The sequence below is a fragment of the Pyrus communis genome, chromosome 9 (genome assembly GCF_963583255.1).
Source record: "Pyrus communis chromosome 9, drPyrComm1.1, whole genome shotgun sequence".
NCBI lineage: Eukaryota > Viridiplantae > Streptophyta > Magnoliopsida > Rosales > Rosaceae > Pyrus > Pyrus communis.
Window position 1 is genome coordinate 18,799,657 of NC_084811.1, and position 69,923 is coordinate 18,869,579.

Here is a 69,923-nt window from a genome sequence, read left to right on the forward strand (position 1 = left end):
TTGGCGCCAAAAGCTTGCTCGACACATAGACTGCATTGCGCAAACGGCCCTTGCGCAATGTTTTGTTTCACCGTCGCACAAAGACTACTTGCGCAACACGGTATATGTGTTGCACAAGTTTTTAGTGCCAAACCAAGACTCAACTGCATTTTTTTCCCAACATTGCGAGATGAAGGTACACCTTTGTTGCGCAAAAATGTTTTGTGGGACAAAGGTCTTCGTTGCGCAAAACTATTTTGCCTAACGAAGGTACAATAGTCATCGTTCAAAGTCAACGACTTTTTCCTCATCACTAAGCAGTTTGGGAGGCAAAAATTGCAAACCCAGTTGTAGCAGCTACCTCCCTCCCCCATCTATCTTCAAAACCTTCTCCAATCCCTCCCTTGCTCTTAAATTCATCATTCAAATATTTCATCTCTTTTCTCCTCCATTTCCTCTCCTTTCCTCGATCTATCCCTATCCGGTAAGCAATTTGATTTTGTATATGTAACTTTGAATTGAGAATTCAAACTAAAACAACTAAATTTGTTTTGTACAGGATTTTTGTATACGAATATCATTGAAGAAAGAATTTGAAGGTATTTTCTTCAAATTGCATATGAGATTTTTGTATATGTACCTTTGCCTACGTGCTATGCCTTTTTTTGGTCATGGTAGAGTTTTTTGGGCTTGAATTTTTAATTAATCTTTATTAATTTTACCTATTAATCTGTATATTGCCTTTGTTTCCTATATCTTCTCTACAATCTATTGGAGTCTAAGTGAGAAATGGCTCATTTCTTACGTTTTATCACATGGCATCTCATATTTAGAGCAAATAGGGTGTGTGCTTTACCACAAGGATATTTTTCTTGCAAAGTAATACTTTCCCATCCAAAAGTTTGGTACATCCTGGAGTCCTCTCATGTTTTCAATTGCTCTAATTTATTATTACTTGGTCTTCTCTGAGTTCTGTTTCCCTCCAAATTACTAGTGCTTTGCTTTCTCATGTTTATTGCTTCGAACATTACTAGTGAACAACAACTGATTCCTAAACATTTCTTCAACTATCAAGGGGGGCGCTTAAGAGGGTTTGACATGTAGGTGTAGATATATGTGGTTGAGAGGTGTTGACGTTTAAAGCCATGCATTGCAAATGGTTTTTAAGAAGGAATTTTAGGATTGTGCGATTGCATTCGAATCTAATTACTTTTCATGCTAATAACATTTCTTACTTTTCTGTGCATCGAAGGTAGAAACAATACTACTTTTGAATTAGTATTGTTTCTACCTTTGCAATGTTGCTTTATATATATGTGAAAAAAATGCAAGAAAGCATATGATATTACTTTGGCTGCTAATTGATTAGTTTCAAATGAAAGAAAGGATTAGTTTCTAATGTTATATTTTTATGGTTCAAAAAGTGTATAGATGTCGCAGTTGATCAATCATCATTGGAGTGTGACCAATGCGCCTTCCATATTATCAGCACCTACTACTTCAGCCGTGAGTGCTCCATTGATTGGGAAGTCTACACCCCTTACTGAGGCTACTTCTAGGGCATCCTAGGTGCCCACATCATCGACGTCATCAGTGTCAGTTCAAGTCTCCATCTGAGAAGCTTTCGTCACTCGGGAATTTAAAGGAGCATTGTTTGTACCATACTTGACCAATCTCAAAACTACCAAGCACCGGTCAACTTTATAGCTTCAAGGATCCACTGAAAGGTTCATGATGAGGCACCCCTGCCGAAGCATAATAGTTTTCTTCCAACCAAGAGGCCAATCACAGCACGACACATATCAAAATCAGAATAAAGCTCATAGAGTCCCACATCGATCGCGGACAAAAGCTGGAGACTCTCCAACTATAAAAGAAGACCATTCTCTTACAATGAATCCCTAATGTCATTATTGTACTTAAACTAGTCATTAGAACCCACTAATGATAATTATGCTTAAACTTATGTGTTTGTGTAAATCCTCCAATATTAATGAGAACTCTTCTACTTTGTGGATGTAGCTAGACATAGGGTGAACCACGTACATTTTACGTTTGCTTCCCTATCTCTATCTCCTTACATATTATCCTCACTAGTCGACTGGAGCAACCTAGCAAAGGTAACAAACTTAACACTTTAAGTTGTTCCAAAGTCCTCGTTGATTTGGTACATCAACATAAGATATTAAGATCAAGAGAGACCATGTGGCATTTACAAAACAGGACGTGCTTTTGCTAGAGAATCAACTCCCTTATTTACTCCTCAAGTTGCTGATCGACAAGAGAAATACACATGAGCAATGGAGTACCTCAATTGAGGTTTTTGTCAAGATGCATGGTGGGGAACCACTAGTTAAGGGCCATGCCAAGGAAAAAGATCCAATTCATCTTCTTAGCCTTCTTTGGACAAAAATGGTAGGACGTCCACCTAGCCCGAGTACAAAACCAGGATGTACTCAACTTCTTCACCTTTTTTTTTTTACAAGAATGGTAGCATGTCCACCTAGCCGAAGTAGTATGCACCATTCACGTCGTATTAGTACAACAACTTCATGAAGTCGAGATCCATTTTAGGCTTAGTGAGAAAAACTCAATGAGGGACATAAATTTTAAGCCTCGGTTTCTATGTTGTGGATTCCTTTATCTTCTTATAATAATAATTGACGACTCGATGGGGCCTAAGTTCATAAACATGATAGCCTACAATATGTGTCATGATTTCCAAAACAACTTCAAGGTCACCTCTTGCATAGGCTTGCTCGATTTGCTCATTGGTCATCCAGATGATGTGAAGCACTTACGGAAAAGGGGCATACTTCAAAACTTTGTTAGGAGTGATGAAGAGTGGCTCAACTCTTTAAGGAGATAACCATTGACTTGGTCCCTAAAGATGCAATTTTCTCCAATGTTAAAGCACAAATAGAAGATCACTAGATCACTACAAAAGCAAATTGAAGACATTGATGGGTCAATTCTTTCATGACTATTTCAGTAGTCCCTGGACTTTCTTGGCTTTGATTGGCGTTCTATTAGGACTTGGCTTCAATAGTATTCAGTGTGGCATGCAACCTTTTTCGATCCCTTTCCCTGTGATGCCGTATACAAGTACCTGAAAACCACTAGTGGAAAAAAAGCTTGCGCAACAAAAAAAATTTTGTCGCCTAAGTGGCACTTGTGCGACGAAAACATAGATTGGTCGAGCAAAAAATGGCAAGATACAAAAAAAAATAACTTTATGCAATGAAAATATTTGTCACGTAAGGATACTTTGTGCAAGGAACACATGTGTTCGTTGAGCAAGAAAAAACGGGAAAAATTTGTTGCCGCCAAATGTTTGTGCGACGAATATTTATCGCGCAAAGTTTCACTGAAAACGCTCAAATGCCTTTAAACGCTCCCATTTAAGTCTTGGAAAATAGTGCCTTAGGAGTTGAAGAAGTCCATGGTGGGGGAGTTGTCGGTCAATTTGTATTAAAGAATGTATTATTATTTTTGTTAAAAAGTAGTATTTTTTTAAATTACTAATCTATTTTTGTTGGCATTAATACAGGTTCATTAGGATGTTGATGAAACCGATGAGAAGTAGCGAAAGTACTTGGATGACTTTTTCAAGATGCATTTCTGGCAGTGGAAGTTTGATGTGCAGAGCGGACTCTAAAGCATAAGGGAGTTCTCGATCCCCTACTGATGCCCCGGAAGAGGAGGATTGAAGTTTATTTGTTTTTTTTAATGAAATAAGATATAATTGGACGTTATGTTTGATTTTATTTAATAAATTTATGTTATATGGATGACCATTAATATTTACATTAGTTATACTATGTATTTGGGTTAATAAATTAGTTTTATTGATTATTTTGGTAATGCTTAATTAGGTTTGATCTTTTTATTTAGATTAAAATAAAAATTTACATTAGTTAAAAAGAAAATGGAAAAAAAATGAAAAAAAAAATTGTCATCTAATACTCCCTTCATCTTCTTCTCTGGGTTGATTGAGCTATCTCAATGTTTCTGGTAAGCGTTTTTTTTAGGGTAAAAGTATTAATGTCAATTCATACTGACGCCATGAAATTCGTTGTCTATAGGGATATTGTGTGTGAATAGTGATTGGTGGAGAACGATTTGAAATGTATTTTCTTCGTTTTTTTTAATATAAAATTAATTAAATTATGTTGAATTTATGTTGTTATGTTTATATTATGTTGTGCAATTATATTTTAATTATGTTATTAAATTGTACGTGACGTACAAATATGTGTTGTGATATACGGAGTTAATTGTAATTAACTTCATATTTGTTTTTTTTTTATAGTAAAACTTAGCTTCCCGTTCAAGGATTAGTTGCATTTCGCACATGGATGTGAAAGCATGACTGTGGTCCAATTGATTCTTGAATTCTCCCATTATTTGGACAGTTTGGGAATGCAAAGTTATGGTGCGTAGTTTATGGTTCAAGGATTAGGTTTCGGTTGTGGGGATTTCGGTGTCATCTTTGTACGTTCTTCGGGTGGCTCATAGGTATTTCATATCTACATCGTCCATCTGAAGATTTGTACAGAGATGCTGCCGAAATTCCTCCACGTCGAAATCTAATCTGATGTAGCTGTAAATTACGTGACATAACTTTGCATTCCCAAATGGAATAAGGCCCTTACTTGTGGCAAAAGGTGACAATATCATGACGAAGTTGTTGTGATTGTTGTACTGTTATTGTGGTTGTAGGCAGTATGGACAAAACATGGATACCGAACCCGAACAGATGCGCGGACGAATACTTGGATGGAATCGAGGATTTTATTGAATTTGTACGTACACACAACTCATGTACAACTAGAATCCCGTGTCCTTATAGGAGGTGTAACAACACGTTAAGGGACACAATTGAAAATGTTCAATTTCATTTAATAAGGAATGGAATGGTAGAGACCTATAATACTTGGAACCATCATGCGGAACAATTAGATAATGCTTCATCTTCAAACACCACAAGAGTGGGCAATGTTGAACCTAATGTGGATTCTAATGAACAAGTCATGGATATTTTATATGATGCTTTTCCATTTGCATTGACAAACACCAATCAAGAAAGGGAAGATGACGTGCCAACACCAATGGACAATGTAGAATTCGAACAATATGAACAACTATTAAAAAATGCCAACTAAGAGTTATACACGGGGTGCGAGGGCTTTTCAGTTCTCACGGCCATCGTGGAACTAATGCACAATAAAATAAAGTATCGTATGCCGAACTAATGTTTCAATTACTTTTTGGGGCTTTTCAAGAGAATGCTACCAAAGGACAATTGTTTGCCGAAAGACCATAGAAACGCGCAAAAGGTGTTGAATGGTCTCGGTTTAGGTTATGAAAAAATTCACGCATGCAAAAACAATTGTATTTTATTCTATAAAGAGAATAAAGCATTGGCTAAATGCCCTGTATGCAATGAGTTGAGGTTCAAAATAACATCTCAGAATAGAACGATTAAGATCTTACAAAAAGTCATGCGTTATTTACCTTTGAAACCCACGTTGCAGCAATTGTATATGTCGACGCATACTACCATCGACATGAGATGGCATAAGGAAAAATGGGTAGATGACGATGTGATGAGGCATCCTGCAAATTGGAAGGCATGGAAAGAGTTCAATTGAATGTTCTCTGAGTTTGCTGCTAATCCCTGGAATGTTGGATTGGGACTTGCCAACACCACAACAGTTGGCCGATTTTCGTATTTCCATATAATTTGCCTTCTTGGAAATGCATGAAAAAAAAAAATATGATGATGACTTTTTGATAATTAAGGATCTTGGTAAGTCAATCGATGTTTTCTTAAGACTGTTGGTTGATGAGCTGAAGAATTTATGGATAAACGGTGTGCGCACATATGATAAGTGTACTGGAAAGATGTTCACTTTGCAGCCATCAATTATGTGGACTGTGAACGATTTTTCCACATATGCAATGGTTTCTAGGTGGAGCACTAGGGGTTATATGGCATGCCTTGTATGCAATGATGATGTAACATCTGGTTGGCACGTCGGAAAAGTTTGTTACCTTGGTCATCGGAAATGGTTTCCATGAGGCCACGAGTGGAGGGAAAAGGATAAAGATTTCGACGGGAAAACAAAGCCTCACCTCAGACCTAGAGAATGGTTCGGTGATCAGATTTTGAAACAGCTTAACCATTTGGATTTTGCTCCGTTCGGGTGAGTAAGACCAGACCTTCTACACGTATGAATTGGACACATAAGTCTATGTTTTTTTAGCTCCCGTATTAGTCGAAACTAAAATTCAGACACAACCTCGACATTATGCATGTTGAGAAAAATGTATTTGACACATTGGTGGGCACCATTCTAGATATTGAGGGCAAGACAAAGGACAAGATCAAAACTTATCTTGATTTTGAACGAATGGGAATACAGAAGGGTTTAGGGATGGATAGGGACAGTGATAAAGCCATAAAGGATCTTTCATTTTTTTTTCCATGAAACTGAATGACAAAAAAAGTTTTTAAAGTTTTTATCATCTGTAAAGTTTCCCGACGGGTATGGTTTTAATGTGGCGCGTTGTGTGAATGTTGACGGGGGTAAATTTGTTGGACTAAAGAGCCATGACTACCATGTGGTTATGCAATGCCTACTTCCTGTGGGTATTCGATACCTATTGCCGGAAGATGTGGTGAAGCCAATCATGTTGTTGTCTAGATTTTTTCCAAATTGACGTCAAGAATGTTGCGAAAGATGAACGTAAATCAGTTGCACCATGACATTGCCCAAGTCCTATGCAAGTTTGAGATGATATGTCCTCCAGCTTTCTTCACAAGTACGATTCACGTGATGGTTCACTTTCCGGAAAAGGCATTGCTTGCTGGTCTTGTCAACTATCGCTGGATGTATCCAATAGAAAGGTATATAATCCTCATCATTTATTTATTCATCATTAATTGACGCTTGCTAATTTGTATCATATCGTTTTATTTTGACAGGCTTCTCGGGAGTTGAGAAAAAGTGTACGCAATAGGGCGAAGCCCGAATGATCAACTATAAAGGCTTGGATGTCATATGAGTCGCTTACATTTTGTGGAATGTATTTAAAAGATGTGGAGATGATTTTCAATCGTCCTCGGCTTAATAATGATGGGGGGTGTAAGAAAGGAGAAACTTTCTATTTTTGACCAAAGCGCATGACCTTTTGGAGATCCTGTACGAAATGAGTCGTATTCCAAAAATGACATGGACGTAGTGCATTGGTTCGTACTAAACAATTGCGACAAGACAATGGAATACCTAGACGAGCATGAAGAGATGATGAAGCAAGAACATCCATCACATTTGTATGCCAAGAAACACCGTGAATTGTTTCCATATTGGTTTCTCAAATATTTAAGTTATAAGTGTTTTGTATTTGACATATATATTGTAGTATTTAATTTGGGAATATTTATTTAAACCCATGTAACCTCTCTCTACACCCAACTTACTCTTTGTACCCATTTGATTTTTAACTAAACTATTAATATCTCTTTAAACCCAAATTTACTACCTTAAATACCCTCACAAACCCAATTCAACATGCAAATTTCTCTTTACACCCATTTAAAAAATAAAAACCCAAAATCAAGCATTAGTCCCAAAGCTTAACTTTCATCTCTTTCCTAGTCTTGTTCATAAATATCTCTACCAACTTTATATATTTTTTGTTGTGTAAAAGTTAAATATTTTATGCTTTAAATGCATGTTCGTTGTGTTCACTTAGACTTTTCCCTCATCAGCTTTGGTATGATTTCAAAGACCTTGGTGGAGGAACCTGCTATTGGAAGTTTGCAAAATAAAATGGAATCCACATCGTTACAATAAATCCAGGATTGGTGATTGATCATCTCTCACAACCAACTCTGAACACAAGCATGGAGCTTATTCTGAAACTCGTAAATGGTACTCCTGAGCAAGTATTTATAAAATTTCATTACTCATTAATATATTGCATGATTTTGTCAAGTAATCATTCCTACTAGAGAACCTAGGATCCATCATGATTAAAAGCTTAGGGTTTGGACGGTGGATGGTTGTTAAGTTTTAAACGGAGAGCCCAAAGCTCTTCGACCAAAACGAAGATGGAAAATCCAAACTACAGAGAGGTTACAGATTTTTAACATCATCGGTGCAACAGTGAGCAACAACTAGAGCGCAGTGGGTTGATCAATTTACAAAAAATTCATGAATCGAGCAGCAACTATGACACTTATTTGGCGTGTCCGTGCATCGTTGTAGACCGGGATTGATGAAAAAAATTGAAACTCAAATACTCTTTTTCTAAACTCTAAAAAATTGAAATCAAATGAACAAATAATTCATAAATCAAGTCGTGGAGGATTCAAAAGTTCAAAATCATCATCCATCAATAAAAAAAACTTGTTTTTCTCCATAAGAGCTATTAGGTTTTAGCTGGAATAAACGTAGGATAAACACGGAGTGATGGTAGAGTTTAATTATAGTGTGTGGGTTTATTAATAAATTTGAGTTTTATTATTAATTTTATTTTGTACTTAATAGTAATTATGCAATAGGATAAAAAAGACAATTAACATTTAAAATTTAAGTAGGGTGTAAAAAGAAGTTACATGGGTTTAAATAAAATTTTCCATTTAATTTTCTCAAACTAACAGGTGTATGTTTTTGTATAATGTTAGGTTAATCAATTGAAAGCATCAAATTTTCCCACTTATGGTGAAGAGTTATATAACCTAGCGTTCGGACCAATTCTCACTGAATTGTTCTTGAGTTGCCACATTAACGGCGTCAAGTTTTTGGGCGCTGCACAAGATGACAAGTTGTGTACACAAAACAGCGGTGTCCATGTCCCAGATGGAGGCGAAAGTATAGACATTGATTTCTATGGCAAACTAACAAGTGTCGTACAATTGCTTTACAAAGACCGATGCCAAGTGATCATGTTTAAGTGTTGATGGTTTGATACAAACCTAAATAGCCAGGGAAGTGTTAAAATCGACCATGGCTTACTATCTGTGAACACTAACAGAATTTGTTACGAAGGTGACCCTTACAGTTTGGCAAACATGGCAAAACAGATTTTGTATCTAGATGACCCTAAAGACAAGAGAGGTTGGAAAGTTGTTCAAAAGATGGATTAGAGGAATGTGTATGCTATACCAGAACAAGACCCTACTAATGACGACATAGACAATGTCGCTGATCAATGTTTAGAATCTTCAATGGAGAATGATGAGGAAACACTCCAAGATACAAATCTTATCCAAGAACCATTTTAGATACAAGGAATGGCTTCAATCGGAATACCAATTTAGTCAATTACAATTAACCTCGATAATCTTCTTGGATATGATGTTGCAGTGGGCTCGAACGACGGCAGTGATGTACCTATCGACGAGGAGGGAATGGGAGACTGAAAATGATGATAACAACGATAATGAAAGTTGTTACAGTTTCGATGAAGAATAATGCAACTTATTTGTGACTTGCTCTGTAAAACGCATTAAATGATATTTTTTGTAATTTATTTATCTTATGTTATAAATAAATTGCTTCTATTTGAATAAATTTAAATTAAATAAAATTTGATCCGAGTAAATTTAATTTTCAGAGACTTGAGCGACGAAGGGGAATATACTCGTCGCACAAGGAACATTTGCGTGACGAATACCCTCTTGTTCATCTCTCAAGGCTTTGAAAATTGGGTGGCCTCAATTTCTAGGGCATACACCCAAAAAATTTCACGAAATTTTGAATTTGTTGCGCGACGAATACCCCTCTTCTTCGTCGCGCAAGAATGTCGGGATTTAAAATTGACAAACACCCTATTCCCCTTATTTCTTCCTCTTTTTCCCGACACTGCAAATTAACTCTCTTACTCAACCTTTCTCCCCTCTCTCCATCTGACAGCCCTCTCTCTCACTCAATCTCTATCACTCTCTCACCCTATCACCCTCTTTCTCACTCATTGTCTGTCATCCTATCTCCTTATCGCCCTCTTACCCTCTCACCCTCTTGCTCTCTTTGTCTCTCTCGGGAAGACACTCTCTCCGAGGTAATTTTTCAATTTACTTAACTCTAGTCTTGTACTTGTAATTAGGGTTCTAGGAAATAGTAATTGTAGGATTATTTCTTAATTTCAAATTAGGGTTACGAATTTATAAATTTAGGATTTAGTAATTTTAGGAATTAGGGTTCTAGAATTTTAAGAATTTGTAATTTTAGCTAATAATAATTTTAGGAATTAGGATTCTAGAAAATTGTAGGAATTTGTAATTTTAGTTATTAATAATTTTAGGAATTAGGGTTCTAGAAAATTTTAGGAATTAGGGTTGATAGTGGTACCCATGGCTGCTGGGAAGTTTTACCACTCTGTAATTTTAGGAATTAGGGTTCATTAGTCGCACAAAAAAGATGGATGTCCGTCAGGATGTTGCTAAAAATATCGTGAATGTATATTAAACAAAAGCTTATTTTAGGAATTAGGGTTCTAGAAAAAGTTAGGAATTAACTAGGTTTTTGTGAGTTGATAAACTACTGATTTTGTTCACGCATATATGGTATTGGTGACTTAATTGTATACCATTCATTTCCCAAAATAGTAAGGATTGTGATATTCGAAAATTGTTAGTAAGGCTAAGCTGATTTTATGCTTGATTTCAGATTTAGAGATTTAGTTAATTTTAACGGTATATGGTTTAATTGCTTGATTTATGTGTACTTAATAAATTTTTTTTCTAAGTGTGTAGATGTCGCATCTTATTAAAAGTCATAAGGCAGTGATGACTGCACCCTGTTCGATTCCCCCTCCTCCTACTTCAGCCGCCACTACTCCTACTGAAATGGACCCCAAGCCGGTTAATCTGGTTGATCCGGTTGATTCGGTTGGTCCTCAGGTCTCCCAGGCGCCGGTATCATCGACCTCTTCAGTGGTGCTACCTGTTAGCGCCAAGCGTACTCACCGCCATCCCCACACGCCCAACACAACATCGGCATCCACTACTGATGCCTTGGGGTCACAACCAGGTAAAGTTAAATAACTCCCTTTATTTCCTTGTGAATTTTGTGATACATATATTAAGTTCAATCAAAATTGTTACATACTGCAATTGTGCATTTGTTCTAAACTTGGCTTATTCAACTATTGTGATTGTTGTTGGATATCATATATTATTCGTTACAATGTCCAAGGTTTGGGAAATGTTATAATTTTAGGAGAGGTTCTGCCGAAATTTCGATATAATTTGTAGTGTTTGTTTGACTTTTTTTTTTTTTCATTAAACAAAAATACACAGGGACCTTGTCGCTAGTTGAACACTGTGAAAGGTCACCCAGATGACCAACAAATGTATCACGATCGGGTACGACGACCGGCATTGGGTTGCACCAATGGCGAAGCAGCATAGCGCATTGGCCCACGACCTTGGTCAAGTCGTTCAAACCTATTGTCCTATGCGATGGAAGTTTGGGAAGGCTATGCCGGACGAGGTAAGGACGAAGGTGCACAATTATATATTTATATTAATTAATGTATTTAATTAATTTGTTACATTGCAAACGAACTACAATTTCGACGACATCAACGATAATATGTTAACGAATGTCAACAAGCTCTTTGCTAAACAGCCCAAGTAGTGGAAGAGCGACCTTCACCAATATTTTAAGACGTTTGATGATCTGTAGGTCATTCTTGAGGAGGGTTACTTGAAGGAGTTTGAAGGCCAGGAAGAAAGTTGGGTGTGGCTCTGCAGTCATTTTCAGGAGCCTGGCTATGTGGTATGTTTTTTATATTAAGTCTAAAAGTATTATACATTTCTTACTAATGTTTATTGATTTTTTTATATTTCATTTAAATTACAACTAATACGTTTATTTTGTGTATAACAAAAGAAGGTGAAAGCCAACAAGATCAATCGGGAAAAGAAGACTCTTCTCCACCATTCGGGTTCAAGGCCCTTCTCATATAGGATGGAGGCGCGACAACAGGTAGTAATAAATCTTTTCATATTCAATTTTTAATATGTCAGTAATATTAATTTTTTTTCATACTAACATTTTTCTTATCTTGTTTTATTCAGGGGGCTCAAAATTCCTGGAGATCAATGTCTTTGCCGATGTTTATGTTCGACCCGAGGATGAGTTGGCCGAGTCCCTTCATGTAAGTATTCTTCAATTGTAATTACTATCTTACGCATTCAAGTATCATGGTTATTATTTCAATGTTATTATTAATATTTCAGGTTATATTACATAGGCAACGATGATGGAAAAGTATTCTTCAATTGTAATTACTATCTTACGCATTCAAGTATCATGGTTATTATTTCAATGCTATTATTAATATTTCATCTTATATTACATAGGCACCGATGATGGAAAAGAGGCAGTTGATTCTTCAGGAATTTACCTCCCAGCTTCTTCCCAGCACTTTGATCAAGTTCGTGGATCCCCTCGAGGATGCGGGGTTTCAAATCCTTCCAGACAACTTGGATCAGACTCTCGGTCGGAGGCCAGGAAGTATTGTAGAGGGATAGGAATGTCAGGCGGCGGGAACCTAGAGCCTCTTCATCCTTGCAGTTGAAGCGCAAAGTGGCAGCTTGGATAGAAGAGGTGGCCAGCCTTAGGAGTGAGCTCGCCTCATATAAGAGCCAGATGTCACTGATCATAAAGGCCCTCATCGAGTCCGGCATTCATCTCCAGGATATTCATGCCCCGTCAACATCCGAGTCCCTCCAACCTGAGCATGCCCAAAACTCCGTTCCTTCAACGTTTAAGCCCATCCTCATCCCCAAGGCCTTCTTGCCCCAAGATTTTTAGCTGCCTGCGAATGACCCTGTAGATTATTCCACCTTCTTTTCTTAGTTACTCTCTTAGTTTTTAAACTTTTTCCTTGTATGTACATTTTCTTTTTATTTTAAATAAATTATTTTTCTCTTCATTACATTTTTTTATTGCAATTTAATTTCATTATTTGATTACAAAATTAAAACCATAACAAAAAAATAAATTTAAAAACAATAATATTTTATTTTTTGCACGACGAATACCTTCATCTTACATAATTTTTTGCGACTATTCCGTTTTCATCATGCAAGAATAACTTGTCATCGTGCAAAGTTCTTAGAGCGAAGATTAGTCGTCCCATGTATGTATCCAAACGACTGCTACTCGTATTCTAGCATTTTGTCTGATGAAAATCTTCATTCCTAAAAATTTGGTGTGATGAAGACGGAACCATCACGCCTTCATTGACACGACCAATGTGTTTATTCGTCGTGCAAAATCTTTCTTCACAATCTTTGCACGACAAATTTTGCGTGACGAAATTTTTGTCGCTTTGACGTTTGTACGACGGGGATAAGCTTTGCGCAACCAATTTGTGTTCGTCGCGCTAAATGTTAAACGTAGTAGTGAACACACCCCGGTTGAGAGATTCAGGTACATATCAACTCTTCTGCATCTTTCATGTGGTTATATAGTATTCCTGAATTACCGCTACCTCTACATTTTTTCCCGAGTCATAGTTTTTCGACGGTCCTCTCTCCATTTGATATTCTACTGTAGGCAAGTGTGATGACTAAAATAAGTGAATTATATTTTTTTGTTGTTGTTAGAGCAGTTCCACTGGAGGTGGAACAACCCAGCACCTAATCAAAAAACCAAACTAGGGGTCTGTCAATCCACTTCAACCCACAAAACAGCCTGGCACCCAGCCCAAGCTAGGCAAGAGACCAGCCCATTTTTGACTGACCCAAGGACTAGCCTATTTGGTTGGCGCGTGCAGCTCAATCGCGTGTGGGCATGAGTAGGGGACAAGGGTGCAGGCGGCGGGGCCCGCTATCAGCCCACTTGCTCTTCACCCGGAAGTAGGCGACGTGGCACTCTCTATGCCGTTGGATTTTCAACGGCTAGTTTTTCTAGACCGTTGGATTTCCAACGGTAAAAAAAATTTGAATTTCACTTTTAAACTAGACCGTTCGATCACAGATCAACGGTCCATAACAAATCATTCAACAAATGGGAATGTTGGCAAATTGTCAAAGATTGCCCCAGATACAAAATTGTGGCAACTGGTCCAGAAGTTGTCATGCACGGTATAGGTCTACATAGTTCACCAGAAGCAGACACGACCGAACAAGAAACCGACACATTTTGCGAGACGGAAAGGACGCCTGAAGAAGTGCCAGAGACCCAACCAACTCGTCAGTCCCTCAGGCCTCAAGGTAAAAAGGCATCAAAGAAAAAAGGTAATTCTTCCAAAATGACTACACTAAATATATGGAGGAACTTGCTCACCAAGGTGAACTAAGGATGGCGCACGAAAAGGCAAGAGATGAGGTAAAAGCTGCTGCTATGGCAACAATATTAGCAGCTACTGAGAGACGTGATGCAGCGGCTGAGAGACAAAGAGTAAAAGTTAATCGAGAGAACGAAATGATTAGAGAAGCACTTAATCGAGAAAATGAGATGCTTAGAGAAGAAAGGATGGCTCAAGTTGATCGTGACACTATGAACAAGCCTCTAGTAGGACTATCTCCAAATTCAAAATATTTTTAGACATTGGAAAAAAAAGAGGTCGTGCGAAGGAGGCGTGCAAGAGATGCGGAAACAAGTCGAGGGGGTTCTAGCTACACAAATCCTTCCTACAACGAAGATCCTAGCAGCACATATCCTAGCTCCGGAGATTTTGTATAATTTCGTATTTATTTGTAGTACTTTATTTAATTTCTTATGTAATTTTTATGTAATTTCATCTTTATTTTTAGTACTTTATTTTTATTAATAGATGTAATTTCTTATTTATTATTAGTACTTTATGTAATTTCGTCTTTATTTTTAGAACTTTATGCAATTTCAATTTTTTTTTTTGTACTTTATTTAAACACATCAAATAAGATTACATAAACTCACCAAATAAACTTAAAAAAAAAAAAAAAAAAAAACACCGATTAAATTTACATAACCTCACCAAATAAACTTTAAAAAAAGGAGATCGTTTGTGCCATCACATTTTTGGACTAGGTGCCAGCACATTTTTTTAGGGGTGGAGATGCATTGGTCTATTACTGTTCATTGGAGAAGTGGATAAATAGACTGGGTGCTAACACAAAGTCCTTAAGGATGGAACTGCTCTTAATGAATGAAAATGTACATATGCGCTTTGTTCTTACTATATTGGGGGAAACTTTTTTCATATTGTATTTGTAGGTTGTCATTTGTTAAACACACTTTTTTTTCATGCCCATTGAAATGTCATTTCAATTTCATTTTAGGTGATAAAACCAACCGTCCTGATTATATTGCGGTTTCGCTAATTTACGTTCAATTCTAGGTTGTAAACAGTCGATGATTATAATTGACAGTTCATTACAAGTTTAGTAGGAACAGATTCGACATGACCTCTTAATTAGCCATAGCCCCAATTGTTCATGGAACTACACTTGTCCCGTGTATCACATTTGATATTCCTGTCGTACGTAGGACAATAGCTTTTCATTCCTGTCCCAAGACTCCCAACTAAGTATCACGAATAATATTTTATGTCAATAAAGGGGAATCATGACCAGTACTACTTCCTTGCTTTAATTAGAGTGTGTTGCAAACATATATAAATGTTAGTTACAGCTTCCTGAATAAGTTAAAGGCAACAGTTGACCTTTAATTATCCCTCAATAAAAACATTGAGTTGTTTTTAAAGGTGAACTGTTAGTTTAGTTTCTAAATTATCACCTGAGTAACAATTAGGTCCCTAAATTATTTTTTTTAGAAAAATCAATTCTTGAATTAAAAAAAATATGTCAATTACATTTCTAATATTAGATTCGAAGCTACTATATTAAATTTTTCGTCAATTTAAGTCACATTACTTGCATGTGATACAATTGGAGGGTAAATTGGTAATTTTTCATAAAGAAATAGTGTATGGAACTTTGGAGGGTAAATTAGACGTTAGTGTTTGGGCCCAAAATATTATTGTTGGGCCGAGCAGCAGGATGTGCTCGGCCCAAGGTGATGATAAATACTATGGGCCGAATAATAACTCCCGGGCAAGCTGGCAGGGTCGGCCAAATCCTATCCCAAGTAGTCCGGATGAATAGAAAAGGTCAAGGAAGTCCTAGTGCGACCAGGATTCTCGACCAGCAAGGAATGGAGTCCCGAAAAGAAGGAAAATTCAGAATCCAAGTAGGAGTAGGTTTGTTCGAGTTAGAGGTGAAATGGGACAAGGACTCCCAATCCAAATCAGAATTGGTTTCAAGGAATGGGGCACTATAAATACAAGAGATCATACAACAGAAAAACCCCTTCAAATCAGCATACAATTGCCCTGCGCAAAACCTCTCAAACACCTTGAGATTTTTCCTTTTCTTTTTCCTGCCGACACACCTTCAGTTTGGATAAACAGCACTGTGGAAGCACCCGGCGAGCACCTTCAGTTTGGATAAACAGCACTGCTGCCGCAGAATCAGCCGATCAAGACGCATCTTCAGTTTGGATAAATAGCACTGCGTCGAGGTCGACCGGTTATCTATCTAAGTCTCGGCCGAAAGGGGTTTTCGAACCTTTATTGGCAGAGGTCACCTTGCTAGACTTCTCGGCATAGTCAGGTGTTACGAATTGCATTGCTCGGCGTGCTGGACGTCGAGTGGTTTTATGATTGGATACTCGCAAGTAAGTTTCAGGGTTCGGCATATCGACGGCCGAACTACGTTCACCATCAAGACATACATCACGTTCGAGTACCTGTGCCCATATAGTTTGGTCTCGATTCGACGTGCTTATACTCTTACGAATATAATCACAGTGACCGAATCGGGCTCGGACGATTTGTGAACTCCGCAGAATTAGCAGCCTTGTCTTCAGGCTGTAGAACCCAGAGACCGAGAGTGTTCCTTCCTCGATCGCAATCGCAAGATAGAGAAGTCAGCGACGCGCTCAAAGCTACATCAACAAATTTTACTCCTCGGCCAAGCTCGGCCGACGAGTTGGCACGCCCCGCATTCGACCGAAGGGCGTAGTTAGCTTATTAGTTACTCGGCCTGCGCGCCACGTAGGTTTTGTAATTTTTAGGGTCAACATTTTGGCACGCTCGGTGGGACCTTTGTGCTAAACCTTCGGAGTTCATGCCCGTTGAAACACGGTCTACAAAGAAGAAAATAACCATGGGAAAGTCAACAACTGATTTGCCAGTGCAAGGCCTTGGGCAGGATTTGTGCCTTACAAAAAATCCGATCATTGTGGCACCGCCTGAGGCCACAAGTGTAACACGCCGAGAGAATGAAATCTGTCTCGGCGGGCAACCTCACAACCCAGCAGTCCCGAATCAAACGGCTAGGATGTTTGTGGAAGGGATTGTGGAAGATTGTGATGACGATGGTGGAGAAGGTTCCGATCCACCAACTAGGACATTCCTTAGGAGACGACTGGATGAGCAGTATCGTCAGGTCGAGCAGTCGATTGGTCAAAAGATGAATGATTTGCTGGAAGCAATACGAAGTAACAACGATACACAGACCAGAATGCTTGAACTATTGGTTAGTAAAGCCTTCGAAGATGGCCAGGTCGGCCAAACTCGGCAGCTCTCGACGAATGTGCCCATACCAGCCGAGAGAGGGTCCGCTCGACCGCAACCAGTCACCTTAGAAAGAGGACCAGGAAATAGATCCGAGGGACCAAGCCAGGGAGAAGAAGCCGCTTCCGTAAACATGACCGAAGTCCAGAGAATGATTGATTCGGCCCTGAAGAAAGGGCCGAAGTTTCCAAAATTCATCCATCCATACCCGGCTTATGTAGATAGGTTTGAATACCCACGAGGATTTAAGATCCTTGATTTCAGCCTCTTCGCCGGGGAATCGTCTTTATCCTCATTAGAACATGTGGCTCGTTTCATAGCGCAGTGTGGAGACGTCAATAGTGACTTCTACAAACTACGGTTGTTTAATTTTTCACTGACAGGCTCAACTTTCGCCTGGTACATTAATCTTCCACCCAATTCTGTGCAGAGTTGGGAAGAGTTGGTCGAAAAGTTCCATGAACAATTCTATCGGCCAGGGATGGAGATGTCCGTATCATCCTTGGCCAGGATGGCTCAAGCATCCGACGAATCTCCAATGGAGTACTTAACAAGGTTTAAGTAGGCCAGGAATTGGTGCCGAGTACCACTCCCCGAAGTGGAGTTTGTCAGGATCGCCCTCAACGGATTAGACGTGGAGTACAAAAAGAAGTTTCTGGGGGCAAATATTCGAGATATGCACAAACTTGCTCAACACGTTGAACAATATGATTATCTGCTCTGAGAAGAAAAGATATCAAAGTCACCATCCTGGGGGACGTTGTATAAGAATCCCACGATTAGCTATGCATCGGCCGAAAGTGAAGACCCTCAGTATGCTAGTGTGGATGCGGCCGAGATAGTAATAGACAAACCCTATGTTTGCAAGGCTTTGGCGCAAGTGACTACCAAAGACGCCAAAGCCCGTTTAGCCGCCGAGGAAACGAGTAAGTCATCAAAAGTATACACCTTTGATATCACCAAAGCTGATGCAATTTTCGACCAATTATTGGCAGCAAAAATCATCAAGCTTCGGCCGGGACATACTATCCCTAAGGCCGATGAATTAAAAGGAAAGATATACTGCAAGTATCATAATTCTAATAAGCATGCAACCAATAATTGTGTTGTGTTCCGGGACACAATTCAAAGTTGGATCGAAAAAGGAAAGTTGAAATTTCCGGAAAAGCAGATGGCGGTCGACGTTAATCCTTTCCCTTCAACAACGATTGGTATGGTGGATGCTCACCTTCCTAAAAACAAAGGAAAGGCCAAATACGTCCCAGTGCAACATGTCCGCAAACGGAATGGTCGCACAAGATTACAACTTGATATTTTTTCAAATGCACCACCAACGGAACAATCGAGGCCACCCGCCGATGAGCCTATGACGAGGTCAAGTCCCGACGAAACTCAGGGATCAAAGGTTTTATGTGACCATTGTAAAACACCAGTTGAACCTGGGAAGAAGATATCTTCAACACCACCCACGGCCCCTACAACATCATTAAAGGGATTAGGTCCACGACGTCAAGTGTTTGATCGACTCGGCCTACAAGTGCAGCCGACAGACCAGACCTCGATCAGGCGGCGTCTTGACTTCGACGCACCTTTCTATAATGATGATTATTACTCGCGCAATACCGACAGTTCGGGCTCACCAGCCAATCGCAAAACTTTCAAACCACCCAGGACATCGGATCAACGCTGCTACAGTTACAATTCTCCGACTGGTTTCTATACAGCGCTGTCCAAATCCCAAAAACGTCGTCGTCAACGAATAGATTGCATGGCTCGGCGACGAGAAGCGCAGGCCAGCCCGGCCAACCAGTGGTAACCAAAAAAGGCCGTGGACAACATCAGCGAACGGTCAACCCCGACTATTATGATCGAGTTGGCCGAAGGGAAGAAAGTAGCAGCGGCCGGTTTCGAAACCACCATTGAGGAGGCTGAGAAACGTATCAAGATCCTTCTCCGGCCTGGGGAAACGAGAGCTCGTCTAGAGTACTTTAGACAAGAGGCCGAAAGGAAACTTTCTCCGTTACCACCGCGCGAGCAGTTTATCAAAATACGGCGCAACTTACATCCTCCATTCCTCGGTGAATCCCTGGAATACATGCGAGAGTTTCATAAGAAATACTCCGCAAATGACTTGTACGGACTCCCCAAGGCATGTCAGGAAGCCCTCGACTTAGCTCTAACTTGCCCTGATGCCGAGCAAATTATCCAGAAAACCTCCGACCCAGCAATTAAAGCTAGGTTCCAACATATACGGGAGGCTCGGGTCCTTGGTTTTGAGGTCGATCCCTATACAGATATCAACGCCGCCGAATTACCCTTTTCGCTAGAAGATCTCCAGCATTTACGTTATCACTTCGAAGTTTTCTCGGCTGTATCGCTCTTCGGCCTCACGGCCGACGAAGAAAAACGGATAACACGGTTGGATACATATCTAGACACGAGGAACGCCCGTATTGCTTATGAAGAACGAGCCCGTAAATCTTCGGCAGTCAACATCGTCGAGGGAAATAGCCCACCCGCACTTGATTTGGTTCCCACGTCTTAGATACCGGTTCTTACCGAGGAACTCAAAAGTTTGATCGAGGATGTTCCGTCGACTGCTACAGGGGATAGTTCTGCAGAAGACGATGACCATGACCCAATGGGCCCCTCGGTCCTCGAACATATGGAGATCAGTATGGTCCACGTTCTACCAGCTGAATTTCAACCAAGTACCCACCAGTCAAGTTTCTTGGATGGGGACGTAGTTGCCGAGGAAGCAACATAAGTAGACTTCGTTGCAAACGACGACGACAGAGAAAACCAAAGCGGGGACAACCTTAAGGCAGCTTTGGCCGAGCTATTTCCCCGCTCCCCCTCGGTTAATCTCCAACACCTGAAGCCGTTGTACGTCACGGCTCACATCGAAGGATTTCCCATTTCTAAAGTATTTGTCGACTGTGGAGCCACAGTCAACATTATGCCAATATCCGTCATGAAGGCTTTACGCTGTTCTGATAATGAACTCATTCCATCAGGGATCACTATGAGCAGCTTTGTTGGTGACAAATCTCAGACCAAAGGGGTGCTCCCGTTGGAAGTTAGCATTGCCGGTCGTTAACACATGACGACATTTTTTATCATTGATTCCAAGACCGATTATAACGCATTACTTGGCCGCGACTGGATCCACCAAACCAGTTGCATTCCTTCATCACTATACCAAGTCCTCATCTTTTGGGATGGCAAATCGGTCATAGTCCACCTAGCCGATAACCAACCATTTGAAACCAACATGATTCAGGCTCGCTATTATGATGATCACGTCGGCTACATCACCCTCCAAGGCCTTAACGAGGATGGGCGGCCGACGAGAATTTCAATACAAAAAGTGATTGAAGTCGGCGCCGAGACAGTCCAACAGGATTCGGCGAGACTTGGCTTGGCGAACTTGGTCATCAATGCCGATGATTGAGCACACCACGCAAGAACGGCGTCAGGCCGCGGTTTCATCTACAATGGAACGTCTGCTGGCCCATTGGTACGCCATTACCAAGCAACCACATTCTGGCATCAATTTAATCGAATGTCTGGCCGAAGCAGATAACGGCCCCGTTCTATCTTTCGATAAAGTTCAGGCTGCGCCGGCCGAACTCGAAGACCATCAACCTCAAGTCAAGGACCCGTTAGAAGAAGTTAACGTAGGCACGGCCGAGGATCCTCGAACATTGTTTATTAGTGCGTTACTCCCACCGTCTATGAAGGTCGAACTCCATAAGCTACTCCACGAATTTAAAGATTGCTTTGCGTGGAGCTATCATGAAATGCCAGGCCTCGACCGAAACCTTGTGGAGCATGAGCTACGCATCAAAGAAGGGTGTAAGCCTTTTCGACAACCCCCTCGCCGATTTTTGACTGAAGTACAACTCGGCATTAAGGAAGAATTAGTTCAGCTTCTAAAAGCCGGGTTTATTAGGACCGCTCGGTATGTCGAATGGTTGGCCAATATCGTCCCCGTGTTAAAGAAAAACGGTGCCCTTCGTATTTGCATCGATTTCCGTAATCTAAATCTGGCTACTCCCAAGGATGAATATACGATGCCGATCTCAGATTTATTAATTGATGCCGCAGCTAATCATGAACTGCTATCTTTTATGGACGGTCATGCGGGTTACAACCAAATTTTCATCGCCGAAGCTGACGTCCACAAGACGGTTTTCCGTTGCCCGGGGGCACTTGGTACTTACGAATGGGTAGTCGTGCCTTTCGGCCTCAAGAATGTCGGCGCCACATACCAACGAGCCATGAATATGATCTTCCACGACTTAATCGGTACAATCGTCGAAGTTTATATCGATGATGTGGTCGTAATATCCAAACGTCGTCAAACACACCTGGATGACCTGAGGCAAGCGTTCCTTCGCATGCGCGAGAACAACCTCAAGATGAACCCGGCCAAGTGTGCTTTCGGTGTTTCGGCCGGTAATTTCCTAGGATTTTTGGTGCACCATCGCGGCATCGAGGTCGACGAAAATAAAGCCCGCGCCATCATTAATGCCCCACCTCCGACGACAAAGAAACAGCTCCAGTCTTTACTCGGGCAGATAAATTTCCTCCGACGTTTCATCGCCAATTCTGCCGAAAAAATGAAAGCATTCTCTACGCTCCTTAAACTGAAGGAAACCGACCAATTTGAATGGCACGAAGAGCATCAAACTGCGTTTACGCAAATCAAGGTGGCCCTTTCCACTCTGCCTGTGCTCATTCCACCTTGTCGCAACAAACCCCTTAAATTATACATTTCGGCAGCCGCCGAATCCATTGGTTGCCTCCTCGCGCAAGATAATAATGTCGGGCGTGAACAAGCTATCTTTTACCTTAGCCGAAACCTGAATTCCCCAGAGATTAATTATTCACCTGTCGAAAAACTTTGCTTAGCGTTGTTTTTTGCTGCCTCCAAGCTTCGGCATTACATGCTCCTAACAGTTACGCAGGTCATCGCCCAAACAGACGTAATTCGTTACATGCTGACTCGGCCCATTGTCAAAGGCCGAATCGGGAAATGGACGCTCACCTTATCCGAGTTCAGCCTTCATTATGTACCCCAAAAGGCCGTCAAGGGGCAAGCCCTCACCGACTTCCTGGCCCAACACCCTTCCCCTTATGGTTTTGAGGGAGGCGACGTCGACATCGGTTTCGTTACCACACGCGATACCCATTGGACTATGCATTTTGATGGTTCCAGTACTTCGACCTCGGCGGGTATCGGTATCGCAATTCAGTCGCCTGACCACCGCCGATGGTATTTTTCTCTCAAGTTAGATTTCAACTGTACCAATAATCAGGCCGAATATGAAGCCCTCATTATCGGCCTCCATGTTTTACACGATTTGTGGGCCCCCCGCGCTCTCGTCCTTGGTGATTCCGAACTTGTGATTAACCAACTAAACGGCGTGTTTCGTTGCGTGAGTTGTACTTTGGCTCCCTATCACATGGTCGCCACCTACCTGGCCGAGTCGTTCGAACGGATCACATTTGAACACATCTCACGTATCCACAATACTGACGCCGACGAACTCGCCCAGATCGCCTCCAGAGCACAACTCATGGGGGGCAAACTAGGTCGAATTGTGGGAATTGCGACCACAGGTCAACGCTCGTACCCCGCCTTGATCAATCAGCAAACTCTCCAACGCGCACACGTAATACGTACAAGGGTAATGTCGCTCCCATCCCTACTAGAACGAGGAGATCCCATTGAAGTATGTGCCGTCGAAGTAGAACCAGATGATTGGAGAAAGACGATGTTACGGTACCTCGATAACCCCAATGGGAAACACGATCGAAGAACGAAGGTGCTCGCCACGAATTACGTGTCGTATCAAAATGAATTATACCGCAAGGGCGAGGATGGTTTACTACTATTGTGCTTCGGCCCACACGAGGCTGCCCAAGCAATGGCCGAGGTACATGAAGGAATTTGCAGGGCACATCAGTCTGGACAAAAGATGCGTTGGTTGCTCCGACGACACGGATATTTTTGGCCCAATATATTAAAGGATTGCATCGAATATGCACGGAGATGCGTATCATGCCAAATTCATGGACCCGTGCAGAGAGCCCCGGCTGAATTACTACACTCGGTCACTAAACCATGGCCGTTTAGGGGTTGGGCAATGGATGTAATTGGCAAAATCACGCCATCATCGGGGGCAGCGAAACACGCATGGATAATTGTAGCAACTGACTATTTCACTAAGTGGGTCGAGGCAAGGTTATACGCCGAATTAACTGCTAAAGAGGTATGCAACTTCGTAGAGGAGAATATTGTAACCAGATTCGGCGTGCCAGAAACGATCATAACTGATAATGGCACTATATTTACGGCCGATAGGTTTAGGGAATACGCGGCAAGTTTGAATATCCCACTCGAGCAATCTACGCCGTACTACCCACAGGCAAACGGGCAGGCCGAGGCAAGCAATAAAGTGTTGATCGGCATCCTTGAAAAGATGGTAAAAGAGAAACCTGGTTTGTGGCATTTGAAGTTAAATGAAGCATTATGGGCATACCGAACTTCACCTCGGTCGGCCACTGGAACAACTCCTTACGCGTTAACTTATGGACACGACGCTATGTTACCGGTCGAGTTGAGTATAAGCTCGTTGCGAGTAATCGAGCAGAGTGATTTGTACAGTATTGAATATAGTCAAGCGATGCGACAAGAGTTAGAAGACTTAGAAGAAAGTCGAATCGACGTGGGTAACTTATTAGTAGCACAAAAGAAAATTGCCGAGCGAGCGTATAATCAGTGTGTAAGACAAAAAACGTTCGGCGAAAGAGAATTGGTTTGGCAAACTGTGTTGCCCGTTGGGATTAAAGACCCCAGATTTGGTAAGTGGTCGCCAAATTGGGAAGGGCCATTCATCGTTCACAAAGTCCTCAGAAAGGGGCCATATCATCTAAGAGATCGGACGGGTTCAGTTCACAAATTGCCGATTAATGGAAAGTTTTTAAAGAAGTACTATCCAATTACATGGGAAATGCAAGAAGTAAGACCATTGTATTGATAGCAAGACGACTTTTGTATTGATAGCAAAACGACCATTGTATTGATAACAAAATCATTACAAGAAGAACAAATACAAATACAATGATTGAATTCCTAAGGGGTCGAGGGGAGGAAAGTCTCAAGGGCAGCTTTTAGCTCCAAGCCACTTCGCTTCGCTCAAAATTATCTCAGCATGCCGTGTCTTCTTGTTGCACTGCAGTTGCTGGATACGCCGTGCACCGGCAGCGAAGGCTGTCAGCCGACCCTTGTTGGCCTCAAAGTCTTTCTCCAGCTCGGAAGCAGCGGCCGACCTTTGCCGTTGAAGGTCAGAAATTTGACGTTGGAGGTCAGAGATCTGACGATCAAACTCGGTCAGCTTTGCCTTCTTCGCCTTGATTGCCTCCATCTTTACTCGGCCAGCCTCATGCGCGACCTTGGCCACCTTCAAATCGTCCTCGGCTTGTAAGGCTCACTTGAAGATGAGAAAGTGTTGCCGAGTCCGCTCCAGGAGATCGGTGAAGAACGAGATACCCTCCGGGCTGAGGTGACCACCGCTGGCAAGGTCATTGAGACACTCTCCAACAGAGTCAAGGCCTTTGCACCGGAGAGCTTGGGAGGCAGTCAGAGACAAGACTTCGTGCAGCTTCACGAAGACTTCGGCGGGCGTGGCTCCCGCCGATTCGGCCGAAGCTGCAGAGGAGCCGGCCTCACCGGTCGTGCTCTGAAGAAGAGCGTCAAGCTCCACTTTCCACGATGGCTGCACATAAAAGGAAAACTTTGTGAGGGAAAGTAAGACGTCGTGATTTAGTGCATAAAGAAAAAAGGGGATTGTTTTAGACCTGCCGAGAGGAGACTTCGGCCATGCCCTCTGGGTCATTGCTCGAACCCAGGGAACTTAATGGCCGAGCCCAGTGCCTTAGACCGCCACGCAATTCACGCGGCCGATGGAGGTCATCTACATTTGATGGCCACGACGGCGGCCAGGAAATATAGACAATGCCCCTCGGCGCATAAAATTGCCGGTGAAATGAATGTTCGGGCACCTGACATTTAATAGTCTTTTAAAAATATGTGTCACGAAAAAATCAACACAAAAAAAAAAAACGAGACTTACAAAGGCCGAAGAGACTTCATGTGGAGGAATGGGAGGGTCTTCGTCCTGCGGGTGGATCGGCGTTTCGGCCGTGGCCTCAGGATTGGCAATAGGTCTCTTGCCACGATCCGCCGCAGTAGGACGTGGTCGAGCGGTCGCCCCGACGACCGGAGGAGGATGGACGGGAGAAGAGTTGACTGGTCGACGACGGCGTTCCAGCGGGACTTCTTCACTCTCACTCTCGACATCTTAAACAAAAAGAGAACATTTAGTATTACGACCAGAAACCTAAAGAAACAGGAGTGGAAGTAGAATTATACCTCCAAAATGACCGTTGGACTACAGGGTGCCTCGGCAGGTGCAGCCGACTTCCCCACGACAGGCTTTGAAGCTGGAGCTGGTGTGACGATGGGATCGGCCATGGCCTCAGGAAGGGAGATGGCTGGAGAAGTCGGGTTTGGAGAAGTTGGGGCAGCCGGCACAGATGGAGAGCCAGCAGGAGCAGGCGTCCCAGTAGTGTCACTGGGGACGACATGAATTTCCCGGTCGCCCTTCTTCGCCAATTTCTTGAGGCGTTTAGAAGGGCGAGGGGCCTCATCCGCCGGCTCGGCCCCTCGGTGGGGGCGTTTGGCAGGGACCACCCGCTCGGTGACAAGGGTCCTCTTCGTGGACGCCTTCTTCGCCCTTGCCACCGTGGCGACCACCTCGACCGTCCTCGACCCGCGACCCCCTGAAATAGCAAGGTGATTAGTAACAAGGAAAAGTGAGTTTTTCTTTTTCTGAAGTAGCAAAGTAATTAGTCAACAATATACCTTGGACCGACTCCTTAGGTTGAGTCGAGGGCGCTGGTCTGGGCCGGTCACCAAACACTTTGCTCACCACGTCATCGGCCGAGGCACCGAAGAAATCGCAGGTGTACTCGTCCCACCATTCGCCAAAGGTGTCGGTGCCCAAGGATTCCGGAACGGTTGGCCGAAGACGGAACTTCTTGCACCGATCCTGAAACTCTTGCTCCGTCGTCCGGCACTCCCTCTCGGAAGAACCAGAAAGACGTCCCCGGCTTAGGAGGGAACGAGAGACGATCAGGGGTACGGGGCAACCTTGGAGGTAGCCGAGCTGCCGGGCGACAAAGTGGGGCTGGTAGACCTCCCAACTGGCTCGGCGAGCATCGCAACCAAGGGGAAGGTCGCGAGCCAGTACGATTGACCCCCAGGACTGATGGAGACCCGCCTCCTCGGCCTCGGCCCAAGCTACCGTCGGGAGCCCAATCGAAGCAGGGTACTCCTGGTGCCGGCACACCAGGAACTCGTCGTCCGAAAGAACGTCGAGATTGAAAAAGTGCTTAAGGACCTCGTCAGCCCGGTGAGGAGGAGCCGGTCGAGAGGCCAGTTGGGGGCCGAGGGCGGCCGAGCCCTGGAAAGCGGGGACCTCAGGCCGAAGGGTAGAGAAATAAACCTGCAGCCAGAGTTGGAAAACCCAGAGGGGCCCGTTCTGGTGCGGGTCAATCTTGTTGATGGTCGTCTCGGCCAAGCAACGAAAGAGGTTGGCGAGAATAGCCGGGCTGAGCGCCAGAGAGTGACCACTAGCCAGGGCCTGGGCCATCGGCATATTCTCGACCAAGCACTTGTTCGACCTGGTACAACAAATAAATTTGTTGTACCAATAGAAGAGGAAGGCTTCATGTTCTCCCTTCCTGAGACTCTCCTCGCCTCGGCCGGTAAAGTGGAGAATCAGAGTATTGTAGTTGAAGAAGTTCTTATGCAGCTTCTGAACTTCTTCTCTTGAAGGCTCCCGATCGCCTCGGCTGAGCGTTTGGACGGCCCGCTCGTCGAAAAGCGCCTTCAGGTCGAGGAGGGAGGGGCATCCAGAAAGAGCGGCGTCGATTGGGAGGCCGGATGGTGGAGTCCTAAGAATGGCCGAGATGTGGAGGATGGTAGGACCGAGAGGGCCAAATGGAAGGACCATGGTGTTGGTGGCCGAACACCATAGAGTCAAGGCCGCCATAAGTAGCTCCTTGTCCATGGTAATCTCCATGGTCGAGAGCAGGATGGCATCATAGATACCAAGGGCTTTCCATTCCTCGCCGAAGAATGATCTCATTTGATCCACCCAAGCGGCCCAGGCTGTGGTGGTCGAGGGCCAAGCTCCTTGAGGCCGAGCCAAGCACCATTTGGACCAGTCGAACCCTTGAAGCAGGGGTGTTAGGCACTGCTCCTTGAGGAGATTGGTGATGCACGACGGCACTGCATCCCTAAAAAGGGGGCCCAGAATCTGATGAGTGGTGGCCATGTCATTCTCGAAGCGTAGTGTTTTGATCGCGTTCCGATTGATGAAATCTTTGCATTTGTTGATCTCGTCAGAGAGCTTCGAGATAAAGGAGGCCATTAATAGAGATGGTAGGAGGGAATTTGGAAGAACTGGAGAAAATAATTGCAGAAGGAAAAACTGGAAGGTTTGATTTGAGCGAACAAGGATGAGGAATTTGAGATTTCGGAGTTTCTGAAAGCGTAAGATGCGAATGGCAGAAATGTGGGTATTTATAGGCTTTTCAGAATGAATATCAAACGACTGGAATTCGAAAGGCACTAGGATTCGAAAAGCACTAGTTCAAATTGGGGGAAAATTTAACCGGGAAAAGTTCCAATCATTTCGAATTTTTGGGGAACCTGCGAAGAGGGGATCGAGGAGTCGAAAATCCAGGACGCACGATTGTGTGCGGCGTCAGTTTTAATGCATTAATAAGGATAAGGTGTTTCAGTTAGTGCACGGTTTCGAGGCCCACGATTGAAAGTTTTTGAGAACGGCTTAGAATCGACACGTGGCCACGTGTTGGGGGCAACGAGGAAAGTGCAATCATGTCTCATAAATGCGCAGGAATAACGGTCATTAAGGAAGTAAAGTGGTTGATGCTTTCCTTCTTCGTGCTAGAATATGTTTAGTATAATGGCACAAGTAAGGGTGTCGAATCCACGTGGACTAATTGGACCTATACAACTACTTGTTTTGCAAGAACTCTATAAGAGAAATAAAACTAATCAACTTAGGCAGATTTGTTGTTGTAACTTGAAAGCACAAGAAAATGAAGTAGACACAAATAAATGAATCAACAATTAATAAAATGAGATAGCACAAATGGAGATGAAGCTAGGGATTCGGTTTCACCATTGCTAAGCCAAGTCCATGCTTGTTAAGTCAGATTATACTCATCCATCTACCTATTTCTTGGGTTTGTTTCACTTAGATATGATCAACCATATGATGTGTGGATTTGATCAAATGTTCCTAATCATGAACCTAAGTGTGATGTGCAACTTTGGTCCCTAATCAAGAACATGATACGCACAAGAAACTTTCATAAAACCAAAGGAAACACTCGGCAGGTTGTTTGCAAAGCATTCCCTTCATTAATTCACATATCCACCAAGAGTATGCATGATGTGTGCTTTACTCTTGACTAAACAACCTGTGGTTAAATCAAATGGTGATCAAACATTAAAATCAACACACAAAGTCACAATTAAATCAGAGAATGAAACAAGAAATAGATGGATCAACTGAGCATTCTGAAATAACTACATGGCAATCTTGCAAGGCTACATCGAATCCCTAGAAAGAGATTAGTTACACTTCATGTTTATAGGATGTTTGATATAAAAATATACAACATGAATGAACATAGAATTAAGGAGAAAGAACCCTTGAAGCAAAACTGATGTCGAAATCCCTTAAGAGTTGCCTTCGGTGTGGTGCTCCAAGTGTGTTGTAATTGAAGGTGGAGCGGCTAAGGTTGAATGGTTTCTGCGAATGGGAGAGTGGATGGAATGAAGCCGAGAAGAAGTTGTGTAGAAATGGAAGGGGATTCACGGCAATGAGGGAAGATTGGATGTGTTTGTGGTATCTTGTGTATGAAAATGAGATGTGTTTAGGTAATGGGAATGCAAGGGTATTTATAGGAGGAGTGGAGGTGTATATGGCTGTTTGTTTAAGGTGTTTGTGTGGAGGAATGATGGAAAAACAGCTAGGACAACATGTGAAAGCTGGAATTGCATGTGAAGATGCTGGAATTTCAATGTGAAGTGCACGACATGGGTGTTTTGGTGCATGTGTTGGCTGTTTTGTTTGTTGGTTAAAGCTTGTGTTTGCATGTGAATGTTGTTTGTGTGAAGTGTGTGTGAATGCATGTGGATTAAAGAGTGAATGGTGGCTGAAATAATGATGGAAAACAGCTAGGAGAAGTATGGAATGCATGTGAAATGTAAAGGGAAAAGCTGGAAATGGCTAGGAAGGTCACGGCATAGACTTCTTTGGTGCAGAAATGGGTGTTGTTTGCATGTGAATTGAAGTTAGGGTGAATGATGATGAATGGATGTGGATTAAAGAATGAATGGTGGTGTAATGATGAAGTGTGATGGCTGAAAATGGCAAGGGAAATGCATGTGTTTGCACGGCAAAGAGGGAATGTTGGTGTTTTTGTGTTGGTTTGAATGGTTTAATTAATGGGAGTGCATGTTTGAATGATTAAAGTGCATGTGGGTGAATATGTGGCTGATTTATGAAAGGAATGCATGTGTTGATGAAGTGGAATGACAACTAGGTTATGAGGGGAATGCATGTGATGCATGGCAAGGTTTTAGAATGGGCTTAAAATAGGGTTGTTTTTTATGGAATAAATGGTTCTTTGCATGGCTATAAGGGAGAGAATAAGAGAGAATGGGCTAGGCCCTTTGTTGTATGTCCTAAATTGCATAAATGGCCTTCAATTTTGTCCATCCTTTTGGCTCCATGGATAAGCTATCCAATCCATGCCCAAAAATGCTCCAAATAGCCTCAAAATGCACTTTCTTGCTCCCTAAGCCCTTAGAACCTGAAAACACACAAAGGAAGCATAAAGAACTAAAATAACTAAAGAAACATAACGTAAATGTACGAGAACAAGCCATTTAAGTCGCATGAATATGCTCCTATCAAATACCCCCACACTTAGCTTTTGCTAGTCCTCGAGCAAAACAGAAAAACAAAACAAAACAACACAACAAAAGAACACGAAACTAGACAGAACGAACAAAACACCACCTACACCTTCCAACAATCGTCTCACGGATTTCCAATGCACATGACAAGTTAAAAATCATTATTCCCACAGATTTTAGCCATCTTTACACTTAAGTACATTCTTAATCATAGTCACCACATACTAGTTCACAATTAAGCATTTAAAACCATGATTTGAATGTAGTAACATGCTTTAGAGAATTTACTCAATTCCTTACTAGAATGCACTCTATTTTCACACAGATTTTCTGACTACACACCCTACACTAGTTATATGTGAGAGATTGATGTAAACATGAAAGACTAGTATCTCACATATGTTATAACAAAGAAAGCATTTTCTGGATTTACGATAATGACATGAATATGATCTCATGAATGGAATGCTACTACTTAGAATGAGAACCAGTGATTCCATAAGCTCATATCAAATCCAAACTCCACATTATTGAACACATAACGATCAAGATAGAAGTCAAAGGGGTGTAACGGGCTAGGGTATTGGCTAACAATGAAAGGTGAAGGATAAACAAACATTCTTAAAGCAATAGTGAGCAAAGTATTGAATTAGGCACTTAGAATTCCCTTAGAGCGCGGAAAACAACTTTTAGACTAATAGGGGAGATTCAAACAACTCTTATTTTTCTTTTCTTTTTCATATTTTTCAAATTTTTTTTTTTTCTTCTTTTTTTTTTTTTTTTTTTTTTTTTTTAGCCGTCCCTATGGCACAACAACTCTCATCAATAATCCTTCCCCCACACTTATTTTCTGCAACATATTAATCAAAAGGAATTCATTTTCCGTCATGCTTACTATGCTTTAAGAACAAAGGCATGGATGGTCCTATTCTAGGCTAGGTAAGGATAACATGGGTTAACAAAGAATATAGGCTAAACAAGGCTCAAAGGGGTTAAAACTTACAACAAATACGAAATATGGGAAGTAAGGCTATTTGGCTATGGTGGCAACTACACAACTTTATCTTGATATATGTTATGCAATTCAATGCTTCGAATGAAATGGATATAAGTTCTAGCATTTAGTTCTAGCATGATACAATTGCATTCTAAGTAGCAACCAAGCAAGGAATAATGAGATCATGCAACAACTTTAGAAAACAAAGAATCACAGAAAATAACTCTCCAAAGAATGTTTAGGCTCAAGTCTCACAAGGTTGTAGCGTTTGTTTGAGTTCCTTCCTTCAAGCATGTTACAAAAACGAATTTTTCTTTTATGATTGCATGTGAAGTCATACATTATAACCATAACCAAGCATATACCAAGAGTAAATCAAACTTTCATCCATGTTTATAACTCTTTTTAACCGTCATGCAATTACAAACCAAATCCTTATCATTGTGTTGGAAGGTACCCTAAGACACAAACACACAAAAACGACTCAAAACACTCTTTTTAGGCTTTTCAAAACATTTTTTTCAAATTTTTATGTGATTTTCGGAGTTATAAAACAAAACACACTAAAACACTCTAAAACAATTTAAAAACACCTTAAAACAGCAAGGAACAACATTTGAAGTTATGGGTGATAAAATCCCACGAATTTGCATTAACAACATTAGTTACCCCCCCCCCCCAACACTTAAATCAAACATTGTCCTCAATGTTTTAAGCATAGATTCACACAAAACATAAGTAAACACACAGAAAGCACTTAAACATACTAAACATGGCAAAATGTAATTAACAAAGAGAAGAGTTTAGGGACGCAAATCTGGTTATGGAGTGTAAATTCCCTCTTCTCCTTGGTGATTGCATTGAGGCTTTGATCTTTGTGATTCCACAGGCTTACTCTTGAACTGGTTTCCGCCCATCGTTGATTTTCCTTTGTGCTACTCTTAAACTGGGCAGCAGGATTCTTTTGGTCTTCCCCGAAGGTCTGAGCTTACTCCTTTGGTCTGTTTCTTTGTTCAATCTTTCCAATTCGTATTGAAAAGGGTTGGAGGATAACTCAGCCTATGCTTGTCTCCACATGCTTCAATGTATCATTTTCACTTGCCTTATTCGCTCCCCTTTGCAAAAGTGGTCCCTTCTCTGGAAGTGTATCAACCGTTGAAGATGACTACTCGAGAGCAACGCTAGGTAAGCAATCAGGAATAGATTCCAGGCAGTTGGCTCCAGATCGGAAGACTGACTCCAAGTGCCGGCTGATTGCTTCTTTTACTTTGCCATGCAAGTAAGAACAAAGACAAAGAAAAAGACAGGGAAAGAGCATGATATGAGATACTTTTGCTTTTGACCTTGATGATATGAGATACCTTTGCTTTTGAAGAAGCGGTGAATGAATCAGCATAAGCTTCAATCCGCCGTTTCCTCCTGGGTCATCTGTACTCCAGGCATCTGGTATCATCTTTGGGGAAGAAGAAAAAATTGAGTATTTCGAAAGGCTTTGCTGGGAGTGCGCCCTCAGAGGTGAGGGAGAGTTGGGCATTTTCTTCAGGTTTGCCTTGCCATAAAAGACGAAGGTCGACATATATAGAGATAATATCAAGTGGTGGTATTGTTCTTCTACCCTTGTCGACAAACGTTTTGATCCCGCAAATCCGGCTTTTTGAAATAGTGGCGCCTCTTCGATTTCTGAACGACGCCCCTTCGCTTTCTGAACGACACGTAGTAGTGCGGATGCGGCTCCTTTTGACAAAGCTGCACGCGTTTTCTGAAAAACCGAGAAAGCGTCGCCGAACTTTGCGCTTGTCGGCTAAAGATGTGTAGTTGCGATGATGGCCTCCACGTGTTTTCTGAAAAGAAGAAATCTTTTGACAAATTTGAACGCGTCTTCAGAAAAGCCGAGAAAGCGTCGCCTAACTTGCCGGAAATTCCGGCTTTTTGAATCGATTGACGCGTCGCCTTGGCTTTTTATAGAGGTATCAATCACCCCAACATACACACTCTGAAGATTTCCCATTCTTGAAAATCGACTCCGGCCCTTTGAGATTTAACTTCATCCACCCTTTCTCATTGAACACCTTTGAAAAATGACTAACTCATCGAACCTTAGCTTAGATTTGGGTCTCAGCAGCGATCCGGTTGCGCCCCGTCAAGGTAATGTATGGCGCCCTTCTTTTTTATCTTCTAATGGTCCTCTTTCAGGTGAAGACTCCATGATGACAGATGCAACAACAGCTACGATAGTAGCTAGGAACCTCCTTACTCCTAAGGACAGTAGGCTGCTTTCAGGACGGTCCGATGAGTTGGCCGTTCAAGAGTCCCTCGCTCTCAGCGTTCAATGTGCAGGCTCTGTGTCCAACATGGGCCAACGTCTGCTTGCTCGGTCCCACCAAGTGGAATCGTTGATGGCAGAGGTGGAAAGTCTTAAGCAGGAGATCAAACAGCTTAAGTACGAGAATAGAAGTTTGCATGTGCTTGCAAATAACTATTCGTCGGGCATGAAGAGGAAGCTTGATGAGCTGCAAGAATCTGAGGGTCGAATTCACAGTGACCGTCAAAGGCTTACGGCTTATCTCCAGAGGCACCTTTTTCCTGGGTCATCCAGCGTTTGGCCAAGTATTGAGGCCTGGAATGCTCTAGCTCCGATGCCTCCCGCTTCGATGCCTCCTGCTTCGATGCCTTCCGCTCCAACGCCTTCTGCTCCGACGCCTCGTAGTGGGGCTTCACGTAAACATCATTTGTGAAGGCTCCATCTTTCTGCCATGTTTATTTTTATTCTTTTTTTTTTTTTTTTTTTTTTTTAATCAAATCAAACGGCATGGAATTGATCTTTGAATGGAGGGTGATACTTGAAATGATCTGGTAATGGTTTAAATTCTAAAGTGGATGCCTGAATCATTAACAACATATTAGTATAAAAGAAAATTGAAATTCGGGGAGGCGGCTTACCTTTGTGCTCCGACATGAACTTAAAAATAAACACCCCTTCGAAAGTTATGACATGTCCCGTGTCATAAAACCCTTTTTCATAGCAACCCAATGGTTTGTCTACAAACATAGCCCTCATATACATTCGTATTAGTAAGCAAAAACACACTTAAAACCAAAACTAACACAAAAAAAAACACAAACCTTCCATCCCACACCCAAACCTAACCAACGCATTGTCCTCGATGCTTAAAATTGTATGTAATGCAAGTAGGCAAAGAATATGGAATGGTGACAACATAAACACAAAATGAGGAAAGAACACAAACCACACTAGGTTGCCTCCTAGTAAGTGCTTTATTTAATGTCTAGGCAAGACATGGTAGCTTGTTCACGGTGTTGTAAACTCAAGAAAATCTACAACTTGATAAACTTGCTCTTCCTCCACTTTCTCCAAATATGGTTTCAATCGCTACCCATTGACTTTAAAAGAGGTGCCATTCTTCATGTTCTCTATCTCCACAGCTCCGTGGGGAAATGTTTACAGCACCTTAAATGGTCCCACCCACCTAGACTTCAATTTACCTGGAAAAAGTCTCAAACGTGAGTCATACAACAGTACTTTCATACCTTGGTGAAACTCCTTCCGTAGGATGGCCTTGTCATGATAGAGCTTAGTCCGTTCCTTGTAGATTTTGGCATTCTCATATGCTTCATTTCTGAGTTCTTCCAACTCATTAAGTTGGAGCTTCCTTGCTATTCCAGCATCCTTGTAATCAAAGTTGAACTTCTTGATGGCCTAATATGCACGGTGTTCAAGCTCTATTGGCAAATGACAAGCTTTCCCAAACACAAGGCGATAAGGACTCATGCCAATGGGGGTCTTATATGCTGTTCTATATGCCCATAGTGCATCATTCAACCTCAGTGACCAATCCTTCCTTGTAGGGCTTACGGTCTTCATCAAAATGTTCTTGATCTCCCTATTGCTAATCTCCACTTGTCCTGAGGTTTGAGGATGGTACGGGGTTGCCACTTTGTGGTTGATGTTGTACTTCTTCATCAAGGATTCAAAGGGTTTGTTGCAGAAATGGCTGCCACCATCACTAATAATAGCTCTTAGGGTTCCAAACCTACAAAAAATCACATCTTTAAGAAAATTCAAAACAACCTTATGATCATTAGTTATTGTAGCAATGGCTTCAACCCATTTGGATACATAATCTACTGCCACTAATATGTATAAGTAACCAAAAGAGGATGGAAATGGTCCCATGAAATCGATACCCCAAACATCAAAGAGCTCCACCACCAAAATGTTGTTCAATGGCATCTCATTTCTTCGGCTAATTTTCCCCATTTTCTGGCACCTATCACACTTAGAACAAAAATTAAAAGCATCTTTGAATAAAGTAGGCCAAAAGAAACCAGATTGTAAAACCTTTAGAGATGTCTTTTTGGCACCAAAATGTCCTCCACATGCCAATGTATGGCTGAACGTTAGAATGCTTTGTTGCTCACTCTCTGGGACACACCTCCTAATGATTTGGTCAGGGCAATATTTAAACAAATATGGTTCGTCCCAAACGTAGCGCTTTACCATGGCAAGGAACTTCTTTCTTTCTTGAAAAGAAAGGTCATTTCTAATTATACCACAAACAAGATAATTAACAAAATCAGCATACCATGGTTCTTTTTCTTGATTAACAAGGAGTTGTTCATCTGGAAATGATTCATTTAGAGGCAAAGGTTGTCCAACTCCATGGTTTTCATTGAGCCGTGACAAATGGTCAGCCACAACATTATCACTTCCCTTCTTATCTCGAATTTCCAAGTCAAACTCTTGTAGTAAGAGTATTCATCTAATTAAGCGTGGCTTAGCATCCTTTTTTGTCATCAAGTACCTAAGGGCTGCATGATCAGAAAACACAATAACTTTAGATCCAACAAGATATGACCGAAACTTCTCTAAGGCAAAAACAATAGCAAGCAACTCCTTTTCAGTTGTGGAATAGTTAAGTTGAGCATCATTTAGAGTCCAGTTTGCATAGTAGATCACGTGTGGGAGCTTGTTCACCCTGTGCCCTAAAACTGCACCAATAGCATAGTCAGAGGCATCACACATTAATTCAAAAGGTAAAGACCAATCTGGTGCCATAATAATAGGGGCCGAGGTTAATTCATGTTTCAAAGTATTGAATGCATCCATACAAGCTTTATCAATATGAAATACAACATCTTTAGCTAACAGATTGCATAATGGACGAGTGATCATTGAAAAGTTCTTAATGAAACGATGATAAAAACCCGCATGTCCCAAAAAACTTCTTACTCCCTTCACGGTTGTGGGAGCTGCCATATTGGTGATGATGTCAATTTTGGCTTTGTCCACCTCCATTCCTTGGCTAGAGATTACATGCCCCAACACAATTCCTTGTTTCACCATAAATTGGCACTTTTCCCAATTGAGAACCAAATTTGTTTCCTGACATCTTTGAAGTACTAAAGAGAGATGGTTAAGACATTCATCAAAAGAGGAACCAAACACTGAAAAGTCATCCATAAATACCTCAATGAATCTTTCTACCATGTCAGAAAAGATTGCCAACATGCATCTTTGGAATGTTGCTGGAGCATTGCAAAGTCCAAAAGGCATTCTCCTATATGCAAATGTGCCAAACGGGCAAGTAAAGGTAGTTTTCTCTTGATCCTCTGGAGCAATTGCAATTTGATTGTAACCTGAGTAACCATCAAGAAAACAATAGTGTGAGTAACCTGCCAATCTCTCAAGCATTTGATCTATGAAAGGCATAGGAAAGTAATCTTTTCTAGTGCTAGAATTCAACTTCCTGTAATCGGTGCAAACACGCCAACTAGCCGTGGGCTTTGTGCGCACAAGCTCTTTGTTTTCATTCTTCATCACCGTGATTCCCACCTTCTTAGGTACCACCTGAATAGCACTCACCCATTTGCTATCAGAAATGGGATATATGATCCCCACATCTAACAACTTCAACACTTCATTCCTCACAACTTCCTTCATGTGTGGATTGAGCCTCCTTTGTGGTTCACGGGTTGACTTTGCTCCCTCTTCCAAAAGAATCCTATGCATGCACATGGTAGGGCTTATTCCCTTGATATCTGCAATAGACCAACCAATAACTGATTTGAACTCTTTTAACACCCTAATTAGTTTATCTTCTTCATTTGGGGTGAGGTCAGAAGTTATGATAACTGGAAGAGTTTCAAATTCAGCTAGATATGCATACTTTAGATGTGGTGGAAGTGGTTTAAGTTCAAGTCTTGGTGCCTTAACAGTGGAAGGGGTTAAATGTGACCTCGATGGTTCTAAAGGCTCTAAAAGAGGTAAAATATTCAAAGGATACGGTGCCAATGCTTCCAAGGCAACTACCTCTTCCATGAGTGCATCTTCTTCATCAAACTCATCTTGAGATTGACTCAAAACAGTTTGTAATGGTTCATTAGATTGTGCCTGCAAGAACTTAGAGAAAACAAGCGAATCAAGCACATCAATGGCATAACAATCAAGAGATGAAGAAGGATGTGAAAGAGACTCAAACACTTTGAATTGAACGGTCTCTCCTAGCACTGTCATAGTGAGGAGTCCATTTTGCACATCAATGATGGTCTTGGCCGTGGCCATAAACGGTCTCCCAAGCAAAATAGGCAACTCTCGGTCATGTATAGGAGCTTCTTCCATGTCCAACACTACAAAATCCGCAGGCAAGATTAGTTTATCAATTTGAACTAGAATATCCTCTACTATACCTCTTGGATATTTCACGGATCTGTCCGCAAGTTGTAATGAGATGGTGGTGGCTTTCAATTCCCCCAAACCTAGTTGAAGGTACACCGAATAAGGCATTAAGTTGATGCTAGCACCTAAGTCAAGCATCGTCTTCTCTACCTTCTTGTCCCCTATGGTGATGTTGATAGAAAAACTTCCTGGATCCTTGAGCTTTGGTGGAAGTTTTCTTTGCAACACGGCACTTACATTCTCGGACACCACTACTTTCTCATGTGGTCCATACTTCCTTTTGTAGTTGTTTAACTCTTTGAAGAACTTCCCATAAGCTGGCATGTTCCTAATGACATCAAGCAAAGGTAAGTTAACATTCACCTTACTTAGAATATCAAAAATCTCCTTAAATGACTTATCCTGCTTGCTCTTGGCAAGTCTTCCAAGGAATGGTATTGGTGGAGTGTAAGGTTTCTCGGCCTTGTGAAGATTTGGTGCTTCAAACGAGGAAGTAGCATGGCTTGGTTCCTCATTTGGTTTCTCATTTTCTCCTTGAGTAACCCCTGCATTCACATGATCAGATTCATTAGTAACTTCATTACCAACTCTATTATTGATAACCTTACCACTTTTAAGTGTAGTGATTGCTTTGGCTTGCTCTTGGTTCCTTTGGAGTATCACGGGTTGGCTTGGAAACTTTCCAACCTCTCTTTGGCTCAAGGCATCTGCAATCTGCCCCAATTGTGTCTCCATTTTGGTTAGAGCCGCCGAATGTTGTTGGAGAGTGCTATTGGTGGTTTGTTGGAATTGCAAGGTATTTTGGGCTAACAATTTAACCGTATCCTCAAGAGTATGTTTTGGTTGGAAGTTTTGGAATTGATTGTTGTTCTTCCACGAAAGATTGGGATGATCTCTCCAACTTGGGTTATATGTATTGGAATACACATCATTCCTTGGCCTTTGATTGTAAGAATTCATGAGGTTCACTTGCTCTTGGACATACTCGGGGTAAGCCTCCCTAGATGGACATTGATGAGTAAGGTGGCTTGGTATGTTGCAAATGGCACACACTTCACTTGCTTTTGGCACCATGTTGAGCACGGATTCAAGCTTCTTTTCTAGGTTAGCTACCTGCAAAGAAAGATCATGATTAGAGCTTGTTTCATATACTCCAACTCTCTTACCCCTTACATCTTTGTGTTGAGCATTAGATCCCAACATCTCATAAATGTTATATGACTCTTGAGCATTCTTTTTCTTCAAAGCTCCACCTGCTGCATTATCAACAGTTGATTGACATGTTTGGGTTAGTCCATCATAGAAAATTTGCATTTGTAAGTGAAGAGGTAACCCATGGTGTGGACATTGCAACAAAAGGCCTTTAAAGCGCTCCCAACACTCATTGAAAGGTTCTCCATCATCTTGTTTGAAGTTGAAGATTTGTCCCCTTAATGTGGCTGTCTTTTGAGTGGAAAAGAACTTTTCCAAAAACTTCTTAGCCACGGCATCCCATGTGGTGAATGAACCAGGTACTAGAGTCATTAACCAACCCTTGGCCCTATCTTTCAAGGTGTAAGGGAACACTCTTATCCTCAGATTTGCTTCACTTACTCCCTGTAAAGGTAACCCACTCACAACATTGTAAAATTCTTTAATATGAGCTAAAGGATCTTCATTAGGTAAGCCATAAAAAGAAGGAAACATATGGAAATGTGAAGATTTAAGATCATAGTTTCTAGCTTCTGTGGGCAGCAAGATGCATGAAGGTGAATTTGGTATGATTGGTTGAGCAAAATCCTCCAAAGCTCGAAGATCATCTTGGTTGCCCGCCATCTCTTCTTCTCTTTCCCAATTAAAGTGCTCAGATCCTTCACTTGTTGGACTAGACGGTTTCCCTTCCTCTTCTTCACGGACAATGGAGGAACTTGTTGGCACAAAGCTTTCCAAAGTGTTGCCCTTTAACCGTTCAATTCTTTGGCCTAATTCAGCAAGTCTATTTGACATATACTACCTGAAACAAGATAAAACAAGTTTGAATAAAAATCAGAAATCTATTTAAAATGAAAAGAACAAGGTTTAATATCAAAACAAGCAATTATAAGGGACTGAAATCAGTCCCCGGCAACGGCGCCATTTTGGTTGATGCTTTCCTTCTTCGTGCTAGAATATGTTTAGTATAATGGCACAAGTAATGGTGTCGAATCCACAGGGACTAATTGGACCTATACAACTACTTGTTTTGCAAGAACTCTATAAGAGAAATAAAACTAATCAACTTAGGCAGATTTGTTGTTGTAACTTGAAAGCACAAGAAAATGAAGTAGACACAAATAAATGAATCAACAATTAATAAAATGAGATAGCACAAATGGAGATGAAGCTAGGGATTCGGTTTCACCATTGCTAAGCCAAGTCCATGCTTGTTAAGTCAGATTATACTCATCCATCTACCTATTTCTTGGGTTTGTTTCACTTAGATATGATCAACCATATGATGTGTGGATTTGATCAAATGTTCCTAATCATGAACCTAAGTGTGATGTGCAACTTTGGTCCCTAATCAAGAACATGATACGCACAAGAAACTTTCATAAAACCAAAGGAAACACTCGGCAGGTTGTTTGCAAAGCATTCCCTTCATTAATTCACATATCCACCAAGAGTATGCATGATGTGTGCTTTACTCTTGACTAAACAACCTGTGGTTAAATCAAATGGTGATCAAACATTAAAATCAACACACAAAGTCACAATTAAATCAGAGAATGAAACAAGAAATAGATGGATCAACTGAGCATTCTGAAATAACTACATGGCAATCTTGCAAGGCTACATCGAATCCCTAGAAAGAGATTAGTTACACTTCATGTTTATAGGATGTTTGATATAAAAATATACAACATGAATGAACATAGAATTAAGGAGAAAGAACCCTTGAAGCAAAACTGATGTCGAAATCCCTTAAGAGTTGCCTTCGGTGTGGTGCTCCAAGTGTGTTGTAATTGAAGGTGGAGCGGCTAAGGTTGAATGGTTTCTGCGAATGGGAGAGTGGATGGAATGAAGCCGAGAAGAAGTTGTGTAGAAATGGAAGGGGATTCACGGCAATGAGGGAAGATTGGATGTGTTTGTGGTATCTTGTGTATGAAAATGAGATGTGTTTAGGTAATGGGAATGCAAGGGTATTTATAGGAGGAGTGGAGGTGTATATGGCTGTTTGTTTAAGGTGTTTGTGTGGAGGAATGATGGAAAAACAGCTAGGACAACATGTGAAAGCTGGAATTGCATGTGAAGATGCTGGAATTTCAATGTGAAGTGCACGACATGGGTGTTTTGGTGCATGTGTTGGCTGTTTTGTTTGTTGGTTAAAGCTTGTGTTTGCATGTGAATGTTGTTTGTGTGAAGTGTGTGTGAATGCATGTGGATTAAAGAGTGAATGGTGGCTGAAATAATGATGGAAAACAGCTAGGAGAAGTATGGAATGCATGTGAAATGTAAAGGGAAAAGCTGGAAATGGCTAGGAAGGTCACGGCATAGACTTCTTTGGTGCAGAAATGGGTGTTGTTTGCATGTGAATTGAAGTTAGGGTGAATGATGATGAATGGATGTGGATTAAAGAATGAATGGTGGTGTAATGATGAAGTGTGATGGCTGAAAATGGCAAGGGAAATGCATGTGTTTGCACGGCAAAGAGGGAATGTTGGTGTTTTTGTGTTGGTTTGAATGGTTTAATTAATGGGAGTGCATGTTTGAATGATTAAAGTGCATGTGGGTGAATATGTGGCTGATTTATGAAAGGAATGCATGTGTTGATGAAGTGGAATGACAACTAGGTTATGAGAGGAATGCATGTGATGCATGGCAAGGTTTTAGAATGGGCTTAAAATAGGGTTGTTTTTTATGGAATGGATGGTTCTTTGCATGGCTATAAGGGAGAGAATAAGAGAGAATGGGCTAGGCCCTTTGTTGTATGTCCTAAATTGCATAAATGGCCTTCAATTTCGTCCATCCTTTTGGCTCCATGGATAAGCTATCCAATCCATGCCCAAAAATGCTCCAAATAGCCTCAAAATGCACTTTCTTGCTCCCTAAGCCCTTAGAACCTGAAAACACACAAAAGAAGCATAAAGAACTAAAATAACTAAAGAAACATAACGTAAATGTACGAGAACAAGCCATTTAAGTCGCATGAATATGCTCCTATCATAAAGTCCAAAAAAGCAATAAACGTTTTCGCTTCTTCAAGGCCTAGGCCCGACTAAGAGTTAACAGTCGGCGACCTCAGAAGCGAGGGGGCAATGTTTGGGCCCAAAATATTATTGTTTGGCCGAGCAGCAGGATGTGCTCAGCCCAAGGTGATGATAAATACTATGGGCCGAATAATAACTCCCGGGCAAGTTGGCAGGGTCGACCAAATCCTATCCCAAGTAGTCCGGATGAATAAAAAAGGTCGAGGAAGTCCTAGTATGACCAGGATTCTCGACCAGCAAGGAATGGAGTCCCGAAAAGAAGGAAAATTCAGAATCCCAGTAGGAGTAGGTTTGTTCGAGTTAGAGGTGAAATAGGACAAGGACTCCCAATCCAAATCAGAATTGGTTTCAAGGAATGGGGCACTATAAATACAAGAGATCATACAACAGAAAAACCCCTTCAAATCAGCATACAATTGCCCTGCGCAAAACCTCTCAAACACCTTGAGATTTTTCCTTTTCTTTTTCCTGCCGACACACCTTCAGTTTGGATAAACAGCACTGTGGAAGCACCCGGCGAGCACCTTCAGTTTGGATAAACAGCACTGCTGCTGCAGAATCAGCCGATCAAGACGCATCTTCAGTTTGGATAAACAGCATTGCGTCGAGGTCGACCGGTTATCTATCTAAGTCTCGGCCGAAAGGGGTTTTCGAACCTTTATTGGCAGAGGTCACCTTGCTAGCCTTCTCGGCATAGTCAGGTGTTACGAATTGCATTGCTCGGCGTGCTGGACGCCGAGTGGTTTTATGATTGGATACTCGCAAGTAAGTTTCAGGGTTCGGCATATCGACGGCCGAACTATGTTCACCATCAAGACATACATCACGTTCGAGTACCTGTGCCCATATAGTTTGGTCTCGATTCGACGTGCTTATACTCTTACGAATATAATCACAGTGACCGAATCTGGCTCGGACGATTTGTGAACTCCGCAGAATTAGCAGCCTTGTCTTCAGGCTGTAGAACCCAGAGACCGAGAGTGTTCATTCCTCGGTCGCAATCGCAAGATAGAGAAGTCAGCGACGCGCTCAAAGCTACATCAACAAATTTTACTCCTCGGCCAAGCTCGGCCGACGAGTTGGCACGCCCCGCATTCGACCGAAGGACGTAGTTAGCTTATTAGTTACTCGGCCTGCGCGCCACGTAGGTTTTGTAATTTTTAGGGTCAACAGTTAGAGTCGCAACATATATAAAATGTTAAGGGCTTATTGGTGAAAAATGGCGGTATTACACTCTAAAGTATGTCAAGTAACTTAAGTTGACGAAAAATTGGATAAAATAGCTTTGAATATAATAGTAGGGATGAAATTAGCAATTTTTAATGAATTTAGGGACTTATTTTACCGAAAAAATAATTTAGGGACCTAATTTTCACTAAGGTGATAATTTAACGACTCGGCACTTCAACCTTGTTTTTAATGAAATAATTGTACCTGTTTTCCATCAGGTAAAATATGGCATAATATGCGCCAATTTTTTTCCTCAGTGGGAAAATTTTGCTTGATGGAGTTTATAGCCTATCAAAATTTTTTGTCGCCTAAAGTCTCTAAAAAAACCCAAACGTTGACCACTTTTGTCCGATCAAATTTTTCATTTCGTCGAGTAAAGTTACTTTGCCCGCCAAAATTTGGTTCGTCAAACAAATGATAATTTATAGTAATGCAACTAAATGGTAACTCGTTTCTATATTTAATGGTGACTAAAGTCCTATCATGGTGGCAACAATTTGTGTCAGTCAATGCCCAGGTTGCTCAGCCCCATGGGCTACAAAATCTTGGCCCACCCAAATGGACAACACCGCCTTCTGGTAGGCTGAAAATCAATTCGATGGTGTTTGGAGTGGGGAGAACAAATTGGGAGGAGTAAGCATCATTGTGAGAGACGACACAGGGTTCTTTGTGGCGGCTGCCTGTCGGAACTTTCATAATGTCTCATCCCCTCTTCACGCGGAAGCTTTAGAAGCCAGGGAGTGTGGTTTGGGCCGCCACAAAGGGTTTTAAAAATCTATTAATAATTAAAGGTGATTCTCTTTAGATTGTGAAAACGTTAGCAAATCTTTCCCCTAACCAGTCATCAATTGGCCAGTTAGTGGAGGATACAAAGGCTTTTCTTCCACCAATAAATGAAGATTTGTGTTCCCATATTCGTCACCAAGCCAACTATAGCCCATTGATGAGTCCATATTATACCATATATTTGACCCTATTTTTTTGTTATAGTTTATTGATCATTTTGGTAGAATTTTGATACTTATATATTTTCATGTAGAGCATTCAACTTCCTCTGGAGCAAAAAGTGATCAAACGGATCAATTTTGGAGTGATTCAAATTGGAAGATATTCGTGAGCCTTTCAAGATGATTGTATCAAAATTCCAAATTTTTCTACCAAGCCATTTGACCGTGGCAAAGAAAAGAAGGTCCAGCGAGCAGTTTTTCTAGATTGATGTTTCTGAATGTTTTGGGCATTTTGAAAGTCAAGATGGCATATTTTGAGGATAATTCCTTCTAAGGATTTTTTCAAGACAACTTATGCTTTCAAAAGAGACCATTTGGGACCAAATCTGAGATGGTTTGGTTGGTCAAAAGTCTGATTTTCTGAGAAATCCGAATTTCAATTTAAATAGGAAACCTTTTATTTCCTAGTTATCTTATTCTATTATGTTTCCTAGTTTTTAGAAGACCTTTTCTAGGAAGGATTTTATTTTCTAGTAGTATAAATAAGGCTATTTAGCCATTAGTGTAGGGAGGCATCAATTTGGAGAACTTAGCTAGGCTTTGACAATTTGTATTTCAAGGTGCTTTCTATCCTATTTCTATTTCAATAAAATTCATTTTGTTTTATGGTTGTTCATAAGTAATTTCCGTTTTCTAGGATGATGCCTTGAGCCTTCGCATGAATATGTACCATTATTATGTTTAAACTGTCTCTATATCTTAATGCTTAGCTACCATTAGAATTGTTTAGATAAGTAATCGGTTGCAATTCGGTCGGAATACCACCAGAAGATTGAGTATTGCTTCTTGTGAATGATAGTTGTAATTTCACCTAGGGCGAATGCCACATCTTATGGGTTGCATGGTTTTTTAAAGGGTTTTCACAAAGCGTAATGAGTCATGCATGTTTATATTTAATCTGAATGCCACAGACAGATTGCATGTTTAATATACATTATAGCTTGAATGTCACAGTAGAATATGCATCAAGAAAACCTAACCTTCAAAGTGCATGTGTAAGTCATAAGTAATTGGTAAAACTACGTGCGATTATTAAGATGACGGCGGAACCCTAAGCTTTTACAATTTTGTTTTTAAAACATTTTCTTTTGTTTTCTTTACTTTGCTAATTCCTTTAATCATTTTAATTAAATTCGTTTTTATTATTTTTAAATTCAAAATCAACTATTTCCAATCTTTGTTTTCAAATTATTAACTAAGATTTTGGTTTTGCACAAATTATTCATTCAATCCCTATGGAAACGACCTTGCTACAACCGACTATACTACAACTACACTGTACTTTTGCATGTATTTTTAAGTGTTTTTATTCGTTGCCAAGCCAACATTGTAGCCCATCGCCTAGCTCGGTTCAGTTTTTCCATTGGCAGCCACTGCGAATGGCTATCAAGCCCTCCTAACTTCATTTTGGATCTTCTAATTGAGGATTGCTTGTAAATGATCTCTCTATCTACTTGTAATCTTTGATGTACAACCTCAAAATTTATGTGTATATCTAACCCTTTCACCGGCTTACATGATCGTACACTTTGCACTGACATCTAATACTAACTCGGAGAATCATATCCAATGGTGTAGGCAAACACAATCGAAATTTTTTTACTGTAGTGGCTACCCTAGTGGAATTCACACAAACCCAAGGGGTTGATTTTTTTAATCGGCAAACCCCCAACAAAATGAACAAACTAGACGAAGGCTTCAATGAGATATAAAAATGTCACTTATTTTTTATTTTTTATTTATACAAACAATAGCGTTAGTAGGTCAAATCGTTAGTTATTTAGGGAGAATAGAATCAATGGAAATCAAACTCGCACTATGATGCATTAGCATTACTTTTATATTTTATATAAAAGTAAATAGTAAAATTTAATTGTTGGAACCACATGGAGTATTTAATTACAAATAAATATGTGAGGTCATGTGGCTCATCAAAAGGAGTTTGGATACTTACCTGCCAATTCTGTTGGAGATGCTCTAAAATTATAAAGTCTAGAGTTTTTTCACAAAACTAATGATGCCAAGACATGAAAATTGCAAGAATTCTCTTCGAATCACTCTTTGAAAATTACATGAGTTGGACTTAAAACTTTTCATGTACGATAGTACAAGTGCAAAAAAATATTTTTAAATCGTAATACAATGTATCAGTGTGTCCGACAATCCCTTCATGAAACTATACCCGTCATGTGTATCACATTGATTTGTCAATGACTTTAGATCATTCTTTTCCTTCGTCCCAAGACTCCAAACTATCAGCAAGTAGGAATAATATTTTATGTCAATCATGACCAGTAGTACTTTCTTACTTTAACTATAATGTATTCCAAACATGTGTAAATGCTAAGATATAGCTTTCTGGGTGATGCCTGTACTAGAGAGATTATCTATTTAAATTATATTTTGTCCATCATATGATGCGTCGGTTGATGATTGAATTTTTTAAAATAATTTAAATAAAATATCCAATCATATACCACTACATAATGTGATTTACAGATTATCTATTTAAATTATATTTTGTCCACCACATGATGAAATGGTTGATAGTTGAATTTGTTTTTAAATAATTTAAATAAAATATCTAACAATCAACTGTTACATAATGTGATTCACAAATTATCTATTTAAATTATATTTTGTCTACCAAAGGCAGTTGATGCTTGAATTTTTATTAATAATTTAAATAAAAAAATCCAACTATTGACCATTATATAATGTAATTTACAAAATATGGTTTGAAAAAAAAAAAAAGCACTCTTAGCATTTTTCCGTAAATAAAGCAAGTTACAGGCAACAGCATGACCTTTAATCTTCCTTGATAGAGACAACAGCTTCTACCACATAAATCGTGTACCACATACATACCAACCTTTCCATGCAGATAAAGTCATGCGTCTGTACTACTGTCCTTTCACAAATTAACATCTCTTCTTCATCATCAAGCTTCTGTTTTCTTGGAGCTCAAGTGATGCACTGCTGTGCCATATTATACGTATATATAATGCATGCAAAAACTAGAATTATTGTACAGCCTGACACAGATCATTCGGGCCAAAAAACTTAAAAAAACCACATCGAATTCCCTTGTCAATTAGTTTCGACAAGCACTTTAATAATGTCCAAAAAAAATGAACATGTAGTTTCCATGAAGAAGGAGCTGTCCGTGACGAAAGTTACCAAAAGAGGAGATGGACAAGCAAGCGGAGGAGACCAAGACCAACCTGCAGAAATCACCACCATGGAGCAAACTTCAGAAGTGAGAGTTACAATCCATGAGGAGGCAATAATAACTAGTTGGGGGAAGAAACTAAAAAAACTGAAGGATGCATTGGCAGAAGCAGCTCAAAAGCAAAATGCCGAACCAAAGATCCAAAAGGTTCCCTTCTTGCTCCGTGATCGCAAAAATTTCGACAACTACTACGAGCCAAGGGTAGTAGCACTCGGTCCTTACCACCATGGTAAACGAAAGTACGAGCAGGCAGAGAAAGTCAAGCTTCAATTGGCAGCACACTTCATCACAGATAGCCATCATGACCAGACTAATTACGGTGAAACTTTACTCAAGATGGTTGAGGACAAGATCAAGGAGCTAAGGGAGTGCTATGATGAAGAAGCAACAAAGGACTACGGTGACGAGGTACTCGCGTGGATGCTGTTCGTTGATGGGTGTTCGATGTTGGAATTCATATACAAATATGACAATTTGGAAGATATTAACATCAAGAGAGACCGAGTGGCATTTGCAGAACAGGACATGCTCTTGCTAGAGAATCAACTCCCCTATCGACTCCTCAAGTGGCTCTTCGACAAGAGCAAAATACGTGAGAAATTTAATAACTCAATCGAGGCTTTTGTCAAGATGCATGGTGGGGAACCAAAAGTTAATGCCACGGAAAGAGAGCCACTTCATCTTCTTGACCTTCTTCGGACAAGAATGGTACGTCCACCTAGCCTGAGTTCAAAACCAGGATGTACTCAACTTCTTGACTGTCTTTGGAAAAGAAGGGCAGGACGTCCACGTACAGAACCAGGAATCCATTCATTTCGCAACGTACAAGAGCTTCAGGCAGCCGGGATCTATTTTAGGCCTAGTGATGAAAACTCATTGAGGGCCATATCTTTTAAGCCTTGGTTTCAATGCTGTGGATTCCTTAATCTTCCTAAAATAAAAGTTGACGACTCGATGGGGCCTAAGTTCATGAACATGATAGCCTACGAAATGTGTCCTGATTTCCAGAATGATTTCGAGGTCACCTCTTACATAGGCTTCCTCGATTCGCTCATTGATCATCCAGACGATGTGAAGCACTTGAGGAAAAAGCTCATAGTTCAAAACTTGCTTGGGAGTGATGAGGAGGTGGCTCGACTCTTCAACGAGATAGGCACTGACTTGGTCCCTAACAATTCGATTTACCGCAATGTTACAGCACAGATAGAAGATCACTACAAAACCAAGTGGAAGACATGGATGACTCAATTCTTTCATGACCATTTCAGTAGTCCCTGGACTATCTTTGCTTTCTTTGGTGTTCTATTAGGACTCGGCTTGAGCGGTGCCCAGACGTGGTATGCAATATTTTCCAATCCCTCTCCATGTGATGCCGTATGCAAGTACCTGAAAACACACCCCGGCTGAGTGATTCAGGTACATGTCAACTCTTCTGCATCTTTCATGTGGTTATATTATAGTATTCCCAATTACCGTTACCTCTGCAGTTTGTCACAAGTCATAGTTTCTCAACGCTCCTCTTTCCATTTGATATTCCACTGTACGCAAGTGTGACCACTAAAATAAGTGAATTGTATTTTTGTTGTTATTGTGTGGAAATAAATGAATTAAAATGTACGTGTGCGGTTTGTTCTAACTGTATTGGCCGAAACTTCTTTCAGATTGCATTTGTAGGTTGTAATTTTTTAGACCTTTTTTTTTTTTTTTTTTTTTTTTGTTATGCCTTTGAAACTCCATTTCAATCTTACTTTGTTATCCAGAACTTAAATTTCATCACTTTATTCCCTGAAATTCAATTTTCATTTTCCTTTGTCATTTTTCATCAATTCTGTTAATAATTCTGATAGTACTCTAACATGACATGAGCGGGGTCGACTTACCTACTTGTATGTCTGCCACACCATTGCCAAGTCACTTAAAAACTATTTAAAAAGCTGCTAACGTGGGCTACAGAGGTTCTTATTCCCCTTCCGTTCCAGAGATTTTTCATTGTAATAAGAACATAAGGTAGTACATCATGTATTACCATACAAATGTTAGATATATGTATTAAAAAATTAATAACTTAAAAAATAAATTTTCCACTACTTTTATAAAATCATGTGGTGTACCATCCGTGTTCCGATCACAAGAAAAATTTCTCCTTCCCCGCTCTTCACCCTACCACCATAGAACCCACAACAACCACACTCAATGCATTTTTAGGGAACTTAAATTTCAATCTTACTTTGTAATCTGGAACTTAAATTTCACTACGTTATCTCCTGAAATTCAAATTTCGTTTTCCTTTGCATTTTCTGCCAATTCTCTCAATAATTTTATTAGTACTCTGAAATAACATAGGGCCAATTTACCTACTTGTATGTCTACCACATCATTGCCAAGTCACTTAAAAACTATTTAAAAAGCTGCTGACTTGGGCTACAGAGGTTCTTATTCCCCTTCCGTTCTCTACACTACCACCATAGAACCCATAACAACCCCACGCAACGCATGTTCAGGGAACCTGTGTGATGGATAATCCTTTTCATTATTTGGAACTAGCATTTGCCTATTCATTTTGTGTGGATGGACACATGTTTTTTAGAAAAATGGGAAGGAGAGAAAAGGGAGAGAGAGAACGTGGGGGAACTGTGAGGTTTTTGTTTTTTGTTTTTTTTTTTTTAATTTTAAATATTAGATATATTTTAACATCACCTATAGGTGGGACTTCAATAAAAAAAAAAATTTGGACCTGTGAAATTATATTATTGCCCATCATCTTTTTTTTTTTTTTTTTTTTTTTTTGTGTGTGTGATAGACTAAATAGTATTTTCACCCTCTTTTGGTTGACAAAGAGGGTTTTATTAATTTAATTTTAGATTATGTGATTTGCAAGTACCTCCTAAGACTTCTATATCTATACACATGAAGGAAGAAGGCAAAACGTGTGAGCTTTTATAATTCCAAAATTGTCAATTGTTGAGGCTCAAAAATATCACATGCAAACTCAATCAAATCTCTAGGCCCGATTGTCATTTAAGCTCCAACTCAAGCCTAAATACATGCAAATGTGCGGAATTGAGAAAGAAAAACATTTTCACAATTATGACACACTATAATAACCAAACCGGACGTTTGTATAATCACGCCGTGAATACGCAAATCCATGCATATTCATCACGCTAAAATAAGCCCAAGTCACATGTTGGGGCTTGCCAAATAAATTGTGGTGTGGAAGGTTACGGAAGTTTATCGGGCCTATGCGAAGTCAAGATTGTGGAAGACTTTGGGCTACTTGAGAGCCCAAAAATCCAAACCCATAATCTTTGAAGTCCATGTAAGTGAGCTTTAAGAGAGAACAAACCCAGTTTTTCTCTTCGAAAAAGAACGCTAGGTCCTCCAGAAAAAGGTTTCCGATAATCAATTTAAAGACTAATACATACAATCCTTTCGCAAAGTACAAGAGCTTAATGCAACCAGGATCCATTTTACGCCTAGTAACCGTAGCTTTTTGGGAGACATAAATTGAATATCAGAGTGTGCAATTAACAAATGAACAAACTAACTATAAACTAATATAATTTTATTAAGTGAAACAAAGATTGTCATGACAGCTACATAACCCAAGAGGCTACATTGTGAATGACTTATTAAAAATAATTTAATACAAGCACTACTATATACAGTGAAAACTAAAGCAAAACTAATCCTTAACGGGAAAGAAACTCTAAGCGAGCAATTCAAGCAAGCAAGCGTCCAAGCAAACAAGCAACCAATTCTAGCAGGCAAGCAAGCACATTCCGAAAACAGCCAATCCAAACTTATTTTTAGGTACACAACCTCACTTAAATGGTCACCAGTCCAAGCACTTGAATAATCATCGTCGTTATAGGCAAGACCAATAGACTTTCCAATTCAAGAGTGTAGGCTTTAACCAACCAGTGCAGACACGGCCCAACACGGTAGGCCCACGCGGGCCTCAGTCAAAAGCAACCAAATATCTTCTTTCCTTCTTTTTTTTTGTTTTGCTCTTTATTCTTGGGGCTTCCTTCTGTAACACAAATAACCTTGATTTTTTTTCATCTCTGGGGACTTCCTTCAATCACGGTGCAGATGATGCAGGTCATTGATCAAGTGATCCGGAGGTGTGGTGTGAGTACGAAACTGCGGCAAAGTGCAAGGCGAAGACGAACTCGATACGAGTCTGTGGTTCTCGGGTAGGCTTTGTCAAAAACAAGCGGTGGGTTCGTGATGGTTCAGGTTGAGCAGCAAGTTCTGGTGGTGATTTGGTCATGCAGATGAGGCAGCAGGGGTGTGGGTCAAAATCTCGGTTGGTCAGGCAAGGTAGTCCAACGGCAGCCCGGTGGTGGAGCAGTGGATATTGATTGCAGCGAGTTTGCAGGAACAACAGATGGCGGTGGTTTGTGTGAGATCGTGGAGACGTGGTTCAGGATTGATCAGCAGCTCCGGGGTGCGGGTTTCGGTTCTGATGATGGAGTGGTGGTTCCAACAGGACAAGGGTCGGGCTGGGTCATACAGATCAGCGCACGTAGATGGTGATGTGGGTTCGTGGCGGTGGTTCCGAGTGTAGCAGATGACGATGACATGATGCAGCAAACGTTCTCAATTTTTTTTGAAAAAAGTATAAAAAATTATCTCAACTATTAGTATCACGATACTTTCATACCTCATCTTTTAAAATTGACAATATCATACCTCATCTTTAGAATTTGATTCAATGTTACACCTTCCGTTACTTGGCCGTTTATTTTTCAGTTAAATACTGACGTGTCTTGATCTGAATCCCACTTTCTATTAAAAAAATTAATAAATATTATTAAAAACTAAAAAAATATTTAATAATTTTTAAATATTAAAATAATAAAGAAAAGTTAAAAAAAAAAAAAAAAAAAACCATATGTTCGTACCCCTCCCCCCCCGGGCCCCTCTTCTCTCTCTTCTTCCCATCTTCATCTTCTTCTCCCTTCCAGTTCCTTTCCTACAACCCAGAAAAAAAAATAAGGAGGAAGAAAAAGAAGAAGAGAAAGGAAAAAAAAACCTAATCTGCAACCCAGAAGAAAGAAGAAGAAGAAAAATAAGGAGGAAGAAAAAGAAGAAGAGAAAGAAAAAAAAAAAAAACCGAATTTGCAACCCAGAAGAAGAAGAAGAAGAAGAAGAAGAAGAAAATAAAATAAAATAAAATAACTCAAATCTGCAAAAGAAGAAGAAGAGGAGGAAGAAAGAGGAAGGAGGAGGAGGAAGGATAAGAAGAAGAAAAAAAAAAAAAAAAAACAGGAAGAAGAAGGAGGAAGAAGAAGGAGGAAGAAGGAGAAGAAAAATAAAATAAACCCGAATCTGCAAAAGAAGGAGGGAAAAAAAACCCCAGATTCCATTGAGGTGGAATTGGGAAACCTTCATGACCTCCTTCTTCTTCCTCTTCCTCCTCCTTCTTCTTCCTCTTCTTCTTCAGGGGGTTACTGAGGGGTTTTTTTTTTTTTTTAAATTTTTTTTACTTTTCTTTTAATATTTAAAAAATATTAAATAATTTTTTTTTAGTTTTTAATATTATTTTAATAATTTTTTAATAGAAAGTGGGCCACGAATCAAGCCATATTAGCATTTAACTGAAAAGTAAATGGCCAAATAATGGAAGGTATAGAAAGAAGAAGAAGGAGGAGGAGGAAGAATAAGAAGAAGAAAAAAAATAAAAAAAAACCCAAATCTGCAAAAGAAGGAGGAAAAAGGAGAAGGAAGAAGAAGAAGAAAAAAAAAATAAAAAAAACCCAAATCTGCAAAAGAAGGAGGAGGAAAAAAAAAAAAAAAAACCCAGATCCCATTGAGATGGAAACCTTCGTGACCTCCTTCTTCTTCTTCTTCTTCCTCCTCTTCCTCCTCCTTCTTCTTCCTCTTCTTCTTTGGGGGGGGGGGGGGGTGGTTACTGAGGGGTTTTTTGTTTTTTTTAAATTTTTTTTACTTTTATTTTAATATTTAAAAAATATTAAATAAATTTTCTTTTTTTAGTTTAAATTTTCTTTTTTTAGTTTTTAATAATATTTTATTAAATAAATTTTCTTTTTTTAGTTTTTAATAATATTTTATTAATTTTTTAATAGAAAGTGGGCCTCGAATCAAGCCACATAACCTTTAATTGAAAAGTAAACGGCCAAGTAATGGAAGGTATAACATTGGACCAAATTCTAAAGATAAGGTATGACATTGTCAATTTTAAAAGATTAGGTATGAAAGTGTCGTGACACCAATAGTTGAGGTAATTTTTTGTACTTTACCTTCTTTTTTTTTTCAAGCAACAAAACCCTAACCAAGACAAATTAATACAGATAACAAACAATATCAAACCCCTAAATCAGATTAATTCTCGAAGGATTTAACCTGCTCTAATACCAAGTTGAATATCATAGTGCAATTAATAAACGAACAAACTAACTATAAACTAATATAATTTTATTAAATTAACGAAAGATGCAATAACAGTTACATTACTTAAGAGGCTGGATTATAAATAACTTATTAAAAATAAATTAATAAACACTATGATATACAACGAAAACTAAAGCAAAACCCTAATTCTCAACGACCAAAAAACTCTAGTATCCTTGGCCACAAAAAAATGTAAATAATAATAAAATAACTAACTAATTTTCCAACAACATATTTTTCTTTCTTTTCCCTTTTTTTTTTTTTTTTTTTTTTTTTGACAGAACAACAACATATATTTTGTTTCTCATTGATTTGCAAGATTCCTTAGTCTTCCTCTAATATCAGTAGATGACTCAACAGGGCCTAGGTTCTTGAATTTGATAGCATATGAAATGTGTCCTAATTTCCACAATGATTTTGGGGTCACCTCTTACATCGGCTTCCTTGATGCACTCATTGATCATGCAGATGATGTTGTTAAGAAGCTAAGGTCAGCCGGTGTACTTTACAACTTACTGGGGAGTGATAAGGCGGTGGCTCATCTCTTCAATGAGATTGGCACTAACTTGGTTCCTAACACTGACATATACTGTGACGTCAAGGCCGATGTAGAAAAACACTACAAAACCAAGTGGAATGTCTCAATTCTGTCATGATCATTTCAGTAGCCCCTGGACTTTCTTGTCTTTCGTAGGTGTTTTAGCAGCACTTTGGTTAAGCGTCTTCCAGACTCGGTACACGGTCAATTATCCACCGTCTCCCTGTTATGTCGTATGCCACAACTTGAAACTGCAGTTACACCTAAAGTGAGATAATGGTAATAGAAATACGTATGGTTTCTTTCACACGTGTTTTTCGCAAGGGTTTGCTGTATTTTCAGGGTCCGCACAACCCTAGCTTTTCATTTCTCATTTGTTTGACCGTATTAGGTTTTGGTGCGCACCATTCTGAGCTGAACCAGAATCAGCTCAGCTTGAATAGAACTCATTTCTTAAAAACTAATAATAATAATAATCTCTACTAATTAATATAACACTCATTGTCAACCAAAATCCTATAAAATTACCAGTTTAACCCTCTAATTATAACAAAACATGAATAAGAAATACGGGGCAGAAATGTAATTTCACACAACCAAATTTTGCTGTTTTTTTTCAAAGCCTCACCTACATGTAAACCTAACATATTTCTAATTAAAAAATAAAAATAAAAATAAATCTCACTCTCACATTCTCTATCACTCTCTTCTTCTCTCCTTCTATTTCAAAAACAAAAATAAAAAATTGTCTCACACACTTTGTGTGTGCCCATATGCTAGTAATAATAATAACAACATCAATCATAAAATTTAAAAATAAATAAATACAACCCAAATTCCTCCACCCAAACTCAACTCAAATCAGAATTTGGAGTTACATTTTGAGTTCTAGAAGATGTCGATTATCCCAATCTCAAGTAAAAGAATGGTTCACGATCCAAACATTTTAAGATTACAGCAGAAGATAAAATCTGGTTTCGGCTCATGGGTCCATATCAATCATCCAAAGAGATGGTGCTATGTAAGACAAGCCTATGATGGTTAGACTAAAGGGAAAAGCTCACAAAGGTCAGCGATAAATCCATGTGTGTTGTGACTTGTGACCCTCACCGGAGCATGGGAAGGAGAACATGTAGAAGGAGGTAAATAACTACCTCCACTACGGAAGAGGAAGCGAGGGACAAGTAGTGGTACTTACTACCCAAGCATTAGAACTCGATAATAGGGAGTGGAGTCATAGAACAAGGTATGCAATCGAAACCCCTAACTAGAGAATACAAATTCAATTGACTATCTTAAGCGTCGAAATACTTTTTCCAGGTACCCATTGACACACCCCGTCCCGAAGGAGGGCATGATGGCCGTCACGTGAGAGTGACGTAACCAGTTGCACAGTTCGGAAGCTTTAAAATATACAACTTCTAAAATGAAACACCCGAAGGTGAGTCCTCATTTGGTCCGTTCTGTCAGAAAACCGTTGAATTTCCTCGTAGTCACCACACCTTTGCAATTCTTGAACCTGGAGGGGCGCAAAACCAAAAGCGTGAGTGGGCAAAAACAAAGCTCTTTGAAAACTCTTTAGCAAAATACATTCTAACCCCTCGCCGTAAAACCTGTATACTTCCCAGAAAATGAACATATATACGTATGTATAGATATGCCAATCATGCTCCAAAATATGTCATTCATGCTCGAGAATATGCCACATCAGAATCTCATAATAAATGTAAGTGCTCAAGCATAACTCATAACAATAACATATAATCTGGCAGCCGGGAGTCACCTAACGTGACCTGTACGGCTGCATATAGAGCTCAAATCTCAAACTCAATAACTGAATCTGCACACGAGTCGGAACCACCTAACGTGGTCTGTACGACAAGACTGGGTGTATCATATATACGCTATAGTGCTACAATCACGTGAAGACTGTGCGAATAATCGTGGGTCACCTACGAGTCGGAACCACCTAATGTGGTCTGTACGACAAGCCTATGCACCTAACTTGGATCCAAGCTGAGCGTGTGGTGCAGGTGAACATCACGTGAAGGACTATGCCCTGGCCCCGGGCGGGAGCACTAACACCGGGGGTGCAGATTATGAGTTCTCTAAACATCTCAACTACTACTGCATAACAACATGAATACCACTTACCTGGCACTTACCTGTGCGTCCACAACACCAATACACATATATAAATTTATGCCGCTACTAATGCATGTGATGATGCATAAGTGATAATAATAAAGTGCATGGCATAAATCAATTACCCCTTTTTAATCTATTTCTGGGAATTTAAATGTATATAGGTATATACGGAAAACAAAAGCCCACTCACTGATAAGTAGCCGGCTCGTAACCCTCACGCTTAGTTTGGTTACATTCGTCGTTCGTACAAGTTTCACCTATAACAGAATAATTATAAAATCATCATTTAAACGCACATACACAAACATTCGTCCATAACTTTCTCATACGTTGCTCAATTTGGGTGTATGAATATACCACGGTGATCTACATGACGTCACGAACACGTGACAATTTTCAAAACTCAATTTGGAGCTCTCACGCACCCCCACGCGCCCTGTTCACGCGCTGCCCACGCGCGCGTCTTCTTCCTCGCGTCGCCGGACTGGTTTCGCCGGAGGTGGGTGTTTTGCCGGAATTTCTGGGTAAATTTCAAAGTGTCATAACTTCTTCATTTCTTAACCATTTTCGACGTACAATATATCAAAATGAAGGTATTGACGAGACGAACACATCCATACCTTCCTTGACCTCTAACTCGGTGTGGATTCACCAGAAAAAGCCTCGAAAGCTCCGGCCAAACTTTGAACTTGTCGTTCTCCGTGTTCCTACGTCCATTTTTCACGTAATTTATACCAAAATGAAGCCCTAATCATAATCTACCACGTTGGACTAGTTTTAGGGCCTAAAAACAACGGAATCAAACTTTTCCAAAAATACGAAAATTCGGCCGAACTTACAGTTCGTGATCCCGACGTCCAAATCCTTCAAACGAAGCACTCCGAGCTTCCTTAGGACCTCACCAAGCTTCCTACAAGCTTCAAAATCCCAAAAAACATCAAGTTTTACGTGTGCATGAACAGTGCACACGCACAGTGAAATTGAAATCCATGTTTTCCGAAGTGAAACTCACCTGAAATTGGTACCATCGTGTTCGTGTGGTCTTCAGGAGTACGATGGTGGTCTTAGATCCTTCGTTGGTATAGTTTTAGGGTGGTTTTGTGGGTGGTCCGTGTGAGTTCGAAGGAGAGAGAGAGAACTGAGAGAGAATGAGAGATTTGTGAGGGAGGAGAGAGAGAGAGACAAGGTACTGGAATGAGGGAGAGATTTGAGGGATGTGGGGTTCCTACCCAATCCCCAAATCATCAAGTTATAACATATAAACCTAGTTCTAAGTCTTAAATTTAAGTCCCTAAAACTAATGAATATTCCAATTAACATTAGTTTAGGAACTTCAGGTAAAAACCAATGCCAACTTTACGCCCCTTAGTCCCGTTTAAGGGCATCTTCGTAACTTCACGTCCTCGGAATTAAAAATTCCGGGACGGGTTGTGACACCCATTGTTGGATTTATTCCAATGTAAATCAACCTTAAATGGTCTACAACATATAATAGGAATGTACTATTGGAGATTAAGGTAGATATTATGATTTGATCTCCTAAAGATATCAATCTTATATTAGGTGTCTTGTAATACAAGTAAGATTGATGGAGACCTTGAGTATATGTAATTATGTTATCTAACGAATAGGCTAAAAAGGTGGGTTTTGGGATTCCTTTATGGACAGAACCTTAATGCCTTAACCAGTATAAATACTAAGGTCCCTGCAAACCCTATACACACAACAAACGCTTCCATAAAGTAGTTGTATATATCCAGTTAGGTGCTTTGTAGAAGATTTTGGTGTTGCTACAGCTTTCATCCTCTCCGCTTGGTCTCCAATGGATATCATTTCGTGATCAGGTCAGCCAACTCCTTGGTTTGTATTTTAATTATATAACCACTGAAAGTTTATATGTGGTATCACAGCCATTGGTTATATGATTATAAAACCTATCAAGAAAAGTTAATTTTAGAGACTTAAAGCAAACAGCTTAATTAATAATTGATATTTGGATTATAAACGGTGAAAGTCTACTAATCACACTGTGCTGCTGATGTTGTCCTTGAATTTTTTGTGAGCAAGTTATATTTGTTCTGACCTTACATTGGAAAAACTGAAGAAGGTCCCTCCACTTAGCGAGCAGAACAAAAGTATGTACCAAAGCAATATGGTTTGTCTCATTGAATTCGATCATCATTATGTACTTTGTTGGTATATGTATTTAGTTGAATCCCTAAAAGCTTAAATTAATTATATAATATACATGCATAGTGATGTATATGTAGGGTGATGAGTCAATTTTATATTATATATTTAACCCTATCTTAGTTTATTTTGATTATTATTTTGGAAGAATTTTGATATATACTTTGAATTGTATTTTCAATATAGGACTTTTGACTCCTCTGGAACAAAACGTAATCAAATGAATGAATTTTGGAGTAATTCTAGTTGAAGGACGTTCGTGAGTTGCTTAGCTTGATCATGTCAAAATATCAAATTTTTCCACCAAGCGGTTATTTTCTCGCGATAGAATAAAGGAGTATTTTCTGGCGATAGAATAAAGAAGCAATGCGCGGTGCTAAAAAAGTGACATTTTGGGCTTAATTGCAAGATTTAGAGCTCAAGATGACCTATTTTGAATTCGGCCCCTTCTAGAATGTGTTCAGAACATCACGATCTTTAAAACAAGCTATCATGGGCTGGATTTGGAGGAGATTTAAGGCTAAAATGTGGCTGAACAGTTCCCTTGCATATTCTCCTAGCTTAATTAGGACTTTATTTTCTAGTATTATTTAATTATTATTTGGTTTCCTAGTTGGATAAAAAGACTTTATTAGGGATTATACGATAGCTTATGTAGAGGATATAAGGCTTTGGTCGGCTCTAGTTTTACTTCTTCTTTCATGCGACTTTGGAGAGGAAATTGGCTAGGGTTCTTGGAGAATTTCAGACTTTTACTTTAAGGTGTTTTCAATCTTTTTCTTCATAATAATTTTTTTTTTTAATTATATGCGTAACTAATCCGTTTTGCTAGGGTGAAGCCTTGATCCTTAGCATGAATATGTAATTTTTATTTAATTGCTTATGATTGATTGCAGTATGCTTTGAATTATTGATCACCATTTTAAACTATCTAATTATCTTAATGCTTGATCACCATTAGGATCTTTATAAAAGTAATTTGATGCAATTTTGGTTAGAAGGTTCCCTGAAATTGATGTTGGCTTCTTGTGGTTAATAATTGTAATTTTACTTAAGATGAACACCACGTCTTATGAGTTGCATGATTTTTCAAAAGGTTTTCATAAATCTTAATGAGTCTCTCATGTTCATATTTGATCCGAACGTCCAGATTGATTGCATGTTAGATATACATTCTATGTTGGAGGTTCCAAGTAGAATATATATTAGGAAAACCTTACTTTCAAAGTTGCATTTGTAGATCATAAGTAATTGTTAAAAGTACATAGGATTGTTATGATGATGATGGAACCCTAATGTTTTTATAAATTGGTATTTAAAAACTCTTTTCTTTTATCTTTATAAATTTTGGCTGATTTTATTATTTGGTTTTTAATTAAAATTCGTTTTTAATATCACCCAATTTCCAAGTCATATTCCTCAATTCAGTTTCAAGTATTTAATTAGGAATTGGTTTTACATAAATTGTTTAAATAATCCTTGTGGAGAACGACCTTGCATGAGCATATATACTACAACAACCTTGTACTCTTGCAAGCATTTTATGTGATTTTAACATTCTTTTCGTAGGTACTAAAAATCCTATCACAAGGCATATACATACATGGAATATCTTGCTTTAGTTAATTATGTCATGAATATGGATCCTATATTCACATTTATCAGAATGGGCATATGATTTACGTGTTTGACTAAGAATTGAGATTATCAATTTTTAAATGGTGTATATGTTCATAGACTTCAATTTACTACAGGTCATACTAGAATCAATTTGATAAACTCTAAATATAATGAGCAATGATACATTTAGGGTTTTGCAATTTTTCTGACAGCTTGCCTTGAATTTCATTATGTATATGAAACCTGCTTATGGCTCACTGACCTTCCTCTATAAATTGCTGCGATTGATACTCTAATATGCAAGAAACAATCAATTGCAGTTTTTGAAGCCACTTATATGCAACGGCAGAGCTAGTAACAGGGCTAGGGTGGGCTCTAGCATAGGGAGAGTTTTAGTTGTTTAAGGTTAAAAATACTGATAATTTAGATTATTTTATTAATTTTAATTGTTATAGCCCACCTAATAAGTAAAAGTTCTGAACAATAAGACTACTTTTAGAAAAAGTAAGAGTTAATAAATATTAAATAAATTATTTACTTTAATCAATATCAAAATTTATTATTATTATATTTCAAATCGTACACACACACTAGCAGTCACGTCCCATTAAGTCTTTTTATTTGATTAGTTTTTAGGGAGTAGTATAGTGATTAGTTTAGGAGTAGAGTAGTCATCTCATCCAGTTTTAAAAAGTAAATTTAATATTTTATTAATTTAGGTTTCCTAGGAGTAGACTAGTTTATTATTTTATTTCGACTTTTGGGGTACAACACAGTGACCCTCTTTCACTTTTTGACTTTCAGAAAAGCCTTTGTCCTGTCTTGAGCTTTCGTCTCCGCACTGCAGTTCATAGAAACCAAGCATACAATACAAGTGAGAAAACTCGTTGATTTTTCTTATCAATAGGTAAGTTTTTAACCACTTTATTCTTGTGTCTTGATGATTTTATTTGTTTATTACTTTAATTTTAAGAATTCGTACTTTAAAAATTCAATTTCAAGTTTAATATATTTTTTTTGATAGTCTGATAGATTTCTTAGAAATATAATTTATTATATAAACTTGCATTATTGTTGTTCAATTTGTTAGGTTAATTCGACTTGTATTGACTCTTCCCGTTTCTACAGCAACTACTGAACGAGCTTTTTCAGCAATAAATCTTATTAAAACAAGACATCGCAACAAGATGGAGAGTGAATTTCTAGCAGATTCAATGTTTGTGTACATTGAAAAAGAGCTTGCTGAAAAGATTGATTCAAAAGAAATAACAAAAGATTTCAATTCCATTAAGGATCGAAGGATACAACTTGAATAGGTACTTTTTCTTTTATTTGTTAAGTTGTTATGACAAGATTGATGATGTATGTTTCTTTCTACTATAAGTTGCAACTTGAAATGTTTTCTTTGTTAAATCTAGTTGAAACTGGCTTTATTCATAGTTAAATTTCTTACTTTAAATTATTGCTTTCAGGTTTGTCATTGTGTAACTTTATGTAAGTGACAAAAAAATTTAACCATTTGATCTCGTAGTAATAATTTTAGTTTAGCCCACCTACCAAATAATTCATGGCCCCGCTATTGCTTATATGGTTAAAGTTCGCATTGCATTTGTAATTTTTATAATAACGCCAGTATATCCATATGCATAAAGAAGGCGTACCGAGAAGCATATGTAAATATGCATAAATTTTTAGGAAAACTAAGTTTTAACCAAAAATCATGTTATAAGCTTGTTTAATGGTTAATACAAGGCCCATATTAAAGTAGTCCAACTAAAAATTGCCTAACTATAATAAATGATGATTTGTCAACTTTACCCCTAACTTCTTAAGTTGAGTTGTTTTAAATTTGTTCAGTTAGGTTTTCTTCAAAGTTCAGCTCTTTTTGTCGGAGCTGGTTGAAGGCTTTGAGAACCAGACTTTCGAATTCTTATCAATTTGAACGTGATCGTCGTTTCAACTTTTAAAGTGCTGATCAAATTGAATGTGATCGTTGTTTTCAGATTGTCGTCATTATTCGTATTGTATTTGAGGTATTTTTTTCGAGATTTTCGTCGTTAATAGAGTTCATCGTTTGTTTCTAAGATGGTTGTTTTAAAGATCTTAAAAAAAAAAGATCTTCATGCTATTCAATTTATGTTTTGTATTATTTCGTTGAAACGTGATCGTCGTTATTATCCATAGTGTATTCGAGATATTGTTTTTCAAATTTTCATCATCAGTGGAGTTCATCGTTTGTTTCTCCAAAAAGAAAAAAAAACAAAAAAAAGATAAATTTGTGAGCTGCATGCTATTCAATTTGTGTTTCTTATTAAATTTTGAGATTTGCATGTTATTCAATTTCGTATTAGTTTGTTGACAATTGTATATGAGTTGCATAAGGTTTTTTCTCATTTTGTAGATATAGTGTTAGCTTTTGATTCATTTTTAAAATGAAACAATGTCAGCTATTGGTTCATTTTTTTCCAAATACAGTATTGTTTTTTGTTCATTTTTTCATAAACAGTTTAAATTTTTGTTCAATTTTCCAGAAACAGTGTTATTTTTTTGTTCACTTTTATAATGAAACAGTGTTAGCTTTTGGTTCGATTTCTTCATAAACAATGTTAGTTTGTTGTTCATTTTTTCAAAGATATTGTTAGTTTTTTGTTCATTTTTCCAGATATAATGTTATCTGTTGGTTAAATAGTTTGGTTTTTGTTCATTTTTTTCAGAAACAGTTTGGTTTTTGTTCAGCTTTTTCATAAACAGTGTTAGTTTGTTGTTATTTTTTAGAGACAGTGTTAGTTTTTTTGCTTATTTTCCAAAAACAATGTTAGTTGTTTGTTCAATTTTTAAAAACAGTGTTATTTTTTTGTTCATTTTCAGAGATAGTGTTGGAAAACCTCTATGAGTGAAGGTTCCACTTGTCGATCGTGATGCCGATGTTAAGAACATGTTGTTAGTTCTTGGTGTTGTTGGAAAACGTCTGATAGAAATATTGGTTTTGATAAATAAGCAAGTACTCTAGTTGAGTTATCTACGGATAGTGTATCTTCTTCGTGCTATACATCAAATTCTACGACTCTTATTAGTGAAAATTATCATTTAGGGAAGTACAGTTCTCATGGTATTCATAGCTACATGTCTTCTGAATGGAGAAAGCTACATTGAATCCGTGGGTCAAGTTTTTAGAGGAGGTTGTGTCAATTTTCGTGATAAGTTGAAGAAGTTCTTTGTTGAGTGTGGGTTTGCGTTGAAATATTTAAAGAATGATAAGAATCGGATTAGCGCTGAGTGTTCTAGGAAATAATCTAACCGTTGTCTTTGGCATGTATATGCATCCAAGTGTTTGATTAATGATTTTTTTTTATTCGAAAATTGTGCAATGGGTATACATTTAAGGGAATAATCCAAAAGAAGAAAAACAAAGTTGTTGGTCGGAAGTTTGTTTCTTCTCTCATTAAGGACAAGGTTTAGTCAAATCCACATATCAAACCGAAGGAAATCATTTCAAACCTAAAACAGTTTTACAGACTAGACATTGATTATTCTACTGCAAACTTCGGTTAAAAGAAGGTAGTTTCTGAGCTAAATTGTGACGATGTTGATTCTTACAAGTTGTTGCCTTGGTATATAGAATCTATCCTTGCAAGCAATCATGGATCTATATTTGAGCTTGAAGTTGTACTAGAGTCTAACAGGTTTCTTTGATTGTTCATCGCTTATGATGGATGGATCAAAGGATTCATGTTTTGTCACTCAATGTTATTCATTGATGGTACTTTCATCAAGAGCAAGTACAATGGCACACTTCTATCTTGTTGTGCAAAAAATGGCAATGATGGTGAGTTAATAGTTTGATTTTATATTTAATGTTATATGTAAAGTTTCATAAATAATTGTATCACATTTAGGTTATAGAAACAGTTCAATGACAATTACAGAAACAGTTGATAGGAGCATATTTATGTGACTTAGTTAGCTTGTTTTCTTACATTTATGTTGTTAGTTCCTAGTTATTCTAGTATTTTGAGCTATTTTCGTGTGTTTGTAGGCTCAATTGGCTAAAGTGGCAAGAAAGTGCAATTTGGAGCAGTTTTGGGCTTGGAATGGTTAGCACATGCTTGGAGCAAGGTGGATGGATGAAATTGAAGACCAAAGGAGGCTAGGAATCTGCTAAAGAGATGGAAGAAAATGAATCAACCACAAAGAAGGAAACATGAGTCAAACTTCCTTATTTTGACTTAGTCAATCCTAATCTTTTCCTACTTTTGTTCTAGCTATCAAAGAGGTTCCTAATCAATTTGGGACACTTAAATATAAGTTCTAGAAGCCTTAATCCCAGCCAAAGAGGGGTGTCGTACCTTCTTGCCCTTTCCTTTTCCCTTGCCGTGCAAGGGAAACACTTTTCCTATTTCCTAGTCCTTGCCGCAAGTTTCCTACCCTTCTTCCCTTAGGATTCTGACTTTAATTGTCCTTTTCCTTGAGGATTTGGGGTCCACTTCTTTCCCAAAACATTTAATTAAAGTCATGATCTTTTCCCTAAAATATATACACTTTGCCACACCCATACAGAGATCCATATAATCATTCACCTATTCAGCCATCATCCATACAACCACATCCCACCTACCATCCATCCACCACAAGCTAATTTCACACCCATTCACCTTGTGCCGCAGCAAAGAATGAGAGAAGACCCTTGGGACATGCTTGCCATTCAAGCTTGGATTGTTTGAGCGTTTCTAGGTGTATTCAATCTTTGTTTTCAATGTTTAATTTAAGTTTTCTTTATTCAATTGCGAACATGAGGAACTAATTCCTTTTTGGCTAGAGGAGACTTTGAAACCATGATTATATTTGCAATATGAATTGATTACTTCCAGTTGTGATTTCATAAATCGTGAATGCAATTTACTTAACTGCTTGCTTGATAACTTATTCTTGTATGTTGATTGAGGGTGCACACTTAGTTTGCATGCATGAATTTGATGCTAGAATATAAGTGAGTTTCACCTAATCGTTATGACTTATATTCACAAGTAGTGGAGGTTGCTGGTCATGATCGTGTTAAGTAAATTCCTGGCAGGAGTATCATGCTGTTCATAGTTACGAATGCCTTGTCAATGCTTATGATTTTCACAAAACTTAATGATCTTTCATTGTATCTTTATTATGTTGTTCATGTAAGGAACTATTGAAGAATAATTTTGTTGCCGATGCGTATCCCATCCAATTCAATGATTTAAGGAAAATCTGAGGGTTAATTAGTGCTGTTCACAGTTAATCTGGAGCGTTGAGGTTCATGGTTTATTGGAAAAGCAACTGGAAATCAATTTTTATGCAAGTGTGTCATGTGTGGAGAAGGACCCTCTAGCATGCCATTCACCCATAGTTTTCCCTAAATTCTTCCAAAGTTGTTTAAGTTTTTAAATTTGTTTGTTTTTACTTTAAATTCGTCAAAAACCCAATCCCCCTTACCTTGTTGTGTCAAATTAGCTAGAATCTGTCCAACTTGTGTTTTTAAAGTGTTTTGAGTCAAAGTTAAGTTAGAATTCGTCCAAATCACCCTTTAGAGTCTAATTTGAGTCTATTTGATTGTTTTGTGTTGTTTTGAGTCTTTTTAGTTTGTTTTAAGTTCTTTTTAGTTTAGTTATGTTTTTGAGTCAGTTTAAGTAGATTAGCAATCCCTCCTAATCCTCGGCCTAGAACGATCCCTACTTGTATCTTTACTACAATTGTCAACAAGAGGGTTTAATTTGAGTGCTATTATATAACACATCAACAGTTCAATTACTGTTCCAGAAACAGGTTACACTTGACAATATTTTATTCCTTTTCTGTTTTTGTAGAGATTTTCGAAATTGCTTATGCTATTGTTGATTAAAAAACAATAGCAAATTGGAAATGATTTTTGTCAATATTATGTCGTATATTGAGGTCTCAAGAAAGGGAGATCACATTTATGTCGAATAGACATGACTGTATTTTGAGGTGCATTCCTGAATTTTTTCCTGAATCTCCATATTCATATTGTGTTGTTCATTTAGCAAATTGTGCTTATGCATGCATTGCATCTGATTTTGATGATTGCATCATTAAATTTATGGATAACGAGAAAGGGCATGTCAAGAATTTTTTAGCTGATTTTCCTAAAGAGAACTATGATATTGCTCACTTTCCTGGTAAGAGATGAGGATCAATGAGTAATGCACTTTCAGAGTCTTTTAATGTCATGGTGTCGAATAGCCGTTGTATGCTACTTATGGATCTTTTTGAAGATATTAGAGTTCGGCTGATGGTTAGTCGTTCTGACATGAAAGAGGGCATACATTGGAAGATTAGTCGTTCTGACATGGATGTTTTTGAAGTTAGGACGGAGTGGAATCGTTTTGTTGTTTGTTTGGATGATAGGACATGCTCTTGTGTTCAATGGTAGCATAATTGTTTTCCATGTTCTCATGCATTGCAGGTGTTGCAGCATGATAATCGTGATGTATTTGAGTATGTTGAAGATTACTAGAACACAAGTTTTTATCGAGAAACATATCAGTTTGTCATGAATCCAGTTTCATATTTGGATAAGCCTAACGTTGATAATTTTACAATGGTGTTTGGCCTACTATTACTAAGATTTTGTATGGAAGGCCAAAGAAAATTATGATTAAATCTGCTGGTGAAATTAGTCGGACTAAGAAGACTGTGACTTGTAGCAGATGTGGGAACATAATAAGGTTTCATGTAAAGTTGTTATCCAAGATGGTTGATTATTTATTTATTTATTTATTTATTTTATTTTATATTTTTTATAGATGGGAGCTATTTGTGATATGTAACAGATTTTAATATTTGGAGATTGCTTATTTGTTTTCAATTGATGTAATAGATTTTAACTTTTGGTTTATACCAATGTACTTCCTTCAGTGTTAATTTGTGGTTCAGTTGTCCAAACACAGTTTCAGTTTTTTTGTTAATTTTTCCAGAGGATTTTGGTTCAATTTTTTCAAAGACAGTGTTCGTTTTTTGTTTCTTTTCCTAAAACAGTATTGGTTTTTAGACAAATCAAACTATTTGTGGATCCAAATTGTAATATGTGCCACTATTTTCTAAAAAAGTACCAAACAATCACAGAGTTTGTTGGGTCTAGTGTTGGTTTTTGGCTTCATTTTTAGACACAATTTTATGTTTTGGTTCTTTTTTTAATATACAATGTAATGTTTTGGTTATATTTTTCAGCGACACTGTTTGTCTTTACACAATGTAGCATATTGTTTTTTGATCCAAATCATAATAGGACATTTTAGTTTCTGAAAAAAGTGTCAAATAATCACATTTTTAGAGATAATGTTATGTTTTTTTTTTCTTCCAGAAACAATGTTATGTTTTGGGTCTATTTATTCAGAGAGAGTGTTGGTACAATCACATTGTTTACATGATCAATTTTAGTTTTCAAAGACAGTATTATGTTTTTGGTTATTTTTTCCAGAAACAATGTTATATTTTGGTTTGTTTTTCCAAAAACAGTGTTAGTTTTACATAAAGGAAGAAACTGTTTCTGTTTCGAAATCATAATGGGAATAAACTGTTTCCAAATAGAATATATACATCAAACATGTTTGACAGTAATATTTGTTAAACCATAGTAAAAGTAAATCTTGAACCTTAAGAAGTACATTCACTTGAGAATTACATATAATCTATATTATCAAATTTGATTCTAATGCCCAATGCTTGTCAGTTTCTGTGAGATTTCTATGAAAGCATCTTGTTCCTTTGTCCAGCTGAAATCATGGTTCATCAAATCCACGAGGATATCTTTCTGTGCTTTTATAACTTGATAATCTCGGATACGTTCGTGAATTTTCAGTTTCTTTGTGAGTTGGTCAATGAAGCTAACCATGTATAAGCCGCAATCCAATCTAATTTACAAACAAATTTAAGTTGTAACGAATATGAGTATTAAAGGTAAACAAAGTATGTGAGAGATAAGTAGTTCAAAAAGCAAATTGTTTCATGAAAATGCACAAAACAAAAACTATATATAGAAGTAAAATTGGTTTAAATTTTTTTTTATGTACGTTGTTGGTTTCTGTTGTGCACAGATTTTGTCCTCCTTGACTTGGAATTCAAAGTCACTTTTAATGGAATTGATTTTCTTTATTGTTTCTTGGTTTGAATCCATAAGAATTGAATGGCTCGTTGATTCGCCTGCCTTATCAAGCCAATACTGAACAAAGTTCCCCTGCACAAAGTTATTATAGAACAATAAGATACTTCTTTTCAATATATAAGAGACACATTTGTGATTTTGGTTTTTTAGCTTACCACTATTGCTGCATTTTCTCAGTAGCAATCACATTATCTTCATCTTTTTAGTTTTGTCGAGCTGAATTGTAATGAGTCATTTATGCCCAAAACTACCAATGAGAAATGGTTGTAATGGAACAATGGGAAGAAAATTTTTGACACTTTTCCATATTTGAACAATGGGAACAATGAGAAAAAAAAAAAAGTAAAGACTTTCTAAAATAATAAGGGGGAAACGTTGTTCCATATTTGAACAATCCAAAAAATTAAATCAGTTTGATTTTACTTCCCTTTTTCCTTCACCCACGTTGGGTTTTACTTCCCTTTCATAAGGAAGGGGGGACGACAAGAAGAAAACAAGAAAAAAAATAAAAAGACCAAAACCAGAAGAGTGAATGAACGACAAAACCAAAAACAAAAAAAATGGAAGAAAGTAGGAATTGGCTAACAGAATGGCATACTTGTAAATAAAGAGAAGTTTATTTCTAACAAAAGTGGCTTTCCAGGATGGGATTTCTATTAGGGGCAAGGGTGGAAAAACAATTTATTTTGTTTTGGGCTTTTAATACAACCCATGTGTGTTAAATGTTTGTGGGGCTTGATATATATTAGTTTTGTCCTTATGATTAAATGTGAAGTTTTTTTTATTAAATAATAGTATAGAGTGA

At 39.0% G+C, this 69,923-nt stretch overlaps 1 protein-coding gene, 1 non-coding gene and 1 pseudogene across 2 annotated transcripts; all 3 read left to right on the plus strand.

The window, feature by feature from the left end:
* Nucleotides 1-9,412, plus strand: part of LOC137744456 (UPF0481 protein At3g47200-like) — a 10,287-nt pseudogene extending 875 nt beyond the window's left edge.
* Nucleotides 9,413-39,682: 30,270 nt separating this feature from the next.
* On the plus strand, nucleotides 39,683-39,793 carry LOC137746353 (small nucleolar RNA R71). Its single transcript, XR_011069824.1, has one exon. It is a non-coding gene; the product is annotated as a small nucleolar RNA R71 (small nucleolar RNA).
* An 8,143-nt stretch (nucleotides 39,794-47,936) lies between these two features.
* On the plus strand, nucleotides 47,937-49,686 carry LOC137744656 (UPF0481 protein At3g47200-like). Its single transcript, XM_068484427.1, has one exon. The coding sequence runs from the start codon at nucleotides 47,937-47,939 to the stop codon at nucleotides 49,455-49,457; it is 1,521 nt and encodes a 506-aa protein (XP_068340528.1). The 3' UTR covers nucleotides 49,458-49,686.
* Nucleotides 49,687-69,923: the final 20,237 nt, after the last annotated feature.

Bases quoted from the DNA above. Each gene is read 5' to 3' on its own strand.
- LOC137744656 (XM_068484427.1), top strand. From the start codon at position 47,937: ATGTCCAAAAAAAATGAACATGTAGTTTCCATGAAGAAGGAGCTGTCC.